The sequence below is a fragment of the Physella acuta genome, unplaced genomic scaffold (genome assembly GCF_028476545.2).
Source record: "Physella acuta isolate Inbredline_101_S28 unplaced genomic scaffold, ASM2847654v3 ptg000990l, whole genome shotgun sequence".
Lineage (NCBI taxonomy): Eukaryota > Metazoa > Mollusca > Gastropoda > Physidae > Physella > Physella acuta.
The window spans coordinates 128,099-200,187 of NW_026732507.1; the positions used below are offsets into that span (position 1 = coordinate 128,099).

Genomic DNA, 72,089 nt, shown 5'->3' on the forward strand with positions numbered 1-72,089 from the left:
CAAATGAACATTGTTTTACATTTGTGCGTACAAGAACTTTAAGTTCATTATGAGCACTTCTAATGAACTGTTAATTACATGACAAAATTTTGAACAAAAAATCTGGCAGTTGACATATAAAAAAAGTTAAAAAATAAATAAAAAAAAACAACCAAATGAAGTGGATACTAAACCTTTAAAACTATAACGCAGGACAAATCATGATCATTATGATGGTGATAAGGTAATGATGAGTGGGTTTGACTCTCCACTGACGGAAACCAGATTTGGCACTGAATGTCAAGCCAAACAGCCACAATGAGGAATGCTAATGACAAACAAAAATGGAGGTAGATGTCATGGATTGTGATTTATGCATGGAGGTAGCAACAAATGGATGACAATGTTGAATTAAAATTACACAATTATTAATAGCAATGCAGGAAAATGTAAAAAAAAAATATTTCAAAGTCCTCACTAAAGTTAAACCCCAGGAATCAGGTATAGTGTAATTGTATATAGTGAGTATTTCAATACAAGTTATGAAGAAAACAACTAACTTGTAAGAACTGTGCAATTAGAAAATGATCCAAGTCGGTAAGTTTGAAGACAATCATTGTTAAACAAATATACAAATATATTAATATCTGTACACCTTCAGATGCTGTTTTGAAAGATATGTACATACCATACAATATTTTCCTCACACAAAAAAAAATTCTCTTTATTTAAGTGGTTTTCGTGAGCCTACTCTTGAAACAATACAAGACTTAGGAGAGGTCTATAACTGATATCACACTGAAGGAGAGAAGGGACTGGATGTTTCTTGTGATGTGTGGATGGTGGATGGGGATTTTTAAAAATAAACAAGTTTTTGAAAGTGAATTTTTACAATTATTTCACAGTGTCAAAGGATGAAAACATAAACAAAAAGATCAATATTATACTAATCTTGATCCAACTCAGTGTTTAATTTAGAAAGGAATTCCTGTTTTAAAAAACACCTTTTTAAGTGGGGTTGGGTGTGGAAAAGAGGGGCTAAAATAGTTTGAAGAGGGACATTATTTTAGGAGTGGGTGAGGTTTGATTGTAAATGACTTGGGGTAGAAGTGGGCTGGGGATAATTTTAAAAAGTAGATAAACAAGCATGATGTCATTTACAGACCACCCTTGAAACAGGTTTCAAAATGTGTACATCAATTGAATTTTGAAAATGGATTTCATAAGACTAACCTGACATTTCAGTGTTAAAAAAAAACTGTTGGACTTACTGCCATTAAAGTACCTATCCTAGCCTGTTGTAGAGCACAACAGAGCTAATTTATATTACCCTGACTTACACCAGGTGCTCTTGAGAGCTGGGAGAAAAGGGGTGGGTGGGAATTGACCACCCCTCCTTAAATAATTACAGATATCAACTATCTTGATAGAATTGTTCTTTACAAATATCAACTATCTTGATAGAATTGTTTATTACAAATATCAACTATCTTGACAGAATTGTTCATTACAAATATCAACTATCGATAGAATTGTTTATTACAAATATCAACTATCTTGACAGAATTGTTCATTACAAATATCAACTATCTTGACAGAATTGTTTATTACAAATATCAACTATCTTGATAGAATTGTTGATTACAAATATCAACTACCTTGATGTTCATGCACTTGTGAACAAGAAATTTTAGCTTGGTTGGATTAACGCATGTACATCACTTTACATACTGCGTATACAATTTCTGTAAATTAGTTAATAAAACAAACAACCAATTGCCTATATATAACAATAAAGTTCTGATAAACAGAGACCAACAAGCTTTGCTCTAAATTCCACTCAGCATATATTCAATAAAACCATAATGATAGCCTTAAAAATAATAAACATGTAAAACAACTTACTTACGGTGGGACCAATAGTACTGAGCATTAGATATACATTCTCTAACAGGTTGAAAGTAACAATGACCAGATGATTTGAATTACATCCTTTCAAGTAAACAGAAGTCTCATTTTTTGCAAGCTAAATAGCAGGAGCACAAATAAACATCCAGTCCACATTTAAGCCAAATGTAAACATCCAGCCCATGTTTAAGATGAATAAGAACATCCAGTCCATGTTTATTAAATCTAAATGTAAAAATCCAGTCCTTATTAAAACAGGATGTAGCCTGATTGGGACTGAGCACACATAAAAAAAAAAAAGATAAAATTTAATAATTTTATTGCACCAATAAAAATTGAAATGTGCATCTGAAAGAGAAAAAAAAATTAAAAATAGTTTCCCTACAAAATGCTACACACTGTGTTAAATACATGGACAGGATGCAACATTTGGTAAGAAAGTCGTAAAAAATTGTACACAATTGAAAAGAGGGTTTTATAATTACTCAATGGAAATATTTAAGTAGGCATATTTAGCGCAAATCTTTGTTTATAAATATTCAAGTACAATATCATTTCACAGTATTCACAAAAAAAAAAAACCAGGAAATATCAATCAATTGTAAAGTAAATGTATGTTCATAGAGCTAAACTTTCACAAATGCATAAAAATATATTTTTAAAAAAACATGGTTTGAATGATCTGTATGAGCATACATCCTCATATTAAATATATTACATCTCAAGACATATATATATATATATAAATATCATGTTTCATTTATAATATAAAATGAAAAAAAAAACAAAGATCTCTTAAATAACTTTAATAAAATATCTTACTGAATGACTTTTAGCATGTGAAAATAGACATGCTATTTTAAAAATCTAATTGAATGTATTGTCTGCTTAGTTTTCATGTACAAGCAAATTGCATCTGTAGTTTCTGGTACAACACAACCAGCAATAAGCATAGAGTGATTCAAGGACTTTTTTAAGGAGGAGAAGAAAGAGGAAAAATTTTAAAATTTAGTTAAACATTTTATACAAGCAAACATTTTTCAGCCCCGTCAGATTTTACTTCATCAAATGGTTTCTCTGGTGTGCTTTTGTACAATTTATGTAATGATTAAATCGTGTGTGCTTGTATATATGTCTTTATGTATATACATATACATTTATGTATATGGGCTCCTTATGTATGATGTTTATGTGTATTTATACTAATTAATGGCTAAATTTAATAGTTATCTGCTAAACTACATGTTCAATCAAGTGTAAACTTAAGTGTATAATACATAAATATCTATATGAAAATCTTGCTATGATATAAAGTACATAGTGAGTTGTTTTTAAAATTTTACGCTTGCTTATTTTTAGCATATGAAGTTTTGTCCTTATTTTCACACACCACTACACGCTTAAGTGCCAATGTACATATTGATTATTTGTTGCTCAGACATGTTTGCTTGCATAAGCTGTTTAACATCTTCAGATATGAACCCATGTAGTGTACTTCAAGCAACAGTTGGACAACTGGAATCTTGGCTAGGCTGGGAAAACACAGGCTTGGACAGGGCAGACACACAGTGCACTAACACGACGACGCACTGGTTGCACTAACACGACGACGCACTGGTTGCACTAACACGACGACGCACTGGTTGCACTAACACGACGACGCACTGGTTGCACTAACACGACGACGCACTGGTTCTACGACGAATGTTTGCAGACTTCTGAGTCAGGACAGGGGGGGTAATCCTAGTGGTGAGAGCTGAGCCGAGACACAAATGGGAGGGTGCAGAAAGCCCACCTGGCAACTGGAAAAGTACAGTCCCCACGCTGGCCAGCCCGTCCTCTGTTGGCTCAATGGCTATGGGTATCACTCGCAGCTCTCTGGGAGGGGGCAGGCTGGCCAAGGTGTTGATGTCATTGTTGTTGTAATACTGATTCCGGTTGTGGTAGCGGTTGAGCCTCGACCGGCGCCTGATCAGTCCAGAAGAGAGAGGGAGATAGAGAGGTTCGTCGTGCTCCACCAGGACGAGAATCTTGGCAAACGGCCTCGAGGCCATGCACTCCATCTCCCTTTCCCTCATCTGTCTAGACCTGCGAGCGTCGAATGTCTGCTTCATTTTCCACAACATGACGCAGACTGCAAGGAAGAGGAAGAAGCAGGAGAAAAACACGGAAAAGAAGACGAACAGGTCGATATGTGGCTGGTCCTGCCTGAAGTACAGATTCCCGTACGTGGTGTTCTCTGATCCGCCCCCGCGAGACCTGACGATGATGTAAAACCGCGACGAGCGCAGGTCATGTTGGTCCCGGGGCAGGGTTATGACCAGGCGGAACCTAACGTCTCTCACCACCAACACACTGTTCTGCTGACCCACGGTTATGTACGTGTTTAACTCCCCCGCATCGATCTCCCCTATTTTGATGCTGTTCCCCATCCCTAGAAATTTACCCTCTTTTTTAGCATCAGTCACAATTGTGTTCCTACGCAGCCGTCTCAGAGCCGCCAGACTCTTCGACTGGCTCATGAAACTTGGTGTAGGAAGCCAAGTCTCATTGGCTGCGTTCTTCTTAAAATGGCTGTACTGCAACTTGTGAGCATGGTCCAGCATAAAACCTTGCCAATGGCCAAAGCTGTGCCTTCTGTTCTCATGGGCTGGGAAATTCTTCGGGAACTTGTGACCGGCCTTAACTTTCGGATTCTTCTTTTCTGGTTTCTTGGGACCTCTTTTGTCATCGTTCTCAAAATCATCATCATCCTTGTTGATAAGACCATCATCTCTACCCACCCCAGTTCTGTGACTTTTTAAAACACCGCCTTTATACTCCTTCTTCCATTCTTTAGTACCTGATGTCTCCAAGCTCTCAAACTGTGACATGTGGTAGAACCCAGAGTCTGTGTCCTGCAGCTTGATAAACTCTGGCACGCTGTAAGTTATGGGGACAGACTCTGTGTCCTCAAGCTGATGCAGCGTGGCCTCGTCGTCAGGGTAATCAACACCCAAGTCATCTTTGATGCTGCGACGACTCAGGCCCCCTCGACCAGCTGGGTAGTTTTTATCCAAGAAAATGTTATGCATCCTGTAGGTTTCATCATTGAAGACTTGAAAGGTATCTTTTTTGTTGGACAAAAACACATCCGCACCTGAAAGCAACAAAAAAAAATTTTTTTAAGTTTAACAGTAAAATCTATGTACAAATATTTATGAATTGGACAAATGACAGTTGTAAGGGTTTCAGCCTATATATTTTAAACCAATTTTTTCAAACGTATTACTTAAACCATTTTTTTTATGGCTTTGCATATCAGTGTATGTACAGTAACAATAAAAACAACATTGTAGAAACTCAACAGAAAATTAAATTTTTAAATAATAACTATTGTTTGTTAGCTATTTATGTAAAGACAAACAAAACAAAAATTAAAAATAAAATTATCTGTGTAATTTCTGATAGGTGCAGTACAGCAAGATATTAAACTTAATTTGTCAAGGTATTAAAATTTAATGCTGGACAGATATTGAAACAAATCTATTAAAATAAAGTTTCTGATACTAACTTCCCATTGTGACATCAATAGTGATGCGAATATCCACATTGAGGTATTTAGGCTGGACAGCAAAAAAGACAGTTTTCCCATTGAGAAGAGGCTTGGGGAACTGGTTGCAGTTGTTCTGTGTGTCGGGATCAAAGCAGTAGTCCCTGTCCACATTCATCTGTCTGTAACACTGATGGCCATTGGTTGGTGTGCCCAGGAAGTATTCTTTGCAATTTGCACACTGGGGATGGGATGAAAAGAGATCTAATTAATTGAAAATTTCTAGATTTTTTGCAACAGTTGTGCTAAGACAAATCCAGATTTACTTAGACATTTAATGTAACCTGTACAAATAGAATTTTATTGATTGAAGAGCTCCTGATTTCTAAAATCTTCAAAGACAATACCAGGTTTAATCAAAGCCAGTACAGCTAGACCTCAGCGGCATAATAAACCCAACTAATTTAATTGGCTTGTTGAGTCAGGTAAAGTAAGGGCAATCTGCACAGAAACAGATCTAGAGAGAAGAATTGACTTGATTACTCTATGAACTAAAGACAAAGTAAACTTGAATGTTACCTGAACTTGCCAACATTCTAGGTCATTGTTGTCTTTGGTCTCACAGGCTGTTTCTGTGTTATTTTTACACTGGCAGTTTTCTCCAGTGTCAGCATTACACACATTACTGTGGCCATTACACTCACACCTGGGTAGTATAATATTAGCACTTAAATGATGTGGAAAAGTTTGCTAGAGTAACAATATTTTCTTTTATTAACTACAGACTTTACAGATGAACATATTTTTAAAACATTTTAATATGCAAACAAGAATAAACATAGTTAAGAGTGGAAAGGATAAATTAATTTATTAAGATTAAGTTTAAAATTATATCACAGTCTTATATGCATTATAGAATATACAGTTATAGAATATTAGGAAATAAGGCTGTTATGTCCTATTGAAATGTTTACCACAATCAGCTATCAATTTTTTATTTTATCCCACAATTTGAGTGAGCTGAGCATTTTAAATAAAGAATTCTACCACCTTCAAGGTAAACTTGTAACATTTACCACACAATTTGAGTGAGCTGAGCATTTTAAATAAAGAATTCTACCACCTTCAAGGTAAACTTGTAACATTTATCACACAATTTAAGTGAGCTGAGCATTTTAAATAAAGAATTCTACCACCTTCAAGGTAAACTTGCAACATTTACCACACAATTTGAGTGAGCTGAGCATTTTAAATAAAGAATTCTACCACCTTCAAAGTAAGCTTGTAACATTTACCACACAATTTGAGTGAGCTGAGCATTTTAAATAAAGAATTCTACCACCTTCAAGGTAAACTTGCAACATTTACCACACAATTTGAGTGAGCTGAGCATTTTAAATAAAGAATTCTACCACCTTCAAGGTAAACTTGCAACATTTACCACACAATTTGAGTGAGCTGAGCATTTTAAATAAAGAATTCTACCACCTTCAAGGTAAACTTGTAACATTTATCACATCAAGGTGAGTACTCACTCAGTGCAGGGGCTGGTCTTGGGTTGAGTACTTTTACGGAAGTGTCCACTAATGCACATGTCACATCGAGTGCCAGTTGTGTTGTGTTGGCAGTTGTAGCACTGGGCTTGCTTCATGTTGGAGCCTTGTAAGGTCTGGTGGGGGAAGTGAAGTAAAGGAGAATACAATGATTTAGAATCTTTATATTGGTGTGAAAATATTTTTTATGACAAAAATAAAATAAAACCAACTTACTGCCCATGCAGTGACAGCCGATAAATTGTTTTGATCAGGTGTTTTACAGTCGTTGGTGTGATTGTTGCAGAACTCCCAGCAAGGTATGCACCGGCCACCATTTTCAGGGCTACCCACAAAGCCAGGCAGGCATCTGTCACACTTCTCTCCCTGTACAATGAAAACAACAAACTTAGGTCAAGGTGCAAGTTCATGACATGGTCTGGATGAAAAAACATGCACTTGCTGTAGTCACAAGTTAGGGTACCCAGCTCCCCCACATGCCAACCAGGTGGTGCGATGCAACATGGAAAATAAAAATCCTGGCAGAAATACATGGGTATAGTGGCTAGTAACATGGATGTAAGAAATGCTCTGTTATCCTGGTATGGTCTAACTAACTTAAAAAAAAATCAGGTCAAGATGTTTAAAACCAAGAAGGTTGTCTTTATCTACTTCATTCTAATTTCCGCATATAGTTTTTAAGTCATCTGTCATAGTATACCTATATCCTGAAATCTGAACCATAATAATGTGGAAAGGTTTTTTATTAACAATTTCTTTATTCTAGTTCTTTAATATATAAAATTAAAATGTAACCAGAAAATGGTCATATTTAGTTTTTGCTCATATTGTTTTGTGTGAGGCTACACACACAGACTTTTACACACATTTAAAGGTAGCCCCCAACATGCTGGTCTTGTAAACAAGGCAGTTCTTAATAACAATATTACAAAAGTAAAAAGATTAACAATCAAAGTAGTGACAGATGGTACTCATTTCTGTCTTTGCTTTCTACAAAGTGAAAAAAAAAATCAATAATCAATGTTTTTTGTGTGTGTGTCAAGAATTATGCATGCATAGAAATCAATACTTGAAACAAGCATGAATTATTTTGTTTTAGGAAAAAAGCTTGTAACTGTGAGACTTTTAGTTACCTTATTTAATTTGAGATGGGTGCAAAGCCCTATGAGCTTACCGTAGTGTTGTTTTCACACTTGAGGCACGTGCTGGTCTCCGTGACACTCTTACAGTTGCTGTGCTTGTTACACAAACACTCCACGGAACAGTTCTTGCCCACATAGCCAAAGTCACACTGGCAGTGTTCAGGCTTGACGCAGGACCCTTTCACACACCCCTGGTGACACACTGGTTCACATTTTCTGAGGAAATTGTTACTTACTTTTTATTTCTTGGTTTTTTTTATTATATCTAGTTGGAAAAATATTTCTAAATTATTATTTACTTTCATTTTTATCCTTCATTTTCCAAGTCAAATGAAAACAGATTACAAATGAAAAAATAAGCTTTATTATATAGGCCTACGTTAATATTGGCTGAATCTTTACACAATATTAAATCACTATATAGCAGGGGAGCTTGTTTACTTGAATGAGGTAGGCCTATTTTAAAAAGATGGATAGGACATATTCTAGGCTAATTTTTCTAATTAGTCTCACTACACCAAACTTATCACTGACACTATTGTTAATCCTAAACCTGTCCAATAACAAACAACACCTCTAAACAAACTTGAAGCGTGTGCCTATATAAGAACAAAAAAAATTAAAAAAAAAACAAAACAAAACAAAAGCCACTCACCTTGAAGACTTAATCAAGACATAACCCTTTTTACATTCACACTTGAAGTGCTCCAGCGTGTCGTGACAGTCCTCTGTGTTGTTGTTACACGTGTGGTGGTTGTTCATGCACTCGTTCTCAGGCTGGCACTTGTCATACGACCAGATCTTTATATGAGCAGATTTGTGCTGGTCTGGTTTGTCATTTCTTTCAACTGAAATTTTGTCATTTTATATTATATAACTTCAACATTATCTGAAACTTTACAAGGAAATTTTTTCCCCCTTGATATATGAGAACAATAGCTTTCAGTGAGGATGTGGACTGCGATGGTGTGGTCATGTGGGATAGCAAAAAAAAGTTTTGGCATAACCTAAAAGTGTTGTTAAGTTCATAGGTCAGTGTCTAGCAAGTTTACACAGTTCTGATGTGGCCTGACACATCCTAGGAAGTAAAGGCTGCCATTCATGATGCTGACCACAGTAGCTTTACACATACAGTTATTTTTTAATTTTTAACCCAACCAGACCCATGGCAATAAACCTAACTGTCCTTTTTACCAGAGCTTCTAATCAGCAAAAAAAAAAAAACAACCAGATTTGCCCATGACTGTTTTTGTTTTACAGTTTGTGATTCAGTTTTTAAATTTCCAGGCAAAGGACTGAAAATCTAGTACACCATTATAGAGACAGATAGGGAAATTACCCAGAGTTAAAAATATAAAATTAAACATGAAATTAGCATTTAAATCCATGAAAAGAATAACACAGAAGTGAATTAAGTCCATAGAGTTTGACACACTGTAAGAAAATTATCTGTACAACTTTAAGTTATAAAAAAAATATCCTACTCTTGAAGTGGTCATGTGAGAAGTCATCAGATGCCACCAAATTGGCCCCTCCATCTGAGCAAGCCATCCTGTGAGTTGGTCCAAGAATCCCACCTGGCAAACACTCCCCATGGCCATTGTGGCCTCCATAGGCGCACCAGCCACAATCAGGGGAAGCTATGCAGTCAGCACACTTGTGGTGGGTGGTGCATGGGATGGGACAGGTGTGCTCCTCCTTAGAGCGCACAAAGTGGCACTCACCAAGTGTACAGCGCAAGGGGAAGTAAGCTGGTGCCATGCACTGAAATAAATTTATTAAAAAGCCCATTCATATTCCAGTCCACTATTTCAATTGAATGTTTACCAATGTCAAGAGGTGATATCCACACAACTTAATTTTTTTTGTTTTGTGGCTAAGTTTACCAACATCACTAAGGGGGGTTAATAAAACACTTTATTAAATGGGTATGCTTATTTCCCTGTTTAATTCCCAGGTCTTTGCTGGGATTACCCAAGGAGGTCTAAAAAGAAAGCATGGAAAAGTACTTACCTCTTGAAGTGCCTCACTCCACAAACACTCCTTTGAGGCACCTTCACTACCAGTAGATTCCAGACATTCTTTACATGTTTTGTATTCAAAGCATCGGACTGGACAGCTCTTGGGTGGGGCTGAATCAAACAGCGTGGTCCCACTAGCTGGCTGCTTTATTAAATGTGACACACAGTTCCAGTTAAAGATACCTTGAGTGTTGAAGTAGCGGCCAATTTCAGCTATTTTTTTTTTTGTGGGAAGAAAAACAAACAAAAATCAAAATAAAGCATTTAGAATAAGCTGATTAAGATCTACATGCTTGTTTGGTTTCATCAAAGTTATGGAAAGATAACTGAAATATATTTTAAATTTATATTTCTGTTGCCAAATATGAAAGAAAAAGTTGATCTTTTAATATAATTAAGTGATATGTTGAACTGGTGTGTTGCAGTTTATAATGTTCAAATGGAAGCTACCTTGTGACTGAGTCACAGAAATACTTAAAGCAGGCTCATAAGTATTGTTATGATTTAGAATAAGTTAGCTAAACATAAAATGCATCATTATAAAAATATAAATACCAAATGTTCTAATGAAAAATTTAACACAATTCTTTTATGAACTGATACAATTTTTTTTAAAATAGGTAACAAAATGTATTGAAAAATTAGAAACTGAACACATATCTAGCCACCTAAAAATAAAAAGGAAAATCTTTTTCGGAGATTGAAACACTGTGCATAGCCAGATTTCCATTAACACTTCATGCATTTTCAAGGCTGAAAAATATCACTTTTTAATGTAAAAATTCCTCAAATAGAAATTAGAAAAGTTATATCTCTGTAGAACACAATTACCATCTTTAAACACATCTTTAAAAAACAATATTTTCCTTACTCCTACACACTTTAAAAAAGTAAAAATAATGCATTAAAAAACCAAGAAGCCAGCACTTACTTGATCTTTGGAAGTGCCTACTCCACAGACATTTAGAATCCTTGATACACTTCTCACAGTCAGATGCTGCGCACTGGTTCTCAAAACAGTTGTGGGCACTGTCAATAGTGCTGGAGTCAGATATGGGGCACAGCTTTTGGGATGGGCATGTCTCCTTGGGATAAATACAGCTGCCAGTAGGGCAGTTGCTACACCAAATACACTTCTGAAATACAGTGACATAGGAAAATCAATACTGTGTAACCAACTTTTTTTTATAAAGGGATGGTATTTAAAATCGATCAAAAACAAACTTACATCATCTTCAAATTTAGGGTTTTTGTCTTTACCATCCTGAGTTTCTCTACTTTTAGGGTAAGAAGACACACATTGGCTGCATGTACGGTAGCGATGACACCTTCGTTTTCTTGCACTTTTGCAGCGCTTTTCTTCAGCATGTTGAGCATTGCAACTAAAAAAAAAATAGACATTAATGACTAAAATCCTGCAACAAATAAAATAAACTGTGGACCCTCATAATACATTTTATTATAAGACTAAAAATTAAAACGTTTTAAGGTATGGCATGAATGATGTGCTTAAAATTAAATTGAGAAGATAAATGCGTCAGTTAATACCCCACCAGTATAGCCAATGCAAAGTTCTAACATGGGTAATTTGAGAGTCTTTTCTGCTGACCCAGGAAACTTTGTACTGTATTGATCCAGGAAACAATCAATAGAAAGTACTGAACCATGGAATTATGTACTGAACAGGAAACTATGTACTAACCCATGGAAACTGATTGTCATCCCATCAATATAAAGTACTGACCCCGGAAACTTGTAGTCCTTGTTCACATCAAAGCACACTGTCCTGTTCTCTCCAGTCTCTGAGCCCACTGTGCACACCTGGCATCCAGAGATGTTGCTGCACATGATGGGGTCCTTGATGTGGAAGCACAGGTCCGCAGGGAGATTCAGCTGGGAGAAAGTGCCAAAGGAGACCCCAGCAAAACCACCAAAGACATAGATGACATTGTTTCTACTGACGGCATCGAGACCCAAGCCAGTTATTGGGAACTGAGCAAGTTCTTCTTCATCTACTTCAAAGTCTGAGAAAGAAACCCAGATAACATGAAAAAATATAGAGAGATCCCTTTTAAAAAAAAAAAAAAAGAACAAATTATACATGCAATCATATGAGATCATTCATCTGCATTGTAACGTATTACCTGAAGCAATCCAACAATAGTATTGACATTTCATTATGATTTTGGTTTGACATTTTCTTTATTGATTTAAAAAATTTTGTGATATTGATTTCACATTATCTCATGATATTGATTTTACACTTTCATTTATTAATATTTTCTATATTTATTTTACATTCTCTTATATTGATTTTTATATTTTCTTATATTGCTAGTACATTTTCCAATGCTTCTACTATTAAAAATTTTCTACATTTAAATTTTACATTTTCTTATGATAATAATTTTAAATTCCTGATCAATGCTCTTGGCTCAAGACTGCACCGCAACACTGTGCAAGCTACTCACCAACAAACTGCAGCCTGTGCCAGGTGTTACAAAGGTAGCGGTAGACAATGACATCTGTAGCAAAGCTTTTACTGGCAGTGAGACCTCCAATGACAACCATGGAGTCACCCATGTGAACTGCTGTGTGGAAAACTCTGTGTTCCCACTAAAGAGAAAAACAAAAATTTTATAACATTATTATAGAGTGGCTTTTTGATAGTGGCCATTTGACAAGTGTAGTAATTTACAATGGAGCAAATGGCAGTTTCTTAACTTTGTTAATTTTATTTAATAGAATTACTGATGTTTTAGCAGAGTTAGATAAAAAATGTTAGATTAAAAGACCGAATTGGTTATACAAAATTAAAAACTGACTTATTTGAAAAAAAAAATTAATAAATTTACATCAAAACAAGTTGTAATTAAATTAAACCATTTTAGAACTCATTTTAGAACTGGGTGCAGATGGCTAATGGATATCCACTGTAATGTAATGCCAAGGTGAGGCATAATATTACTCAGATTTTATCCTAGTTTATCAGCCAATAAATGCAGATGATTCATGTACAAGTAACAAAATAAACATAAAGTATTTATTTTGATCATCCACTTGTATTTTCCCATGAAATTAACATCTTGAATACAGTTCATTCACCACAACAACTGAGTGAACTAGAAACGCCGTGACACAGATGCATTATATAACAGATTTAAAAAAGTGTTGTACCTTGCTGTTCTCCTCTGGCTGTAACATGTTCCACATTTTCCCTTTGATGTCCAGGGTAAAGAGCTCTTGTGAAACATACCAGTCCTCAGATCTGTACAGGTAGCCACCAAAAACATAGATTGTTTCTGTTTTATCATCAAACACTGCACTGTGGCCATACAAACCTAGTAGAAAGAATGAATATTTAGTGAATTTTTAAAATATATCTATTTCTGTATGAATATGTAAGCCACTTGTTGCCAACTATTTATTTTATATTGCCTATATAAATCCATTATTTAATATTTCTTAGAACTAAAAAAATAATAATTTGATGGGAATGTACCTATAGGGATGGAACCTTGCATTTGCTTGAACTCTTGCCATGCAAACTGGCCAATGGAAACATTGTACTCATAAACCTGGTCATTGAAGTAATTGTCAGGGGAGATGCCTCCAATGAGAATCAGATTTGTGGTGCCAACATAGGTGAGGCTATGGCCTGCCATGGCTGGGAGCCAATTAGGTGACTGGATAGAGAGGTAAATATAAAAATACATCAGTACAGAAAATTTTTATACACTATCAAAATATATTTAATACATTATTAAATAAAACATTTAAATACATCATCAAAATATATTTGAATAAATATATTTAAAAAATACATGATTACAAAACATTTGAAAAATTAAAATAAAAATACAGCTAAAATATCTAAACAAAAGTCTTTACAAAAAAATCCAGTAACATATCTATACCCAGCTAAAATTCCAAATCAACAGCACTTACAACAGACCCAGTAACATTTTGCTATACACAGCTAAAATACCTAACCAAAATTCCTAACAGCAGACCCAATACCACTTCTATACCCAGCTAAAATACCTTATCAACAGTCCAAGCATGAGACTCCGTATTGAATTTCCAAAGCAAATTGCTGGGTTGCACATCCTCCACCTTGCTGCCATCTTCTCTGTAATCTACTTTTAGGGTGAAACCTCCATAGACAAAGATCATTTTGAGTAGAGGAATGCAGGCAGCGGCATGATAATAGCTGATAAAAAAGTTTAAAAGTTAAGAAGAAATTGAAAAACTGAAAAATTTATAATTTTTGTAGTAAATAAAGTGTTTTATTTACTGGGTCAAATCAGAATTACTTTAAGCAAAAAAAAGTTGTAACATTTTTTGTGTTTGAATGTGTAGAATGTTACCATTTTTTTTAATGTGTAGGTAACATTAAAAATGAGATTGTTACATACTAGAAATAAGATTTTAGTGCGACTAACCTCCCACTAGGTTTCTTATCTAGTTATAAATTTTGTGTGCGTTCGATTGTGTAAAAAATAAAATTGTTAGATAGTATAAATAAGATTTTAGAGCGACTGACCTTCCACTTGGCTTCTTATCCAGCTCTGGAAGAATGAGCTCCCAGGATTTGGCCGTAACATTGTACACCCACATGTCATTGAGGACCCCCTCCTTAGAGCTGTAACCCCCATACAGGTAGATCAGGTCATCGCCACAGCTGGTCATGGTGTGGCCAGCACGTGGGGACGGGCCATAGGCATTGCTACCAAAGATGTGCTCTTTAACTGGAGACATGGGCAAGCGAGAGTCTGTTATAATTTGCTGGCGGAGTTCATTGATGCCCATCTTCTCTGTGCAGGACAGACCACTGTAGTTCCTGTTGCAAATGCAGATGCCGTTGAGCTGAGGAGTAGAATAGAAAATATTCCTAATGTATAAGTTTTAACATGGCTTGGGTTTCAGACTGAAATAATTTTTAATTTACAGCTTAGATAAAACTAAATTGTTTATTAATATTCTTGTTTATTTAAATTAATTATGAATTCTTCTTCTTCTTCTTCGTTCTTAATTTTTAGTGTTGGAAGGGATCGAGCCTTATCAGCCAGAGGGTTTGAACTCGAGACTTTTTCAAATTTATCAACCAAATTATGAATTGAAATGCCTAAAATGTTGAGGTTTTTAAGTTAAGAACAAAATATCTATATTCATATATGTTAAAATAGTACTTATGATACATGTTATTAAAATGATATAGTTACTTACACAGTATCCATTGCCAACATCTTCAGAACAGTTGTTGGGGCAGAGAGGTACTTTACAGTTTGGACCCCAAAAACCCTCCTTGCAAACACAGGAGCTATCCACACATTCCTGGTTGTCATGACAACTATCAGGGCAAGTATAAGCACGAAAGGTAGCATTGAACCTGGTATTGTAGCTTGGGCTCCTTGATCCTAGGATATTAAGATAATGAAGTTGATTAATAATGTTTCACGGGTAAATGAATGGTTTAAAACAACTGGATATCACACAAAAAAAACAGCTTACCTTCGAAGAGTACCGTCATTATTCCTTGTTTGCCATACACAGTGATATCTCTGCCTGGGGATAGGCCACAAAATTCTCCAAGTGGTTCATATTCCATAGTCTCATCACCATAGCCATAAATGAAGTCAGGAATTCCACTGTACACATACACAGCCCCCTGATGAATGGCAATTGAGACATAATTTTATCTACAGTTGGTCACCATACTTGTTAATAGCCCATTTTTACAAGCTTTGATATAAAATGAAAATTGGACTATCAAAGAGATATAAATGTAATGTATTACAGCGTTTTACATCCTAATACACACTCCCTCATACTTTTTTCTATATAACTATCATGCTAGAAGAAACAATTATTCTGAGTTCGCTAAAGCCATGGCTAGACAGAAAATTAAACAAGGGCACTGTTTAATAAACATGAAAGAAAACAAATTGCCTTCCACCCAGGCCAGGAAGGATCAGACTATATTCTTTTTCTTTGCCACAAGTTATTTTAAACACTCTTTACAGCCAGTGATAACAAAAGGTAATAATATAGTCAGGTTTATTTTTTTACCTTGCCACAGGTTATCACCATGTCGCCCTCTACCGTCAGTGACAACAAAGGTGCAGTTTTCAGGTCCGATGGCCTTTGCTTGATACTTGGGAAAACTGACAGAATCCACAGACAGTATGAATGGCCAACTTTCTCAATCCCATTCTCCTGATACAGACCAAGGCCACCCTGTGTTGCATTGGTAACAAACACGCGATAATCGCAGCGCAGGTAACATTGTCCACCATTTCTGGGAAAATAATTGTTTTTATTTCCAGTTAAAATCCAAACCATACAAAATTTTTAAAAATAATTTTTTTACATGTTTTTTTAAAAATAATTTTAAAAAATCTTTTTCAACTACAACCTTGAAGTTAAAAACTAGTGCAACTACAAAGCAATAAAATTGTACGTACTTAGGGTTTCCATAGTGGGTTGGCAGACAGGCCTCACAGTTAGGGCCATATGTGTTGCCAGTGCAGTAGCAGACCCCAGTAACATTGTTACAATCTCCTTTACTCATGTCACCATGGCCATTACACATACAGGGATGACAACCTAGAAATTTTAAAAAAGGGATGGTTAATCAACACAATTAATATAAGCCTATTTTTACTGCCTACTACACAAAACAGTCTTATCCAATTATCTTATACTTATGTCTAAAATGCTGCATTAAGATAAACAAATGTAGTGTTTTTATTGCTAGAGATTATGGATTAAAGCTCATTGTTTAAAATTAAAGCCAGCTTTGTTTCCTCTAGTTTTGTTGCAGAAGGTAACATTGATTAGCCTAAGCCAGGGGTCGGCAACCTTTTAAGGCGGAAGAGCCAAAAATTTAAATTTACATGATTTCCCAGTTTTCAAAGAGCCACCAACAATTGTTTTTTTTTTCAACATTATGGTTTTTGATTAAGATTAGGTAAATAGATTTAAAATAAATGGGTTTAAGTATGAAACAAAATTCATATAAAAACATACACATGTTTTCGCACAAAACATAAGTATTTTAGCCAGCTCTGCTAGGATAATAAAATCAAACTATAAAACTATAGCACTATCCCTACCCAATTTAGAAGCTAATAACTAAAAAACTAGGTCACTAAAGTCAACTTATTGCACACTGACACATAAAAATGCTTTCTGAATAAAATAACAATTACTATTGAAAAATATTTGAAAAGAACAACTGCACTTCGGTAGTGGAAAGCATGGAACCACTGCCACGAGGCTGGCCACATCACAGTTGTGGAGTTGGGCCTTGTGCCCAAGCGGCTGTCAGCTGTCCGTATACGCTCTACTCCACCAATTCTCAGTTTTTATTTAGTTTAAAGTTGTTTTTTAAAGTATAATATTTTTATTAGTTAAGGATATAAAATAATACAATTATGGAACTGGCGAGCCGCATCTTGACATCAAAAGAGCCGCATGCGGCTCGCGAGCCGCAGGTTGCCGACCCCTGGCCTAAGCCATATTATCATTTAAATTATATTCTTTGTCTTAGATGAGCTGAGCTGATACACATTTGTGATTGAAGTCATTTATTTATTTAAAAATCATTTTTCAAAGTTTATTTTAAAAAGGTTTGAAAAAATACATTTTTTTAAAAGTATTCCCCCACCCTCCCAAATTATGTTCTTTAATAGAAAGCATTATCTAATAAGCAATTACTATTACTGTTGAACAAAGATATTTAGTTTCCCAATAGACTAAAACAATAATTTAGTTAGAAAAATATCTGAATGAAATTTTTTTTACTATGTGAATTAAAATAGTTTCCATAGGAAGGACTAAAAGAAATTTTCTTGAAAAATCTGTTTGAACGCAAATTTGTGGATTAAAAGGGTTTCCATACATGTTATAAATATTATTTAAATATGTCTGAATGAAAATATATCATGTGGATCAAAAGAGTTTCCATAAGACTAAAATATGCTTAAAATATTTCTGAAAACAAATTTACCATGTGGATCAAAAGGGTTTCCATAAGACTAAAATATGCTTAAAATATTTCTGAATACAAATTTACCATGTGGATCAAAAGGGTTTCCATAAGACTAAAATATGCTTAAACTATTTCTGAATACAAATTTACCATGTGGATCAAAAGGGTTTCCATAAGACTAAAATATGCTTAAAATATTTCTGAATACAAATTTACCATGTGGATCATAAGGGTTTCCATAAGTTCCAGGCAAACACATGTCACAGGCGGGCCCAGTAGTTCTGTTCTGACATGCATCACACAAGCCTACTCCTGAATCACATGTGCTGTGGCCATTGCACCCACAATTCACCTCACAGCTGTGGTTAGTCCAGCCAAGGTTGCAATCGCACTTGTAGTCAGGGGGTCCAGAACAGTTGCCATTTTGGCAATTGTAATAGCAACTAGAAAAAACATCATTTCATTTGATAATTTAAGTTCAAAGGTGTTTATAAAATAAAAAAACAATACATTTTGAATGTACACATTTTTAATAATCTAAGTAAATATTATTTAAATAAATAATAATATTTTATTAATTTAAACATCTGTATCTTACGTCTCAATGCATTCCTCCCTGCCGTCACCTTCAAACCCACGGTTGCAAGCACAGCGATAAGATCCATAGACATTGATGCAAGTGGAATTAGGATGGCATTTATGCTTTCCCTGGGTACATTCATCTATATCAGGACAAATGGCATAGGACCATGTTGTGGGCTCCGACAAGGATGTGTTGTATGCCTCATGTAACAGGGAGGAGCAGCTTTTGCTGCCGTGCATGCCTGAGGATTAGGGAAACAAATTTTGTTTTACCAGCTCGTATTAATGCTTGATAAAAAAATAATTTACATTATTTATCTATTATTTAAAAACAATATAGTTTATAATTATGAATTGTCTATCCTGAATAATCATTGCTGAGTTGTTTTATCTCTAATGTGGTTTGTAAACAAAAGTACATTTATAACAATTTAAAAAAAAACAAGCTAATATCATTAAAGGTATGTACTTATGATATTATCTATTTGAGACAGTTAAAAACAACTGAAGAATCAGTTCCTTATCAGAGAGAAATGTCAAGACTTACTTCCAAAATCTCCTTTCACACACAGACCAATGAGATCATCGTTTTCGTTACTGCACCACCCGCAGCCAAACTCTTTGATGCAGTCCTTACATGTGTTGTACTTCTGGCAGGAGTAGCACCCAATGTCGTGCGTGTCGGTCCAGAACGTGCACTGCCCATAGATGTACCTGGTCACATAGTCAGAGAAAGGTAGACAGGTCTGGGTGTTTTCACACCAGGTGCATTCATTCTTCTGACTGATGCAATCACTGCAGTTCAAGCGTCTGTAAATAAAAACATTTTCTTACTACTATGATATTTTACATCAGTTAAGCTCCGTTGTTACAATTTCAATAACTATAGCTATTTTTAATCAAAATAATTTAATTCCTGATGTTAAAGACATAACCTACTTGTGGCATGGCAGAGGGCATTTGCTGCTGTCCTTCACTGCTGCCTTTTTAGGATATCTGTTTCTTCTTGTACAGTGACCATCCGCTATAGCCCATTCACATAATGGATCCTGAGCAAAAATTCGTAATATATTTGTTTTTAGGCCACTAGTGTAATACTTGTTCATCATCTATATCTTAAACTCTTTAACCTGGTTAGCTAATGTCTGAATGATGGACAGAGTGATAGCCATAATTCTTACAAATGCTGTGCTAGTTGAACTCACGCTATGCACTGTCAGGTTACAAAAGTTTATGCAACTTATTATGACCAGGCATTTTAAATGTGAGACACTTCATCAGCCTTATTTCAGAATAGGGTTTAAGTAGGATTTCATGGTCTAATTGTTTTTTAAATTATATTTTTGTTCTTAATGTTAAAAACTGTTTATCAATTTCATTCTCACCAGTAAGATGAGTAAAATTTAAAATGTGTTACATCTATAGTAACTGTAAAGAAAAAGGGTAGGATACGTCAAATTCAAAATGCGCTACATGTACAGTAACTAAAAATAAAACAGTCTGAATTACTGCAGCGCAAGATGAGCATTGGAGATAGTTTTCACAGTCTGGACATTCAGAGGGGGATGTGATGAGGTACTGGTGCCTCAGGTCCTCCTGGCACAGGTCGCTGCTCATGTTGCGAGGCACACACATCCGCTTGACCTCACACCAGCTGCACAGTATATCTGTTAGACAGCTCAGGCAGTTGTATGCATTACAGGTCCCATTGCTGGTTTAAGGATAGAATAAATAGGGAAAATATTATACCACTTGCCTTTAAAAACTTAGCAAAACAGATATTGGAGTGCAAATACATAGCACATATTTTAAGTACCATCCTACATATATCAAAGTTAACAAAGCAAATTTCAAAGATTACAATACGTTAACAGCTATAAATTGTTGTGAGAAGAATTACAGTTGTATTTCTACTGTGGTTTATCAATACTCCAGTTGTCAACATATTTTTCTGTCACCAAATTATTTTTTGTTTTGTTTTTAAAAAGTCTTCACCTGTAGGGTTCTAAAAACTCATAGGAAACTGGGTGTTGCTTGACATCTGATTTCTTGAGATAACCATTCCATTGGACTGAAACTGTAGTACCATTGGCCAAAAAGTGAATGGCTCTCGGCACATACTGGATTGTCAACTGTAAAAAAAAATTATTTGAGTGATATTCAGCCCTGCAACCTGTTCTTAATATTTATTTTTCAGCATTAATCTAGAAAAAAATTCTTTTTTTTTAAATTCATGGGTAAATTCAACAGAAGACATAAATCAAGAAATAGCAGCTATGTACTGGTGCTAGCCACACAACCTTTTCAAATGTCCTACGCACAGAGCATCTACCTGGCATAAGTAGACCATCAAAGCTTAACAATGAAATTACTATACAGTTAATTCCTCATATATGATAGTCAACAAACTTAGTCGACAAAACTTCTTTGTCCCTTCAATACACAAATGGCTGGTTGAATTTTTTTACCTGCTCCATGAAATACTTGTATCCTCGAGTGACATTTGGGAACAGCAATCTGTTGTTTCTTCGATGTGCTTCAGTGGCGTTATATAAAGAATCTTCACCATGGACTGCTACCAATTCCTATTAGGACCCAGATAAAGTATTTTTTTTTTTAAAATGGATTCATCAAGCTAATGTGTATCATTTAATCTCAGGTGATGTGGCCAGGCAACTTAACAGAAAAAACTACTGCCAGGTGCAACTACAATTAGCTACATGCACGTTTTCATTTCCACCTGTCCAAACACGTTAAGTGATACTAACATGCTTTGAATTTTTTTATTGGTGACAATCACTCATTGAAAGTTGTGTATATTTAAGCAATTTCCTTTCATATTTTTTTTAACTAGTGGTTCCTCAATTAAATATTAATAACAGTTGATTTAACTATAACCAAAAAAAATTATAGAAACATTTTTAAAAAAAAATTTAGGAATTTTGACAACGTAACAATATATGTAATATAAAACATACTACAAAATAAAATTACAAAATGTACCTTTCGCTCAGCAGATTCATCAGTGGATAAATATAGTGTTGCATTATCTAATTTAAGCGACAGCGACAGTTTCAAGTTCTCATGATTAGGTGGCTGAGCATTCAAGGGGTGAATAAAGCCTTGAATCTTAGATGTGTAGTTAAATTCTTTCTCAATTCGTTTGGTTGTGGTGTATCCTAGTTTGAATGTAGTTTCACGTATGATGCTTAGCTGAAAAACACAATGAAAGAATTAAAATTCTGTACATGATGACAAAGCCGCAAAAGAAAAAAACCCGCTGAAAACTAATATACCACTGAGAAAAAGTCTCTTTACAAAATTACTTTTCTAACACTATATGTAGTCCTAAAAATCAAGTAGTTTTTCCAGAGCAATTAATAATTTAAAAATTGAAAGAAAGGGGATTGATAATCAAATTAACACAAAGTATTTTAACTGTAAGTGTATACATTTTACATTAATTGATTAATTAATATAAAGTAATCCAGTGTAAGTAACTTTTGCAAAAAGAAACTTTTGAAAAAAAAATTGAATTAAAAAAGTAAGAAATTAGAGTATAAATTCCAATAACAAATCAATTTTGGGAAACAGAGAACTTAAGTAGGCACAGGCACATTACATTCGATTGATATATTGAGCTAATTAAGAAAATACTGCACATGTTAAAAAATTAGTCTAGTAAATTATAATCCTGGCAAGAACTGAAATGAGATCCATTAAAGATTTCACACCTGTAACAGGAGTGTTGGGAGTTTAATGGTGTCAATTTAGGTTGGGAGGGGGCTATCGGCTTTATGTGACTAGGGGTGCAATCCTTAAGATGTAAATGGCCGTTGGTAATGTTAGCAGAACTCCTACTCTACCTCATCAGGATAAGAAATGTTGAGCGGCTCCCTGTATTTTATCCAGTGAAGTCCTGCAGGAAAATCTTCCACTTGGCACTGAGAAAATGTTGTCAGATTTGAACTCAGCCCACCCCACCAGCCTTGCACACCAGATATGGTCTCTCTTGGTCCTTTACATGTTCCAGATGGTGCTATAGTTATTTTTTACAAGAAAATAAATTAAATTTAAAAAAAAATTCAATTTAAAACGTTAAAAAAAAAACTACACAATTTGTAATGATTCATTAATTCAGTGTTACACTGAATTAGAGAGGATAATAAAATATGGGGCATGTAATTTCACCCATACCCCAACATTTCTAATGAAAATCAAGGCTTGTAATTTTACCATATTTATATTCTATATGGTTCAACATGAGCTCTTATAGTTCTAATAAATGTGTGTATTGTGTGGGCATTACAATGCCCAGATGTCCTCACCAGACGTTAGAGGTAAGTAGATTCAAATCAGTCTTATACTGAAGCCAAGTACTGAATTTAAGACATGTGCCTGCTTTCATATTTTGACTTAAGAAGAGAGAGCCACCTCAACCTCCTCTGAGTGATAACATCTTCTCACCTGTCCTAGTTTGACACTGCGCTTCCTTAACACACCAGCTGCACTCATCAATGTAGATGCTTCTCCTCGGCAACTCATCAGAGAGGTTGGCCCCTTTCCCCTGACTGATGCAAGAACCACAGGTGTGAAGAGCTGGACATATGCCCGGACACCGTTCAGGGGGATCATACACTAGTCCATTGCAACTCTACAACAAAAAATACAAACATATAAAATTTAGCTATATTTTCATATCATTCAGGTATATATGTTTTCTTAAATGCAATAAATTTTCAGTCAGTAAATTTGACTTAGAACAAGTGAAATTTCACTCATTTTTGGAGCTTGAGAATAAGATCCACATAATCATTAATGGCAATTTCGTCAAACTTTCTAGATCTGATGTCTGTTGTTATTGCAGTACACTCAGACACAACTATTCATAACTTTAATACTAAGAAGCAATAATAATTTCAAACAAGTGAGTTGCTTTTTTCACTCACATTAACTAGAAAACTGTGTATTTAACGTTTCACTTAAAAAAATAATCACTGAGTTTCTGTAAGTAAAAACCACAACAAAATAAACTTTAAGAAACACACCTCAGCGCGTGTCCTATGAATACATCCAGGGCTTTCTACAATTGTAGCATGGGTATGGTTACAGAAGACACACTCTGGGTCATCTTGGCATTTTCGTTGATCATTTTTTGGATGCTGTTCACAGTGGTCGTGATTGATGGGGCAGTCCCTGTTCTCTGGGTGTGTGCACTGAAGCAACACAGAACATCAATGTTTAATGTAACAAAAGAGTTAAGTATCCTATTAGATCTGACTGTCCACACAGCACATAATGTTTTTTTTTAAAGTGTCATATACAGTAATACTGTACAACAGGAATTTAAGTAGGAATATTCTAAATAAAGGCCTATAGAGTAATAAATTAAATTAAACATAAAAACTGCATAAATTCTAACCACATAATCAGCAATAGCAGATGAAACTTTATAGGCCAGAAGATCTCCATGTACTTGACCAGAATAGCCCCCCATTACAAACATGATGTTACCATTGGCTACCACTGCAGTATGGCCAAACCTTCCTTTTCTTGGTCCTTTACTAGATTCTGTACTACCTAATAATAGATGAAAAAAGTATATGTCTAATGAACAAAAAGCCATTATCATACAAATTGTGTTTAAATTTATTGATTGCAGAAGTAAATTACTGAAATATTTTAATGTTTTAAATTGATATAATCATTAATGAGGTGTAGGCCTAATTTAGTAAGCCTGCATTTTGCAAAGTAAAGCTCACAATAATTTTGTTTTTCTAACCAAATTTAATTTCAAATTAAAATAATTTGGTTTTCTTTTGTTAACTTCAATCTACTTCTAATCTTATAAGCTTTATAAAGTAATAGTAAAACTATATGTAAAGACAAACTGGTTGGTCTACAACCCAGGTCTGTAGTCTTACTTAACAAAGTCATTTTACAACTTATAAAAAATAAGAAAATACCAGGTAAGCCAATAATGTAGCTACCAGACCACAGTTTGCAAACAGCTGGTCAAAGAGTTTAAATATTTATATCTTACTATTATATCCAGTGATTTTGTTAAGGCAAAATGTGGTAAGTGTGATACCATGCCTTTTATAAGATGAGTTTAATCTGTTTATAAGTTGCCCAATAAAAACTTAAACTTTTAAACTTATTAACTTTTCAAGATAATGTCAGTGGGTTTTATACTCCATTTTGGGCTAATATTGTTTAACCTGTTAAGAGCATGAGTTGCTCTTTATATTATATGTTTAAAGTTAATATCTATAAACATATATAAATAACAAAATTAAAAATAACAAAATAAAATTTAAATTATAAATGATTAAAAGTTCATAGCTTGACTTAAAATGTGATTTTAAGACAACTTACCTATGAAATAGGTGTTGTTGATCCAGACGTGGCAACCCAAGTGGTAGAAGAAAATCTCCTGACTGTAGCAGGTCTCATAGGCATTGTGATAGTGGGTGTTCCCCCCATAGACGACCATGTAGTTCCCCATAATAACAGCCGTGTGAAAAGCTCTGTGCTTGGGCATTGAATAATTACTCCAGTTTTCATTGTGAAGGTGTGACCAGAAGAAATCATCTGTATGGAACGCATAGATCTCCCGAGAGCGATCGCTGAAGAGAGCGCTGCTTTGGATGTAACCACCGAACACTATCAGTGATCGAGAATGTTTGTGGTATACTGTGGAATGACCAGCAAGCTGTTTTCTAGGGTAGTTTCCACCTTTTACATAAACTTTCTCCCACTGCTCGGGGGCCTTAGCATCTATCCTGTAAATGGAATCAATGAGGATGCGCTCTTCATTTTTCCCACCAAAAACATACAGATAACCTTCTGCGGTTGTCAGTGTGTGATCTGTTACTTTCTCTGGGACGACCTCACTTTTATTGGCACACAGAGTCCATGTAAATGATGTGGTGTTGAAAAACCACAAGTCGTTACTGTGCAGGCCATCATTCAGGAGACCTCCAAAAATAAAGAACCCATCCTCATAAACATCAGCTGCATGGCCGCTCCTAGGTAGCGGCCATTCATTAATGCTCCTTCTGTCAGGTTTAACTACACCTTCCCACAAATTTTCTAGCATGCAGTACCGCCACAAGTCATCCAAAAGGTTGTTAAGATTATACCCGCCAAACATCCATATACAGTTGTTGATGTACACAGATATGTGGCCTGTGCGGGGCGGGAAGCCGCCCCCGAGCTCATCTTGAACAGCATACCACTGGTCATGAATTTCAGTGCTGTGTATGGGAAGATTACAATGTTCCCCCACATAGCCATTGTTACAATGGCAGTACTTCAATCTGTGCGAGTGGAATCTACATTCTCCGTGTGGGTGGCAGTTCAATGGACAATCTGTTATCTAAAATAGAAAAAGTAAAAAAAATATATTAATTTGTTTACTAAATTTATAAAATCCTAACATTCAACATCTATAAGCAATATATTTAATTTTTTTGTCCATCACACATACTGATACAGAAATTCTTAAATAAAACATCTGTTTAGCTTACTTAAAAACATTTGAATTTATCAGATGCAAAACTACTTTCTGGACTTTCCTATTTCTGTACCTGATTACCCACTAAAACCCACACACTCAGCTATAATTATTGCAGTCATTTGACTAAGGAGGTAAAAATTTAATAACACTGGTAACTCACATTATTCCAGTAGTTCTAAAGTGTTCCTATGATATTCAACAAAATGTTAGCAATCAAAAATCAAATTTTAAAATACTATTGATCCGTAAAAGAAATGACTACATAAATCCAACTCATTTATAATACAATAAAACTATTCTCACCTCACATCCTTTGCCACTATGGCCTGCGTTACAAAAACAGATGTGATTTTTACATATTCCATGCCCACTACAATTCCATGGACAGTCATATATTTTGTAACGTGCTTCAAATCCTGACGTAACATAGTTGCGGTCACTGAAGAGAAATAGAAGCATCTGGAAGAAAATATGAAACAATCAGATCATTCTATAAGAACAACTAGTAATGAAATCCAATGATAAAGTTGAGAAACCACAGCAATAAAATTAATGGGATTAAAAATGTAAATAATTTATAAAGTAAATTAAATATTTAAGTAATCCATCACTTCACAATAAAAAATGTCAACAGATGAGTAGTAAGGTAACTTACAAAGCCAGAGTGTGCAGTAATGCTGTTACTAGGTAAACTATCTCCACTGAGTGAGGCTATTAGTTTACTGTTGTAAGAATTCCCATCATAGATAAAAATGAAGTCAAACGAGCATTCTGTAGCAATACTGACAAAAGTCAGGTGTATGCTTTTATTAGGCCCTCCAGCTATAGGTTTATAAAATAATAAAAAATAGTTAAGAAAGGTGTATAAGTATAGTTTTAAAATTGTGAATGACACACATTTTTTAAAAAAATGTAATAATCTTTTTTGTGAACTCAATAAATGTCTTTTAACACTAAACTAATAAATATATCAACAGGATAATGTCTATATAATTCTGATTTATGTTATTTTAATCAAGCAAAAAAATAATTAAGATTTACAAGAAAAAGAAAAGATTATCCAGAAAATAAAACGTGCTAAGAAAAATGTCATTTTAATATTTATCATGGTGTGTATCAGTTAACAACTGTAATCATAATAATAATAAACTTATGAACTTGAAAATATCTCTTAAAAAAGAATTACATGCATAAAAATGATTTTCATATCTCAAACTAAAAATTGTTAGTTTCATATGTAGATTCCACTGTTGATTCATTTTTTTTTTTTTTAAAAGTGCCTAATTTAAAATGCTCAGATATGTCCCTAAAAAACAAAACATTTGAAAGATAAAATACACTATTTGAACTTACCATCAATAAGCCATTCACACTGGATGTGTTCCTGATAGTGCTCATGGCCATCTGAGAAATGGCCTTCATGGCCATTTAGAACTTTTTTGCCATCACAGCTTCTAGAGGAGCAGTGAACATTGAAAAAAAGCAAGCCCAGAAGGTTCAGCCCAACTAACAGGCCTACCACAGTCATCATGTGGTCATTATTATCTTGGGAACTTCAACCCTCCTCCTGCGAGCTTTTAGTTTTTCAAGGTTCCATTATATACTTTGCATTCCCAGCCACTGATTTAAAAAAAAAACTTCTCATTAACAAAATATTGAGAAAAAAAAATGAGATGGTATTAACAATTAAAAAAAAAAGTAAAGGTATACTATACTTCCTTACTAGACAATGGTTTTAGTATAGCCTAATTTCTATTTAATATTTTCTAAAAAATTTGTCTTGGTGGGGGAGGGCCAGCGGAAGTGCTTCAGGGGGGTAACTGCCAGTCCCCTCCCCCCCTCAGTCTTAAAGAGATGCCTGAAAGAAACACTGGTGTTGACTAGATAGAGACTATGTATCAGCATGTCTATTCCCATGTCTTAGTTATTTCTTATTAGTCATATTTAGGATATATTGATTGGGCCTTATTAATTTTAATTAACAGATGTGGTAACTGTCAATGTGATTAGATTAGATATTTAGAATCTTGAAGTAGATCTAGATTCTAGACTAGCTAGGAGAAGAGAATCAGACTTGCTCTGGCTCTATTAGTATTAGAATAAGAGTAGTCTACTGTCTAGGTAGTAGAGGAGGGTCGGATGATTATAGATACCGGTGTCCGATAATAGAATCTTCTTTAAAAAAGGGGTGTTAGGTTGTTAGTAGTAGTATTGCAATCTCGTCTAATTTATGGTTAGAAATTAGGGTTAGGCGTATAGGTGGACCAGGGTTGGGGTTAGGGTTAGGGACAGGGTTAGCATTGACATTAGCCAGCCATGAGTGTATTTAGTAGTATTTCTCGCTAACCCGGAGGCGTGGCCGGTTGCTAACAACAATATGGCGCCCGGACCGGACGCTTGACTTCCGACGATTTTTCGGCCAAATTCCAGAGACCTACTACAAATTAGTTTTTAAAATGTTTACCACACGCAAAATGGCGGGACTTTCACGTTATAACAACAAGCTATAGGTGGCAGGGCTATATATGAAAGAAAAGCATTTTAAAATTTGCGTTGGAGAATGAAGGCTAAATTTAAAGTCGGTGTCATTCAAAATAATATAACTTTTTAAATATAGATCTCCCTATCACAAAATTGATTTCCCTACTAAAGCATTATTAGTTTTATCAGTCTATGAAAAAATAAATCAAATATAGTCAACCCTTTTTTTTATAAGAGTGGCCAAAAAATGACAACCAAATTTTTTTTTTTTTTTGACCACGTGACCGCTATTTGATGATCACTAGTGGGGAACTCTGGGTACATGGCCACTTAAAAAGTCTAACCGCATTTGTGGTTCTCTTTAGCTTCAAGTGCCTTCAGGGGTAAGAAGAGTTGTCATGGAGAGATGTGTTGTCCATGGCAGTGAGTGTCAATAAATATTAAATTAAGTAATTTAGTTTAAAACGAACTAAAAACTTCAAAATTAGTCCCTAATAGATTAAATATGGATGTCTATCATTCAGTAGTCATGTTTAATTTGAAATTTGGGTAAATTCTAGATTTAGCAAGAAAAGCTAGTATTTAGTTAACTACCAGTAACCTAACACCCCTTTTTTAAAGAATATTCCATTATCGGACACCAGTGTAAACATTCTCCCAGAAGGTCTCTAGACTAGACAATAGCTAGACTCAAAACTGCTCACTTCTTACTCAATCTAGACTAGCTAGAGTCATGTCATTAGCTAAATCTAGTAGCTAAAGTAGAGTCAAGCTGAAAGATAGAGCTAGGACCAAACCTAGGACCTAGCTACAGTAGCTACTTTATCTACATCTAGATCTAGTAGAGAGAGATGAAGAATAGTTTAGAACAGACTTTTGATAAAGATTAAAAAAAGTGTAGGGCCCTATATTATTTAAATGATTTAAATTAGATTTAGATATCTTGATTCTAGATCTATATTCTTGACTATAGGATACAGAGGTCCGTAGGGCGTGTAGGGGTATGTTTGGGGGGAAGTTAGTCTAGATCTGGAGATCAAGACTAGACTAGATTACACAAATTACAATCACAAGAATTTTTTTACTTTTTACAACACAAAAACAAGACAAAAATAATTTTTTTTAAATTCAATAAAAATAAAAACATTTTATGAATTTCAGCGATTAAAGACGCTGTACTATAAATATGGAAACATGACTACAGTGGCATACCACTTCTAACTATTTCATTTTCAATAAAGCATCGATATCTCACATTTTCAGTAAATCCATCGAGTTTTATTGTTTACTTTTTCTTCTGCTTAGAATTTGTCATTTTCCTTAATGATAAGCTCACTTCCGCCGCACCGGAGTCAAAACTGTCTTTGATGCCATTGGAGAATCACATAGAGATCTGGACCTACATCTAGGCCTTAGACCTAATCAATATAAATAGGCTAGTTATAGTTGAATTCGTTGCATCCATTCAAAAATATATGTAATCAACTTGAAACCAACCAACATTTAGATTTAAAGAAAGAAGAAGGGAGAAATAATGAAAATTCATTAAAATTAAAATACGTGCCGTATTTTTTCTCTGCTAATTTTAAGCTTAGTATACAGTATACAGCCGCAGTATTTCTTCCATACTCTTTTCTCCGGGGGGGGGGGGAGGGATTTTCGTACACTGGTAAAAGTATATATTTTCTATATAAATTATATAATTCTATTTCGTTTGGGGGTGGTAGACGTTCCACGCCCCCCCCCCCCCGCCCCCCAAGAGATGCATGGAAGAAACTCTACGGGCCGAACGAAGTCCCTGCCCCCCCCCCTCCAATTTCGGCTAGAAAGCATTTGTTTAGAGACAGTAGATGAAAAGAACAGTGAACTCGTGTTATATTTTACTTATGAGAGATACTGCGTAGAGCATTATTACTTCAAGTAATATATTAATTATTATGTCAAAAAATACCCTTTCAAACCTTACGGGGCAGGTGACGTAGTGTTCACCAGTTTCAAGAAATTAGCCTATGTAAAGACGCCGTCCTTATCACATGCTGTAAGACATTAGTAATTAGAGTGGTAGCACTTTATAAACTTTCGGGAGAGGGTGGATTTAAATTTCCGGGAGGGGGCAGTGGACTTGCTTTGTTGAGGGGTGGGGGATTTATTCCTATCACACTTTGGATGGTTGCATCTCCCCATCCCCTTCCGCATTGTGAAGCTACTACATGACTACACCCCAGGATCGCCTTATTCTAATATCTATATGCTACGCCAGTATGATTTATTTGGCCAGCTTATGGACCATGGGTTTCGTACCTAAGGTGTATCTGTAATTTATTTCGTGCGGCACTACACCAAAACCTTAAATATTTTAACTGTATGAACGGACGAGCTGCTTTAATTTTATTGATGTTTAATGACCAGGCATCTCTTCGGGGGGGGGGCGCTCTACCGCGCCCCCCCCCTGCGAACGAGATGGAATTTATATAGTAAACATATACTTTACTAGTGTCCCCCCCCGGAGACTGCTGACCGCCCCCGAAAATATTAAGTGCCCCCCCCCCCCCGAGAAAAAAGTCTGGAAGAAACACTGGGGGGTACATATGTCCCCGGGCGCTGACCCTAGGGGCGCCAAAATGGGTTGAAAAATATCTTTCTTTTTAATTTTCAGTGCCTTTAAAAGTTGATTAACTTTTTCTAACCGTGTGCATTTTTTTTTCTTTCAACTAGACCAGTCCTTAACGTAGGCTACTAGATCTATCTTTATCTCCATCCCCGGAGCACTTCACTCCCCCCCCCTCCTCCCCCCCCCCCCTCGCGAAAGAGAAAGATATGTAATTTTAGAAAATATATACTTTGACCATTGTCTGCCACACCCTTGGAAATTTTAAGTGCCCACCCCCTTCCGAACAAAAATGTCTGAAAGATACCCGTTTGCTCGCCGCAGGTTGAGAAACGTTAGGCCCTAAGCCTAGTTTGTTTTTACTAAAATTGAAAAGTCAACGTAAACCAAACCGTAGCAGTTTAAAATTATCTATTTTGCCTAGGGTTCAAAGGACAGCACAGCTTTTCTTCCTTACTAACTAGACTCGGAGACCTAAACAAATCTTTCAAGAGTAGTTTATAGTTTATATTTTACTAGATCTCTTCTATACTCTATTAACTATACTTCTAAGGATCCAGGGTTGGATTTATTATTGTAATCTTGACCATTATTTAGCTGATTCTAGCTGAATTGTAGTGTTTTATTGGTAATCAGTGTAATGTAAAGTCAGTAGTAAAGTCCCGGAAGTGTAAGCAAAAAGCAGCATAGTAAAGAAAGAGTAGATAAGAGACTCAGAGAGTTAAGACTAATAACTTAAGACAAGACTAAGGGGTCATCCATAAATGACGTCATGCTTTTTTTGACGATTTTTACCTCCCCTCCGTCACACATCGTCACAAAAAGCCAGACCCCCCCTTAAAATGACGTCACACTTCAGCCTACAAGTTGAATTTTTCTAAAACATCGACATTTTTACCAAAATCGTGTCTGAACTCTGTCGAAATAGAGTATTTCAATCAATTCCTATTGCAATTTATTAAAACAGTTTTCTAAAACGCGAAATAACATCTAAAATTCCGTTTTCTAATATTGCTTTTTTATAATGCAATGTGTGACGTCGCACCATCTGAACCCCCCCCACCTCCCCCTCATCACACGCCATCAAAAAATTAGGGACCCCCCTCCCACCTACGAGTGTGATGACATTTATGGACGACCCCTAAGAGAGTAGTGGCATAGACAGCTGGCATAGCTTGGCTAATGTACTTATTCATTATTTATTTATATTAAAGGCAGGCTGATGCAACCAGATCTAGATCTAGATTATGATGACTATGATTTATAGAATATACCAGAAGTTAGTAGTAGACGTGCTGGCATAGGCAGCAATTCACAGTAAATTTTCTTTGAACACATGGGCCTATATAATATAATAATATTGATGTAATTAGGCTTATGCTATTAATATTAAAAATCAAACATTTAATGACTAAAATATAGAGAGAACTTCAATGTATATTACATAACTGTAGTAATAGTTTACAGTATACACACTATAGATGTACATCTGTTTGTACAATTTCTCTAACTTTCAAGTAACAAGACCTATTTAATATATTTCTAATCTTAGTGCTGTAATGAAAATAAAGTTTTTCTAATTGAATTGTGTTTCAGTTAAAAATGTCAGGCACCACTTTCACCCTTGAGAATCCAGTATTCCGCACATTTCTAGGATATGCAGCTTTGGTGCTCCTTAAAACAATGGCCATGAGTGTCATGACTTCCTATCATCGTATCACCAAAAAGGTAACTGCATACTTTCATTTTATTAGTTTGATATTTACAGTAATGTGAATATATATGTGAACACTTGTGGTAATTGAAAATAATATCCTGCTACCAACTATAGAAGTACAAAAAATAGCAATAGTGGGGTTTCTTATTTAACCATAATTCTTAAAATGTTCATTGCGATTGGTTATCCTTTTCTCTGTTGTTAGGTAGCTATCCCACCCTTTTAAACCTGTGTACATAAATGAAGTAGAGTTTGCCTTTTTCTGTGACATCTGCATAATAAGCTTGTTGAACTCAGGGATATCATATTAACTCAAGCCCAGAAATCAAACTTGAGAACTTTAGGTGTTGTATTTTATGCTGTACCACTTGAACATGCTGTTCCACAGATATGAACAGTTAGTCCAGTACTGCCTTAATGGGATTAGGTGTCCATAAGTTATGATGTATTAAACTAAAAAAGTATTTACTTTTCAACAGGTGTATATTAATGAAGAAGACACACTTTTAGCGGGGAAAAAGATCCATATTGTCACCAATAACCCAACAGTAGAGAGGATAAGAAGGTAGGCTCAGCAATTTACAAAATATTTTTTTCCAAGAGAACCTTAGTTAGTTACATATTATAATAAAATATAACAAAAAGTAATTTTCCAAATATTCTTCTGTTTTTCTATTAAAAAAACTGATAGACTTGCATCCAACCTTGTTAAACATTCTTATAACAAATAAGACCAGGCTCATTCTCAGCTTATTTTTTATTTAAGAAACTGAATAAATGAGAATATGATCAATACTCATTTATAAGTAGTTTTAATACTAAAGATATTTTATTAAAATAAAGTATGTTTATTTTTAAACATATTTGAAATACTTATTCAGTCCATACTTGAATTTAAATGTTTTTTTTTGTTTGTTTTTTGCAGGTGTCACCTGAATGACCTTGAAAATGTGATTCCATTTGTTCTTCTCGGCCTCCTCTATGTCACAACCGGACCTGCACTGTCATCTGCTGCACTTCTCTTCAGGGTTTTCACAGCGAGCCGTTTCTTGCACACTGTGGTTTACATATTTGCCATCCCTCAGCCTGCCAGAGCCTTGTGTTTCCTCGTTGGTTTCCTGGTGAATGTGTGTATGGGCTACATGATTCTTTGCAAAGCAGCTTTTTAATCACTATATTTGTGATTGGTTTTATGATACAAGTTGTTACTAGCTTTTAGAATATACAACTATTTATGCATAATTATTAAATAATTTGTTATTCAGTATAATCAAATTTGTTTTAGTATTTTTACTAATTATTGATTTGTATTATACAGTGTGATTTGTTCTAACATTCCAATACTATTACATGTAAAGTGGTTGTGTTTAGTAGTTGGATGAGGCTCAATCTTTGCCTATTTAAATTTTTAAAAAAGGTAATCCACTTTACCATGATAAAAAGAAAGATAAATAATCAAGTACCATGGTGTTCTGTTATAAACCTTGTTGTATCTAACAAAAAGATACTTTTGAGAAGTATACATTTTAAGAAGGGAGTTAAATATGTTTATTTTTCTTTCTTCTGCTTAAGGAGCTTAGGGCAAAGATGACACCTCACCAACAAACTATTTATAGTGGCTATTTATTTTTTTAAAAACCTCCATCCATCTCAAAACATCCTGCATCTCTCTCACAAGAACTCCTCAATGACATTGTTGGCCTTCCTTTTTGCCACTTTCCCTAATCTATGCTTTCCATCCATCATTTTCTTGTGGTTATCTCCCATACTGAAAGTGTGTCCTATCAACTCCACTTACTTTCTAGTATTACTTTGTTCCTTATAGTATTATCTCCTTAACTTAATACCTCCCATAGGCATAGATTTTTTTTTATTTTGCCTGGCCAATGTACTTTCAAGATATATCGTGATATGTTTATTGAACACTTGAGCATATTTGTTGTAACTGCATCTTTGTGTCAAGGGATCTATGCTTTGTTGTTTTGATGTCATGGTATAACAACAGAATGCTCAATTTCTGTTTTTTAATTATTAATGTTTTTATTTTATTTTTATATAAAGATAACAGTTAATTAGCTTTTTTTTGGAATTGCCTGAGTTCAATGTAACTTCTAAATGAGAAAAAAACAAAATATTTATAATTCAAATTGATTTCTCAGGATAAATGTAAGGAAGTATAGATTTCTTAAATTGTTTAGTTTCAAGTTGTATTGCTGCAGTTAAGTTTGTTGATGTCCAGTGCAAGGAAATACAGATATTTTTAAATTTTTTTTTAGTGTGTTGATGTCCACTTGTCAAAACAATATTTATGTTTGCTGTTTATTGCTTATATAGGAATATACATTATTTTGCATAACCTGTTGTGCCTTTTTAAAACTTACATCTATTTGGCAATTCAAGATTTATGCCTCCAGTGAAAAGATTTTTTTTTTAATGTTTACAGCTTTAACACTTTTTATCTTATAACATATTACTAATTCATTAATCAGATTATATAATTTAAAAAAAAATTGTTTAGACTTGGATTCATTTTTGCTATATATTTATCTTTTGAACCTGTCCACCCAGCTTTAATGCTACTGACTCCCATTGGAGAAAGTAAAAACAGCCTGGCATAACGCTGACCCCACTATCCAGTTATATACTGAGGTTAGAGAAACAGATGAACTCTGCTGTTACTTGTACTTGTGTAGGTTATTTATTTAAAACTGAAGTGGCTGAATGGTGACCAGACCTTCAACAAGTATTGAGTCAACTTGGGCAAACGAAGTGAAGACACATGTCTTAAGTACAAGCTCAGGGTTCAAATCCAGCTGATCTGTTGGTCTTAATCTTGAGTATGGATGTCCATACATGCATCAGGGGTGTGGGGGTACCCCAGGGGTGCCATGAGTCAGTCTCAGGGAATGGAAAGGCTGTTAGGCACCCACAAAGCTAGGAAGTCTACTTAAACAATTGCTTTTTAAAAACAGTAATGCTTAAGTTCCACATTTGCCAAATGGTATGTCCTCGTAAATGGCAATGTTTAAAAAAAGAAATTTTATTCACATTTGTCAACTATCCTGTGCACATAAACAAAAACATTTACTTAATTAGGTTTTTTTTAGTATTTGCAAAAATGCTGGACTAAAAAGTTTTTTTTTTTAGGTAGTATCACTACCCTCATCTTAACCCTTTATCTTTATCTAGTAGAAATAATGGCAGAAAAACCCAAGACCCTGCTTTGCCCTACACATACATGTCAGCAGAAACAACATTTGTATGAAAGAATTAAGTAAAATATTAACTGAGCTCTGACCCTGGGCAGATGAGGCTGGTTAGCTGGGGATAGCAACCTATCAAGGAGAGACAACTCCAAAATAAAAATAAAAAACTGCTGCCTTGTAGTTGGTTTTGGTTGGACAATGTCTATGGAAGCAAATCCAGAACAAAGTGCAGGCTGAAGGCTGAGTCTATGTACCTTAACATGTTGGCATGTGAATCCTATTCAATATTACAATTTAGAACAAAGAAGAAGAAGTAATTATTTAAAAGACCAAATTCAATCTTTAAAAAAAATTAAGTCAGTAACATTTCTTTTTTTTTTACATTTTGTAGCAGATTGTTTTATTTATGTTTCTATAGTAACACGCACTTTTACCATCCTCTGTAAAGTGTAAACTTATCTTCTCATCTTTTTGGGGTTGGATCCTTTCATTAAAAAAAATACAAAAGCAGCTCTCAGTTTCATAATGCCCAGTTTCTCCATTGGTCCGTCCTAAGTCGTACAGTCATTTAGCCAGATCGACAGCATCTGACAACAACAAAATTATGATCCAGTTATTTACAAAATATTTGGCATATAGTTTTTGTAAACTGGGGGGGGGGACTTTTTTTTTGTAATGTGATAAATAAGAATAATAAGATTAAATAATAATATATTCAACGGTGTGCATCAGGCTGATAAGTAGGCTGTTATGTTTAACACTCCCCCCCCCTCGAACTTTTCAGTTGCACCCCCCTTTCAATTTGGCGCCCCCCCCCCAAGGTCGGCGCCCGGGGACATATGTCCCCCGCCCCGCCCCGCCCCCTCCCCTCGCTACGCCTCTGCACAAACACACACACAATTGATGTTCTTAATAAAGGTATCGGCCTATATTTTTAAAGAAGCACAACGTCTTACCGATGTCGGGAATTTTTTTTTTCTTAATCCCAGGCCTTGATGCTACCTCCCCCCCCCTCCCCCACCACACACAAACGACATTTCTATTTCTATTGTATTTAGCGTCAGAGTTTCTTCCAGGCTTCTCTTCGGTCTGGAAGAAACACCGTTGAGCGTACACATTAGTCAAACCACAAGCCCAACTGACCTTATGTCAGAGAGGGTTTCATGCAGGACCTTACATATGCAGTGCGACCTTCACAGACATTTTAAATACAACATATTTTTTTAAAAAAATCATTTGGTATTCTAGTTAATTCTAGATGCCCATTCACCACCCTCACATCCATTTCTAGGCATCCCCACAACAAATTAAGACAATTGTGAGCGTGGTATGCGTTTGTTGTAATGTCAGTCACGTCTATGTAGAGAATATCACTGGGTTAGACTGCGTTGACCTATGAGTGGTGACTAAGGTTAGGAAGAGAGTAAATAGTGCCGATATAATAGGAAGAGGGTAAATACGAAAAGTGCCGTTATATGCTCAACGAAATTAGATCATTAGTTTTTAACATGGGTTTGATCGAGCCCCAGGGATTCGGTAAGTCAGTCTCAAGGGTTTGGTGGAGGTGACGACACACTCACGACTCAAGTGATTTGCGGTCGGATTTTATCAGTGCGGACGATTGAAATAGCGGCCGATGCCAGTTCAAAGACGAAAGCACGACATGGTAATAAAGCAGAGGCGTAGCGAGGGGGGGGGACGGGGACATATGTCCCCGGGCGCCGACCTTAGGGGGGCGCCAAATTGAAAGTTTGAGGGGGGGGGGGTGCAAATGAAAAGTTCGAGGGGGGGTGCAAATCGAAAATTTGAGGGGGGGGGGGGTGCAAATGAAAAGTTCGAGGGGGGGTGCAAATCGAAAATTTGCTCCCGAGGGGGGCGCCAAATTGAAAGTATGTCCCCGGGCGCCGGGAAGGATCGCTACGCCTCTGTAATAAAGCGAGACCAGTGCGAGATAACACACATCGGTACCGTGATATATCGTGGAACCTTTGACGTCACGACACACATACGTCACGAAGCGTGTCAGCGCGACCTGTACAGCGTGTGTTGATTGTGTGTGTACTGTAGTGCTGTGACGAACAATTATATCCTGGCCAGTGTTTCTTCCAGACTTTTTTCTCCGGGAGGGGGAGGGGGGGGGGGGGGCTTGAAATTTTCGGGGTGGGGGCGGACTAAAATTTCCGAGAGGGGGCGGACACTGGTAAAAGTATATATTTTCTATATTATAAATTATATTTCTTTCGAGGGGGGGGGGGACTCCGCCCCTTCAAAGAGATGCCAGGAAGAAACTCCTGGCCCAGTGATACTATGTCGTGTGATTTCTTTCTTAATACTTCAATCCCTACTTACCAAGTAAATCGAGCAAAAACAGAAAATGGCCAGACAAATATGTATAAAAATAGATTCACATGTGTAATGGAGCTTGACCTGAGTCCGCATCATATAAACTGCATGATTTGCAGTGTTAAGTTGAGCAATTCCAGCCACCCGCCCCCCACCCCCCTCTCCGGAAGTTTCAAGCCCCCCTTTCGTCATCCCCGCCTCTTTCCCCAAAAATGTCTACTGAAGAAACCCTGACCTTCCCCTCCCCCACCCGCCCCCTCCGAATGCAGTGTAAAAACAATTTTATCGTCTATCTATAATTACGACAGTACCAAGCTATTAAATAATATGTAACCTTACCTTTTTGAGCTTGTGGTTTTATATTAATACAATCCTCTTCTCCGGGGGAAGATCATTTCTATCTACAGGATGGTATGTTCGGTGATGGGCAAGAAAACACTGACATCGCTGGTTCCCGTTCGGGCTTGACATGTTCGATCCCGGGGCCTTAAGGTTTAAATAAACATTCGTCTCCAGTGGTAGAACCGTCGTTTCTGCAGGGCGGTACATTTGGTTCCGGGCAAGGACACATTGGCATCGTAGGTTCATCTTCGGTCGGACGGAACTTAGAACTTATCGGTGTAGTTGACACGCTGGGCGGCGACATTTCTACACACGGAGGCCTGACGTACTCTTCAACCGTCATGGTCATAGGCGCGGGTTCGCTTGGCAGGATCGGCTTCACGCAGAGAGAGTTGTCGGTCATTTTTATTTTGCTACGTTAGATCTGCAACTTCGAATGTACGGTGCAGTGGATATCTTGACCAAAACGAAACAATATTTTTTTCCCTACCTAAAAAAAGAAACGCTGCTCTTTATGTTTCAGTTTTCTTGTTGTTAGAAATAAGTTAGATCTAACTGTAAACAGCTTTACGTGTTATTTATCCCGCCGGGAATCTTTCCGACATGTATACGGGAGATGGTTTTGAGGTGTGGCGTTGTTAATGCGGCTTTACGTCATAGAAACATGCTGTGTTCTAAATTTAGCGTTTATCGGTGCGCAAAAATTGGTACTAGAAAGAACGATGAATGCCGTGAATTATGTATGGGCCCATATTTCTTGATCTAGATATAGGTCATAGGTCACTACGCTAAAAATCAAAACAGCCTATCTCTCATCGCGAGACATTGTTTTATTTTAACCTTAAGTTTAAGTCTTCTTCTAACTTAAAAATGAAACGAACTAAAATAAATAGTAGCCTATGCGTAGCCAAATTTAAAATATTTTATTTTTATTTTGCTGCTTGTTAAATCTAGTGAAAGATGTGTAGGCCCTATTTATCATTAGGCAGAGTTTCTTCCAAGCATCTCTTCGGGGGGGGGGGGGGCAAAGAATGAGAGCAGACTTATTGGTTAAAACTGCTCTCATATGGACACCACAGGGCAAGAGAAAACGAGATCATTCAAAAGAAACATGGAGAAGATTAAAGCAGAAAGAGTTGAAGGAAAGTGGCCAAGTATTCTAAGATATATTGGCTATAGAGACGGGCGGAAATGGCGCTCACTTGTTGATTTCTTGTGTAGAAAATAAGCACTGAACGATGATGTTGATGATGCTAATGGTGATGATGATGACGATGATGATGGTGATGATGATGGTGATGATGATGATTTATCTAGAATCGCCTGTGTATATATTAATAAGAAGGAATTGGTATGGGTTGATTAAATTAATTATCACGAGCCGACCCGCTGCGTATCATACGCCGCTATTTAGTTGTTTTTTTTCTACTTTTCAGTAATTTATAATTTGTGAATTCGACAGTACCAATGCTGCCATTGAAAATATTTGCTTAAAAACACCCCCCCCCCCCCCCCCACGTGAAAGCAGCCTCCTCTTAGTTACCTCCTCTAAGTTTAAAATCGTTTCAAACTAAATTATCTGCCCCTAATAGCCGTCACCAAACCCGTCTCTGTGCTTGTAAAATGTAAACAGAGTGAACACAACTCACCAGACAATGTGGGGGCGGGGTGGGGGTGGTTGTGATATTGATATAGAGGAAGAGAGGGATTGTAAGGCGAGGTTGCAGCTTGTTTTCTAACGGCTCGAAGAAGAGAATTATATATATAGATACCTAACAAACGTATCAGGGGTCATCCATAAATGACGTCACGCTTTTTTGGACGATTTTTACCTCCCCCCCCCCCTCCCCTCCGTCACACGTCGTCACAAAAAGCCAGACCCCCCCCCCCTAAAATGACGTCACACCTCAACCTACAACCCCCCTCAAAATTGCAGTTGAGTTTTTTTAAAACATCGATATTTTTCCAAAATCTTGTCTAAACTATTACAATTTATTAAAACAGTTATCTAAAACGCGAAATAAAGTCTAAAATTCGTTTTCTAACATTGCTTTTTTATAATGCAAAAATGTGACGTCGCAACATCTGACCCCCCCCCCCCCCCCCCTCCCCCTCATCACACATCGTCACAAAATTACGGACCCCCCTCCCCCCTACGAGTGTGACGTCATTTATGGATGACCCCTCAGGATTACAGTTGAAAGTTGAACTAAAATGTATTATGTTATTCTGGGTTGTGGAATGCACTGTAACAGACTTTTTGTTGTGTTCTTAAATTACATTCCTGTCCTTTGTGTCGCCTATTTTTATTGCTTTATCAAGGACATTATTATTTATGTTTCCGAAATGCCACATACAACTAGCACATTAACATAGTACATACACATGTAAGACGCCAACACAGAGATAATTAAAACTGCAAGAGCTTTATAAAACGGAACATATTTGTCTTCTTCTTCATTCTTTTTATTTTCGTTTTCATCGTAAATTATTAGATTTTGGTGTCACAGCGGAAGGCTGTTGCTGATATGGTTTCGTAGGATTCAATAAAGATAAAGTATCGAAGTGTTAAAGTGTCATAGTTTTCATTCGGCTGTTTTGTAGTTGAAGGTCTAGTCTAGTGGAATCTGATTGGTAATAGAGAGATGAGAATGCAGGTGATAAGATATCGTAGTTCTGGAAAGGGAGAATGAATTCTTGTGGTATAATGGTATTGAATTATATTGACTGTTAAAGTGTAGTAGTGGGTCTAGTGAAATCGTTGTTGATTGGGAGTACCGTTTGTAGAGCTTGGTGAAGATAAGACAGTTGGTGTCGTAATTCTGGAGCATCTAGTCTACTTATATTTAGGTATTGAAGTTTGATATGTGTTGTGAATGTAGTAGAGTATATCGAGTAGTCGAGTTTCTCGTAAGTTAGATGATTTCAATTCAGTACGGAACACACTACAAAGAAAGGTGGGCGTTCTCTAGTCGAAAAAATGTTTAGTTTTTAGGAATCTATATTACCACTCTTAAGGTAATAATATATAATATTAAATAGGATGGAATTTATAACTAACCGTAAACTTTGTTTTTTTTTTCAAATTATAATTTAAAAAAAAATTTAATCAATTATTCCAGCGATGTTTTAAATAGTTACTCGTGTTTGAATTTTTGAAAGACGTCCCTTTATTAAAGGGATCCAAAATTTTATCAAATTCATATGTATTTACTGCTACACTAAAGCAATTAAATGTCATCAATATTGAATAGAAGTTGTTATAATAAAGCTACCGTTTTTAGACTTTCAAACAAAATCTACATTTAAGTATTCAATTGGTAAAATATATTGTTTTCACAAGGTTACATAGCAAATATAAAAGATTTGATACAATATTACGTAATGAACTTTAGAGCGTTTTATTGTGTTTTTCAAACATGTCTTAGCTACACTTGGTTTGTTTAGCTATTCAAGTTAAAGTTATTTCCCTTGAATAAAATTTTGTTATTTGAGATAATTCGTTGCTTAACTTTACATTCATTTCAAACTCCTGCACCTTAGCAGTGTTTCTTCCAGACTTTTTTCTCCGGGGGGGGGGGGGGGGGGGGAAGGGACACTTGAAATTTTCGGGGGGAACGGGACTAAAATTTCCGTGGGGGGGGGGGCGGACACAGTTAAAAGTATATATTTTCTATATAAATTCCATTTCGTTCGGGGGGGGGGGGGCGAAGAGATGATTGGAATTGGAAGATACTGCACTTTGAGTTGACCGCTTACATATAAATACACCTTTAAGTTATTATTTGCTATTGTAAACATTATAGAGATCTTAACCCTTTATCTACTGACGGTACTTATAAGTACCACTTTAATTAAGTGCCTGTATTATTTTTAATTTAATACGAATTTTAAAAATTATTGAGGTAATTAATAGTATTATCTCTTCTGAGTCGCCGGTAGTAGCAGGTATCAATGTTTTTTTTAAATTAATGGTGTGGCGCCATTTCCAATGTCTTGCTATATCGGTAGTTCACAATTGTTCTGTACAGTTCTGAAACAAGTTCCTGAATTCCCTTTGTTTTAGCTTGTTTTTCAAGTTTTCAACCCCAAATATTTTTTATTGGCACCTTCAATAGTCAGGCAAACGCGTTTAACTTCTAGTTATACAATTTTAATCAAATTGTCTTTGTATTAGATCGATGTTTACAAGTGGACTTATAAGTACCGTCAGGGCACACGGTCATTTTTTAGGATTTTTAGAAAATTGCAGATATGTTAGGTGGAGTTACATAAATATTGTCTTGATATTAAATTATCGAAATGTACTCAAAAAATGATATTTACACATTTATAAGAAGGTTTGCATAAGGTTTACCTAAGAAATATTGTAATTACATGTTAATTTCTATTAGTAAAAAATAACAAGAATAAAGGTATCAGTTGCAGGCTCGTTTACAAGGTTTAGTTTACTGCATTTTTATACCAAAGCCTAGTTCTAGTAGTTAGATTTAATTTTTTAGTTATATTTACTGCAATAAACTGTCTTGCCAATAATAACTAGCATTTACGTAATGTATACCTGTAGACTAGTAATAGTCCATACTTCTGCATATAGTATAGATCTATAAGGTAAATTTTAATCAGTAAACAGAAAAGAGTAATCCACTACGGCTATCCTTAACACATTGAACTTACTTCTATTTATGAACTTTGCACTGTAGTGTAGACTTGTCATATCATTCTAGTAGGCTACAATTATACTAGTATTACTAGTAGATGTGTGCTGAATGACTAGGCTTTTGTTTGTTTATGCGGCTCATTGTACTAGTTATTGGAAGCTTCCAGCAAAAGCATATTCATTCCGGCAACCGTTGCTACACCAGAATGACCACAGACAAGATTGAGGGAGCATGACATGTCGACTACTTTTGCTGTGTATGAGGTCTAAGATGTGTTCCCATAGAAAATCCAGTAAAAATCGTACTCAAAATATACTTTTGTGCCGTATTTATGTGTGAAAATTACAAAATGTGATTGTTTTGATGATTGCCATGTTATTAGTTAATAAATTGTATCGTTTGTTCCTGTTTTGTAAAAAAAAAAATTTTGAAAAAAAATGTCCTAGATTACTGACGGTACTTATAAGTACCAATATCTGTTTGGGCCATTAAAAATTTATGAAACGAAATTTCCTTCGACATATGCTTTGAATGTGCCAAAAGCAATATAGTAACACATTGTTTAAGTAAAAATCTCATTCAGAACATAATTCCGTAAATAAAGGGTTAAGTTCTAAACAAAATAGTTTGGTAGGTTTTTTCAGCATTATTAAGTTAAAAAACAAATACATCAGTAGCCGTTGTAGACAGGGGCGTAACTAGGGGAGGGCGGGTGGGGCGGTCGCCCTGGCGCCGACCCTATGGGGGCGCCAAAAGGGGTAGAAAAATTAATTGAAAAACTCATTTTAAGCTGTAGTACTAAATTATATATAGTAAAGGTAAGAAAATAAACGACTTCAAGGAGTTTCACATTCGTGTAACTGTGTTTCTATATCAATTTTGTGGCACCGAAATAGAAAATCTAATGGGATAGTAACTGGTAAGAAGTTCCACAAACCTTTCTTCTTCTTCTTCTTCTTCTTCGTTCTTAATTTTTAGTGTTGGCGGGGATCGAGCCATATCTGCAAGAGGGTTTGAACTCGAGACTTTGTTCGAATTTATCAACCATTAGCTTTAGCCGACTCGACCACGCCTCCATCACAATTAAGGATACGTGTCAACTGGTTATGCGCCATTGAGGCCATTGACTCCGATTTCAGCCTGCTTTTCTTTTTGGATTTGCTTCCATAGCCTTTGTCCAACCAATAACAAACTACAAGGCAGCAGTTGTTTTAATTTTGGAGTTGTCTCTCCTAGAAGAGTGGCTGTCCCCAGCTAACGAGCCTCATTTGCCCGACACAAACCTTTCCAATTTATTTACTTTGGGGGGGGGGGGGCGCTTTTTCAAAGACAGGAATAACTATAAATAGAATGGGAGGGAGGGGCGCAAAAATGTATATTCCGCCCCGGGCGCCGGAATTGGTCGCTACGCCTCTGGTTGTAGACTGCAATACTTAATGTTAGTAGACATACAGTCTTAGTCGTAAATTAAACATCTAATTAATTAAATTTTCACATTTTCACTCTCTCCTAAAGGTTGGAATCTATAACCTTTATAACCTTTTATTTTTTTTTAAATCGTTATATAATCACACAATATAGACATTTTACAATTATAACTAAAAACAGTCAAGCTTAAAACAGGCAAGTTCCATTTCGGAACTGACCTTGGGAGGACTGCAGTCTTCAACACTAAAGTACAGACATTTTTGTCTAGACTGCCCAACACTACAAGAACTTTTTGTCAGTGTTTTTTTCCAGGGGGGGGGGGGGGGGGTAGGAGGGAAGCACTTAAAATTTTCTAGGGGTGGGGGGCTATGTCGTAAAGTCCAAAGTAGATTCGTGGATAATTTCAATATAATGTGATTACGCTTGCAAACTGGAATACAAGTAAAAATTGATTTTGATGCCTATTTATATCATGTATGCGATTGATAATAAATAAATATGTCACGTTTAATTAATTGTTTTCTTATAAATCTGTTTTAGTAATTAATTTGTGTGAAGGGGGCGTTTTAATAAGTTTTGCCTAGGGCGATAAATAACCTGGTGCCGGTACTGCCACCATATCATATCCTAACAGTCTAAGCAGAGGCGTAGCTAGGGGGGGGGGCAGGGAACCATAAACTCATTAACACAAGTTTATAATACAAACATAAAGTCTAATACTGCAATTTTCAAATAGTTAACTAAGGTAAACTGGTACAATACGACGATTGCTGCTGCTTTGTTACTTTTTTCAACCAGTGTTTCTTCCAGACTTTTTTCTCCGGGGGGGGGGGGGGCACTTGAAATTTTCGGGGGGGGGGGGCGGTAAACTTTCCTCGGGGGGGGGGCGGACACTGTTAAAAGTATATATTTTCTATATAAATTATATAAATTTCATTTCGTTCGGGGGGGGGGGGGGGCGGTAAAAAAATTTCGGGGGGGGGGGGGGGGGGCTTCGCCCCCCCGAAGAGATGTCTGGAAGAAACTCTGCTGAAGAGATGCCTGGAAGAAACTCTGCTGAAGAGATGCCTGGAAGAAACTCTGTTTTCAACCTAACTGATAATTTAAAACTGATATACTAGTACACAAATTGTTCTAAAGACACGACCAAAGGTGGACCAAACTTACACCTTTTACAAACTATACTATACTAAAGCAGTGGTTCTTAACCTTTTAGGAGGTAACGAACCCCATCAGTTTCATATAGGTATAATTAATATTTTAGTAAAAGGCCAAATAGACGTTTGACCAGAGTAAAAAAGACAAGCATCAGGGGGGGGACTAATGAATTACTCGTTATTTAGAGACTATTTTTTAAACTGCTAGGTCTACAACCACATTAAAGCTTATTGATGTCCATGTAATTGTAATCTGCTAATTTTTTTAGCATCAATGTTTGTTGATGTAGATCTAGTTATGCTAGGCCTATGCCTATTATTGTCTAGTTTATAGAATTAGATTTACTACACAATTTATTAGGAATATTAACCCATTAAACTAGATTATAGAGTCTAGATTTGATCAAACTGAAGTTATAAATTTACAAATTCCCATCTCAAATTTAATTGTCTCCTCAAATTGAAAATTGACCAAAGCCCACAGCAAAGAGAGGCGAATAAATAAAATTGAAATTGTTTTTCAATTTTCATTTTGTTACTGTGACAAAGTGAGTGTAACTTAATTTTATTTTTTACTATATTACTAAACTTTGTATCCCTGGCAGAACAAACCCTGGTCTGGCCTCAACCACCCGGCGGTCCACATACCATGCACACAAAGTGTTGTGTCGACCAGTCCTTAACCAAAATAAACTATCTCGCCATTATTGTGTTTCGCTATTACGTAAACTGTTATTCCGCAGGTAATGTTATTATAATTAAGGTAAAACTCCATTTTAGCGTATTTTATTGTCCGCTTCTTGTTTACCTCCAGTTGAGCTTATTTTATTATAACAACCGAACGGCAAACACCAAAACATTAGGAAAACATGATTTATTTATTTGTATTGGATTTTTGTTTTAACAAATGAATAAAAATGAATAAAAAAACAAAGAGACTGACTTTGTTTTAGATTTTGATAATTTACTTTTGTCAAAACTTGAGAAAAATCCAAATTTAGAATATTGAATGTGCAATGTTTGTCTGTCAGTTAGAATTTTCATGGTAATGGGTGAAGTACGTAAACAAAACTCACAATTGCAAGGCGGTTAAGTTTGTATTGTTACAAGTATCTCCCAGGCATGATACTATAAATAAACATTAATGAACTTACAATGACCCCAAAACTGAGGCCAACACAATTTCAAACAGCTATTGCCCGAGCTATGACAATAATAATTAAAGTCAATGTGAACTCATAGTGAACCCGTGACCGTGTAAGGATTTTTCTCCCGCTGATGATCACACAATATTTAATTGGAACAGTTCTAATGCTTTTTTATGTTTTTTTTTTACCTTTTCTAATTTAAAAATCACATTCATAAAAAAATAAGTAGATTTAGTGTTTTCCTAACGTTTTTGTGTTTCGGTTGTGGTTATAATAAAATACGCTCAACTGGAGGTGAACGTGAAGCGGGGAATAAAATACGCTAAAATGGAGTTTTACCTGTTATAAAATCATCATTTCGCATTTTACATCATTTTACCCACATATGGTAATCTAGTAAATATTGTTAAATGTCGGTTAATTACTTGTACTTTGACAACTTACAGCTTACATTTACAAAGGGTTGACTCAAAATATCACCCGACACTTGAGTGGGTTTAAGTCCTATATAGGGATCATTTATATCTAATACTTTTTGTGTTTCGTTAACATATTTTGTGATATATTTTTTCATTCCTTAAGCTTAAATGTAGGCGTATTGGCTAATTATTATTAAAATGTGAGTGTAATCATTTGATAAAAAATCAGGCTAGAAACATTAGTACTAAATTTAATTAAATAAATAGCAGTCCAGTCAACAATATGACTCTTAAAAAATTTACCATAATTTGTTTATTTATTATTAGCATATTGAATCTACAAAGTTTCTTAATTCCATAGTTGTATTACTGAATGGAATAATATCAAACAATGAAATTGAAACATGAACCAAATGGTTACGTCGTGAGGGAATATGTAACTAGCATTTATCCTGTTTATTTTTATGGTTTTATTGATGAATTAGAAATTTCAGGTTCCCTTTGGCTCACATTGCTAATGAATACTCATTAGCTCACATGCACATCTTTTGAATTCTTTTTTTATGCACTTTCATTAATAATTGCAATAATAAAATTCAATCCATCGATGGCTGATTAACACAGACATTTTTCCACAGCTTTGTATTTGCTAAGTGCTCCAGGGTAGCTGAAAATTAAAAAATGTTGTAACTATTGCTCACTGAAAAGTATGGTATATTCACTAGTACATATTGAGGACTCTACTGTCTCTGTTTTTTCATTCGCCTTTTGAAAACACTGAGGCTCAGTTAATGTTTATAGGAGTTCTAAATAAAATATTCTAAATATTATATCAATTTAATAAATAATGCTATAAATAATATATCACTGTTTTGCCCTAATAATCAGATATTCTATTACATCTTACAGGTGCAATAAATCAATATCATGCATTTTCCAATTGCATTGACTGAGGAAGAAGAAATCCTTAAACAAACACTTGCAAGGCTTAAGAAAAAGGTTATTTCATGTATACGTAAGCTTAATTAATAATTAGCTTTGTTCAGTTTGTTCCATCTATATTTCTAGTAATTAGTTTTTTTACTGAACTATATATTTAAAAAAAAAAAGATTTTCTCATTAACTGTAATTTATTTAATCATATTTGGTAAAACATCTCTTAAACTTTATAAACTTTATTTACCTCATCATTTGAAATCAACATAGATACATATTTGTAATTATTTTTAATTGAAGTTACTGAGAATTAAATATGTACAAAATAAAATAGTAAAAGTTCCTGTTTTGTTAGAAATGTAACTTAGTGATGGCAGTTTATATTAAAGACAAACTGTTTGGTCATGTCAGTACTTGTGATCTAAAATTTTGAACTCAAGTAGGCCCTACCTAACTTAACATTAATAAAAACAAATTATTTTGTTTAATCATACATAAGACTAATTTCTCCAAATACAGAAATTAAATACCAAGTAGGGGAGATATGTTTTAATTTTAAATGAAATAAAAGACAATATGCGAAAAAAGAATAAACAAAAATAAAATTTGCTGAAAGCTCAGCAACAATTTACTTCACCATCTTCTTAATTAGTTAATATTACCTCATACATTTAACAAAACAATTTATTGAATAGATTATTCTTATATTGTTATGCCTCTTATGTTGTACAAGTTACTACTGCTTTGTTAAACAAATTACTAGCATTACTTGTGAGTTAAGTCTTTAACATTCATATTCTAGCTTAGTTCTTTTTAATAATTTGACTGCTCTTAATCTGTTCCAAATTATTTGATCTGAATCAACAAACATTTATAAGTTAGTTAAGATAATGGACTAGACAATTTAAATATTGCATTTTTTAATCCACAACACGACTTTCAACTGAATTCAACAAACCCATTTTAAAAAATTAAGTCAAAAACAGAAAACACTATTTTTATATTTATATTTTCACTATTGACTTTTAGGTTAAAGAATGTATCTTTTACTTTGTTTTACTTTTCCCCCTATTGTGTGGAAAAGCTGTAGACTAAACTTATTCAAAGTTTTTGCATATTACCAAGGTAGACTTCTGCTAAAAGCTTTACTAATACTCGTAATACTTTTGCCAGATAAAAAATATATTTCTTTTTCTGTTTGTATTTTCTCTGCTGTAATAATTAATAAAAATTGATGATATTATCTTAATTACTGGTTTACTTTTAACTTAACTAATGACTGTTAGTTTTACACATTTTGCCACAACTTTTAACAGAAAAAACAACTGCAATCCTTGAAATCTGCTGCAAATTCTCAAGAGAAAGAAACTACCCTGAACAAATCTGCTAGCAAACCTGGTAATGCTTACACTTTCAACTGAAATGTTTCATGTTAGATAGGGTGTCACAAGAATTTTAAACTAATTTGATGTTTAAAAATATTAAAATCTGTTTGTTTACCTTTATTTTGATAAGTTCATTTATTTTTGAAAAATTGTAGCTTTAAAAAAGTGTTATTAAATGGCAACCATGCTGAACCTCTATTCATTTATAGTGCTATACTCAATTTTTTCTGTGATCTGAGTTGAATATAAATACTTTTTTATCCCAATAAATACATGGTTTAAGACCAGTACTTGAGCTATTTCTGCCCATATAAGAAATTTTTGTTCTGTTATATTTAAACATTAAATATGTGTGTTATTACCATACAGATAGTTGCTATAATAATTATAACTATGTCTGTACTATTTATTTTACATTTTTAGTACCCGCACCATCCATTGATGCAGCTGATAAAGCAACAGAGCAAGCCAAAAAATTGGTCCAATCAGGGGTTAGTGCTATTCTCTTGTTTATATTTTTATGTATTAACTGGTTTAGTTCTTGCAATGGGATTGGTTTATTATCCATCAATGTCCAACATGTTTTCTTAGCAACAGCTACCTTTCTAGGAGAAAAAACTTTGATGTTAGCTGGGGAACAGCAATGTCAACTAAAGGAGAGCTACCCATCTGGGAGAGAAAACTGATTTTAGCTGCCTTGCAGATTGTTTTAGGCAGGACAAACACTTTGGAAGTACATCCAGAAACGCAGGCTGCAGTCACAGTTAACTGGGAATATCTGAATATGGCTGATAATATGTTGACGCCTAATGACTATGTTGGATATTCACTCCAATGTTACAGTTAAAAAAGATGAAAAAACTTTTATCTTGTACATCTATTTTGAGGAACTAGATATGCACATAGTTATCTAAACACATAAATCTATATTATCTCACAAATGAACAATCCTTATTTATAATTACAATGTAAATAACTGTTTATCATTACATTTTATTTTGCTATGGTAAGAATAAAGAAATTTTGTGTTTCTTCTAAGCAAGCTAAAATTTGACCTTGCTAACTTTTTCTTAGAAACTGCTGTTAAAATTTTACTATTCACATTTTTACATCATTAATTACAAAACAAAGTCTAGTCTATCCTGATCTTCCATAAAATGTTAGGTACCTATCCTGGGATACACACAGGCCTGTTGTTAACATAGAATGTTTATTTTTTGTTCTGTTATTTAAAGCATTGTGGACTACCACCAATATTTAGACAAGTCCCTGTTGCTGATCATAACAAATATCTCATTCTCTACATAAAAGTTGTATTTAAAAAATTTAATTCTCATATCCAATGTACCATCATAACTAAATCTTTTTTTCTTTACTTTCTTTTTTCAGGCTATCAAAGTCCAAAGTCAAAAAGAAAAGTTTGGATTTAAACGTTCAAAGAATTTTGAGAAAAAAAAAGTGAGTAGGGGCCTGAAAATACATTGATAGCTCTTGTTGTGATTGTAAAAATACACTTCTCAAATTTGGATTCATTGTAAATCACATTAACCCCCACTGAGGTGACATGCTGATGACTGCTGCTTTACTATGATTTGTCTGCTCTTATTTAACAATATTTAACCATTTTCAGTTGTTGTTTTTTAATTTCTATTTTGAATTTTTTGTGGAATAAAATCCTTGTTTTTTCCTCACCTCTACAGGATAATGATAAGCCCACAGGTCTTGTCACTTTCCAGCCTTTCAATTCATTTAGCGCAGATGAAGAAGTTGACAAGCCACAGGTATATCTTATATTTTTGGACATTTGATATCATAGCTTATTGAATTATACACAAATGAGCCATTTATACAATATATTTAATTACCTACTTTCTCTCATATACAAGATACATGATAATTCATATTATTGTTTTAAACTTAAATTCACAACACAAACTTATTGTAAAAAAAAGTTTATTTTATTTAAATACACTATTGAGCCTTGTAATAAAAAAAATTTTCTACGACTATGCAGCCACCCAAAAGGTTCAAGAGCCTCAATGACAGTTTTGTGTCTGGAGGATACTCTGGTAGTGAGTTATCTCCCTTATTACTCTTACCCTTTATGTGTGTAAAATGATAAGTTTCATCTGTGGAGATTCCACAACATGGACTCAAACCCTCTTTCCTCGTTACAAAAATGACTGGTGTTAGACCTCACAACACTCCCACTATGTATAGATGACATAAATGGATTGCATGTAATCCAATATTATCGTCCATTCTCAAAGTCAAATGCCTGTAAATTTGCCTACCGATGTAATACTGGTATGCTTATAAATCAATTTTTTTGAAAAATAAATATCTTGTGTTCATAATAAAATAATTACTCATTATGAAAAAAACTCCCTCTATTCTACCCAGATATTAATAATGAACCACCACCCCCTCCCCTAAATTCCACCACTCAATATAAAAGCAAAAACTCAGCCGCAAAATGCTGAGTTGTGTAGCTTTATTTTTAAACTGTTGTCTGTGTTGCCTAGGAAACCACGATAACCCAAAACGAGATCCGCCAGAGGCACCAAAGAAGGGAAACACTGTCTACGTTAATGGCATCGGCATCACAGAGGATATGATCAGAAAATCTTTTTCACACTATGGAAATATAATCAACATCAACATGGAGCTAGAGAAACAGTAAATATTTTTCTTTTTATCAAACTGAAATTGTTGTAAATATAGAACTAAATTAATATCCCCCCCCCCTCCCCCCACAAATGTTTTTTTACGTCGTTAATATTTTAATATTATTATTTCAGTTATCTTGTAAAAGTTTTAATAACACTTTTAGAGGATAATTTATGTTGTATTTTATTTTCTCCTCTCAAGCAATGCTTTTGTGACTTTTGATAAAATGGAGGCAGCAGAACAAGCGATTGCCAATGTAAGTAAAGTATGATCATATTCAGGTCATTTATCTGTTAAAATAAAATTTTAATTTTGCTATATTGTAATTAAGTAAATCTTTGATTTTTGTTTATTTTTCACTAAATTTTGAAAATCTTTGTCTTGAAAATAACTAATGAAATTTTTTCACGTATTTTTGTATGGTCATGTTTCAGACTAGTAGCATGATTATTAACACAATATGTTTTTAGACTACAATAAGTATGGTTATATATGAAAATACCATGTTTTAGACTTCTGGTAGTAAGATATATATGAATCCACCAGGTTTTAGACTGCTATTTGAATCCACAATTTTTTAGACTGCTATATAAATCCACCATGTTTTAGACTGCTATATGAGTCCACCATGTTTTAGACTGCTATATGAATCCACCATGTTTTAGACTGCTGGCAGTATGATAAACAACATACAACTGAGAGTCCAAATGGCTAGAAGACAGCCTTCAATAGAGGCTCTGGTTGAAGGTTCCTCGCAGTCATCCTGGGGTAGCATTGGTATGTGTAGTAGATTTTCATTTTAGACTTTAATTATATTTTTATATAAATTGTATTTGTTTATCTCAGCTTTTTTGTATTAGAAAAAATTATAAATAATCTTACTTGATCTTTGTTTCAAAATTTTGTTTCTAGAATTTCATTCCTTTTTGTTTTCTGTTTTTTTTTCTTGTAAAGCTGCCAGTAGTTCACAAAAAGGTACCAACCACAAAGACACAAGGCAAATGATTAACTATGAGAATGATATGTTCTGAATAATTCCAATCATGCCCTGCTCAGTATTCATCAGCCTACAGACCTTTGAATGATGACAACTTTTTACTGAAAAATTGAACCTGAAAGACCGTTTTCTCCTTTGATGAAAATGAATTGTAGTTATTGTAAATAAACATTTTAAAATATTGCGAGTCAGTTGGCTAAATTGTCCCTGAGAACACTGGGTTGTGTCTTTTTGTATATTTTGGTGTTTCATCATATGCATGTCACATTAAATACCATTTTTCAAGTTTAATTTTCAGTTGTCTAGGTCAGTTCCCAAGCATAAGATAATGTGGAATGACAAAATTAATTAAAATTTCATAATTTAAAAAACCCTTGGTTAAAAGGTACCATTGAAGACCCTTTGATCTAACTCAATTGCTTAATTATATCAAATTTTATACGAACATAGCGAATTATTATATTAGCTACATTACATATTTAGTGGGACGGAGTGGTCTAGCCGTAGAGAGCTGGACTGCTAACCTGTAAGTCTCAAGTTCCAATCTGGGTTCAAGTCAGTAGACCGTCCCTGAGTCCACCCAGCTCTAATGGGTACCTAACTCACGTTAGGGAAAGTAAAGGCGGTTGGGCATAGTACTGACTACGCTATCTCTTCATATGCTGAGGTCACAGAAACAAATGAACTCTACTTCACTTGCCCTATAGACCGTTAAGTTTGAAAGGGGAACTTTACTTACTTTACATTACATATTTAATTTTATTGTCACCATATTCACCTCTAAACCTATCGTGTCTCTCTTCACACACATGAACTCCCAACTACCCCCTTCTTAACATACCACTGACCTTCTATGTCAAATAACACAGTGAATTTGAATCCTAGTTAATATTAGCGGTTATCTTTTGTCTGTCTGATGGGTGTTTACTCCTGGTCATGTCAAGCTTTTTCTTTTGGCTGATTTCTAAATCAATGGCAGCAAATGATGATTTTATATCATTCTTTGTTTGTTTACAAAGCAAACCATAATTCATTAGTGGTGTGATTATCTTCCCTTCTAGCCTTTTCACTTCTGCTTCTCGATAGTCTTGCACAGCTGATAGACTTTCTGCAAATTTGGACATGCCAATGCTCAGGGTGGGATTCCATTTTTCAAACTCAGAGAACTGCATTAACTCTTTAGCCATTAAATCACCTTTGTCTCGAAGTCTTGCAGTTTTACGTGTGTATGATGAAGCAATATCGCATAGTTGACCAAGGTGTTCCTCAATGTGTGTAATACGATCATTTACTACTTTTGACTGGTTTTCACTTCGATGAATTTCTGCTCCAGATCGACTCATTTTCGTTTTGTTTACAATGCACTTTTTTTGAAAATAGTAACAAATTAATTCAGGAGTATGTTTGAGCAAATAAAATATTTATTTCTTCCTTTCTAATTACAATATATATGTCTGATGAGTCAAGTGTGTGTAGACTGAATAACCTTATTAAGATTTTAGTTAGGTGTTCAACAAGTCTCATCTGGTTTTTTTAAATTATTTCATAATTTATTTTACAACTACAGTACTATGGTGTTCAGTTTTTACAGATGATAGCTTTATTTCAGCGCAGCTAATAAATCAGATTAAAAATTACTAGGCTTACTTCCCTTTAGCTATGGCAGTTACCTAAAGTACAGTAGCTGATCTGGTAGACCCAAGGGTGTCTAGTGTTTCTTTCAGACATTTATCTCCTGGGGGGGGGGGGGCTTGAATCTTTTGAGGGTGATGGGGGCACATTGGTTAGAGTGTGTAAATATAAATTATATAATTTTTCTATTTCGTTCGCGGGGAAAAGGGGGGGGGGGGGTATTGCTAAATACATATATCCTTGAATAAGACCTTTAGAACACTGCGCACACAATATACAAGTAACACACTACCTTTTTCTCCTTAGAGGGAACAGTGGAGGGGGGGGGGTGTCAAATAGAAGAGACGCCTGAAAGAAACTGCTAAAGACTTGTAGTCGTTAAAGTTGGTAGACCTATAGACGTCCAACTAACTGGAGTCACTTCAAACATCTTGAAGTGCTGGCACTGCACACGCCACGACATGTAGAGAACTCTGTCGTCTGCGAGAACCATTGAAACAGAGATATAGACCTCAGGGGTATGCCATGTCATTCAGTCACAGCTGAGTTTCTTTCAAGCATCTCTCGATTGAGGAAGGGGGGAGGGGGGTGGTACGACCTTTCAGGGAGAAAAAAAATTAAATTTAAAAAAAATAGAAAAATGATACTTTAACCGGTGTTTTTCTTATCTTTACTGTATGGGTTAGGCTAAGGGTTAAGGTTCGAGCCGTGGCCAGGAATCAGAGGCGTAGCGACCCTTCCCGGGGACAACCTTTCAATTTGCACCCCCCTCCATACATTTTTTATATTTATAATGCAAAACTGCAGCTAAAATGAGACCCCTAAGGTCGGCGCCCGGGGACGTATGTACCACCCTCGTTACGCCTTTGCCAGGAAAATTCAGGATATATTCAGAATATAGGTTTAGGATGCGTTGACGAGGGTTTGAGTCGCGATACCAGCTTGAAATACAGCCTTGTCTGAGTTCTAGAAGTAACCTACCTACCAGTTGATGGCCAGCTTTCGATTAGCCGTACCAACACATTTAAGGTAGGCCTGCCTATTAGCCATATCCTTACATTTATGATCGATATAACTATAAGCCATAGCCTTATATTTAAGGTAAATCTACCAATAATCGATATCCTTACATTTAAGGTAAATCTCTCTATTAGCCATATTCTAACATTTGAAGTAAAACTACCGATTTGCCATGTCCTTGCATGTATGGTAGATCTACCCTTTAGCTATATCCTCACATTTAAGGTGGATATAGCTATCTCTAAATTTATTTATTTTTAATTTGGGAACTTTAATTTTTAAAGTCGTACATTATCGTCCTTTGCAATGTGGAACTTAACACTCAACTTGAAACATATAGTCTTTACTTTTAGCTATATCAGCCCTGATTGGATGATTGGGGTGCTAATTAAGTGCTAATTAACCCTATTCTTGTATGTTTAGTCAGGCATTACAGTATTGTTTCGATGGGGTTTTTGTTTGCCAGTGATTGTGATGCATGTCAGAATTCTTCTCATATTGATGATTAAAGTGTTAGGCTTTATGTGGTCCTAATAAACCTAAAACTATAATCCTAGACATCAACAAAGTGCCAGCATAGAATAGATTTGCTGGCCTATTGTGAAACAAAAGCCTTCTCATCTGTACTAAACGTAATATTATTATTTTTAGAGAACACACGTGCAGTCTTTAACTTTAACTTTTAAGTATATTTTATTTTCATTTCAAAACTAATTATTGCAATAGCATGTCACTGTGATTTTTAAAAAAAAGAAGTTCTGATCTCTTTATTAGCAGCCTGTTGCACACAAAAAGATAACAAAAAACAAGCCCACTCGTAGGCCTACACCGACTACATTTAAATGTCATGAACCTTTACTTAACTTTACTAGTAGGTTAAATTGTAAACAAAAAGATCAGCTTGTAGACAGAAAAACATCCAAGAGAGTGGATTTTTTTTTTGCCTCGTTTGGACATTCACGAGTCTGTTTCATTTTTAAAAATTGGTTGTTTACGTAATTCAGTAGGCGGGGCGACATTCTACGTCACTGATTCATCACAACAGTGACTGGGTTTGGGAGAATGTAGCGTACGGCACACGCGTTTTTCGTACGTCACTCGCTAAATATAGATGCATACGCACAGAACCAACAGAAATACCGTTGTGTGACCTACATACTGCTATCGGCTTATCATTTCACCACCGGCTTGCTTAAAACTTTAGAGGTGGGGAAAGGGGGGGAAGGGGTGCCTGTACAAGTATGATAACCGTATAGTTAAGGCTTTGCAAGATTTAAATCAGGATTAATTAATGAATTTTATCTTATCTAGATCTATCTGCTTCTTTGCATGCAGATTTTTAAAAAGTTTATCCCCGTTTGTCTTTGTTCAGCTTGTATGACTAGTATTGAGGCCGCGTACCGTCTGAAGCACTGGATCAAGTCTAGTAGGGTAGGTTAAGGAATGTCTGTCGGAAATACCTAGGCGGTTAGCCACTTTAAGGGGGTCGTCTAAACATGACGCAGCACTACTGGTGCGAGTAGAGGGATAGGGGGTGGCGTAACATTTGTAAAATATGTTCGAATTTGTTCGAATTATAATTGTTGTGGGGGGGGGGGGGGGTGAGTAGAAATTTCTGACGTAATCATAGAGTAACTGACTTATTTGAGACACCATATGATAATGGGGGTTGGGGCAGTGTTTGTTTCTTGCAGACTATTTTCTACGAGGGGGGGGGGGGGGGGTAAGGCACTTGATATTTTCTGGGAAGGGGGGAGCGGACGCTGGTAAAAGTATATTTTCTATATAAATTTTATTTCGTTCGGTGGGGGGGGGGGGGGGGTAGACTTTCTTCGAGATGCCTGGAAGAAACTCTGGTTGGGGGAAAATCGGTTTAAAAGAACAAAGTTTCTTATGAATAACATAATAAAGACCCCCCCCCCCCCCACACACCATTATGATGATAATTCTTTTACTTCTACAATAGTCTACATCACAGTTCTCAGCCACCCTCCCTGTAGTACTTCCTTTAACAAGTCATAATTTTTATTGTCTCAGTTCTGTTCAGCAATCTATTTTTAATCTGGTTTATCAGCCTCGGCGTCTGCCTCGGGATATGACTAATGCCGTCTGCCCTGAGTGCGCGTGTCTTTGTGACAACAGGCTTTTTTTCTAGCAGACGCCCAGAAACGGCTCAGGAAGTCACAGTGACATGTGGGCTCTCATCGTCTGCTTGAGTCGACTGGTGGGGTGAGGCATCAGCAGGTTCAAGGGCGGTAAAAATTCAAATGGGTTGATAAAAAGGGGAAAGGGGAGTGTATTATGATATTCAATATATTGGTCCGTGCTTTGCGGCTATGCGACTACTCAATGGGAAAAAGCGAGCAGGATCAGTATCACAGTTAAGTTGTATCGAGTCGAGTTTTTGCCGCCAGGGTAGGATTATGATAAGGGTTAAGTCACAGCTCGGTTTAAAAAAAATTGAGTTCTGGTTAACAAGGCTTGGTTGAGTGCAATGGTCAGTACTGGTCAGTGCTAGAGGGCTAGTGCCAGAGGTCGTGAAGCGTAGTGGCACTTATATTGAGATTTGTTACTAAATTTTAGAATTATTAAAATAAAAATTTAATAAAGAATCGTATATCTAGTTAGATTTTAAAAAAATATTATATACATGCATTGTCCTCGAAGAAGAAGGTACCTGGAAAGTTTGCATTAGATGCGGTTTAAAATTAAATTACATGATTTTTCACAAACCCACAAACAAACAAACGGACATTGTGATCTAAATAAAAGCTTGTAAAAATAACCTAGAGATCCACCATAGTTTTAATTCAGATGTCTTTAAGCCTCGAGTAGGTCTATTCATTAAACTTCCACTCTTGTTATTTGATGGGGCACCTCGTTCAACAGTCGCCTCCGTTTCCAAGACAAACAAGCGAAAAGGTTACACCAAACCAAACCATCGCACCAACGCTACACCATGCACGTCGCCTACACCAAACACAACACAAACACGTGCAACTGACCTAGATTCATCATAGCCAGCAAATGGGCCACGGTGCGGAATTCTTGACCCAGTTTTTTTGTCCCCAAAGTATTCGGTGGCCAAACTAAACAGTTAACTGGCTACTTGAAAAAAAAATTAATCATGGACTCGGGTTTAGTTTCACAGGATAGTTTGACCGTTGATCGGCCTGTCTCTATACAGAGATACCAGATATTCGCATTTTTCGGCACCAAACTTTAACGGTTAAAGTTCAACCCAATCTTAAACCCAAAAGGTTTAAGTATTGTCACTGTCATTTCCAATGAATACAATGCAAGTGGGTATCCATTAGAATTGTTTTGTTTGATAAAATGAAAGTAATAGTTTTTAAGTCACCCGGGAGAGTAGGTTTAAATAAACTTCAACTGGGTGACACTGCGCACCAAACTTGTCGTCGAGATTATAATAGTCCTTGCTTCAATAGTGGTTGTGCATTAGAAAGTAGGGCTTCTTTCAGACATGTTGCTCCGGGTAGTTGAAATCACATGCATACCTATTCGCGGAAAGGGACAGGGGTGTGACCATTATATTAAAAGTACAAGTAATGATTGTATTTTTTTTACATTTATAATAATTTCCGGTGTGTTGGGGGGGGGGGGGGGAGTATAAATTTTGTAGTAAACTTATTATTTATATCTATTTCGTCTGGAGGGAGGGGGGGGGGGTGCTGAGGGAAACACTGTCTGTATGAAACTAAATATGGAAATTGCAGTAGGGCCTATATTACGACAGGCTGTTCCATGATTTCCGGCAGGGCAATACAGCATCATCTCATTTTTTTCCCGTTCGTGCTCAAGACAAATGGGGCAGATGAAGTAGAGTTCATCTGTTTCTGTGACCTCGGCATAGGGATGGATAGTTTGGTCAGCACTATGGCCAGCCGCCTTTAGGTTAGTAATGACGTTCGGGTTATGATTGGTGCTTAGACTAGGGTTTGCGTTAGAGCACTGATAGTTAACGATACTAGCTGAAACAGGTTCAAAAAACCGGACAACAAACAAAGCAATAATTAAATTGGCAAGAAAAGTCATCCGGTTGGCAAGAAATGGGTTGATGGGAAATGGGAATTAAGTCCGAAAACGTATAGTGGAGTCTATGTTTGAAATTTATACCTAATCGAGGGGGAAAAAGGGGAAGAACGGGGGTGGGATTGATTTTGGGGGTGGGGGGTGCCCTAAAATTTGAGACTTTTTCTTTGACACAGGAAAAAGCAGTGGCGTCACAAGGTAACACTCGACCTAGTAACGTCATTAATATATATATATATATATATATATATATATATATATATATATATATATATATATATATATATATATATATATATATATATATATATATATATATATATATATATATATATATATATATATATATATATATATATATATATATGTGTGTGTGTGTGTGTGTGTTTAGGTTAGTGGTAACGCCTGCATTGGACATTAGCCACTCCTCTAAATAAAATATGCATAAAATAGGTCACTGTGTAACGTCTTGAATGAATACGGTCATAATTTAAAACTGTACTCTTTCTTTATAAACAGCTGAGTTACGTCAAGGTTTCTTATTTTAGTAGCTTGTTGCTGATTGGCTGGAATGGGCTGGGGAGAAAATGTACTCAGACCTAAATTTAATTTTTTTTTTTTGAAAGAGTGGGGTTTGAATGCTTTGCGAAGGTAAAATTGTGTGTGGATGGGTCTTTGGTATGTTGACCGAACGTGCAAGGGTCTGTTTGGGAGAGATTTAAGTCCTTCGAAAACAAATAGGTTGTTTGAAACAAAGAGAACTTTTATTTTCTAAAGCAAAGTTTCTGTGTGTTCGGTCGTAGGGTTGTGTCAAATGATGACAATTTGATTGAGTAACATGTTGAAGTCGAGCGGGTGAATTGAATTTAATTAATGACAGGGCAAGAATTTTTTAAAAAATTCTTCATTCATAAAATTTTGATTGCGTAAGCCACTACATTTTTACATGAGTCATTTTTTCTTTCTCGTATACGAAATCGAGATTTTCACAAATCTGGACATTTTATACCTCCCTGAGTTAGAAAAACTTAGCTTTGCAATTTTGTCCGTATGCCTGTGTGTGTATATGTCTGTGTATGTCTGTGAACACGATAACTTGAGTATATACAAGTATTATATCAAATTTGTAGTTCTGTATCAACTTTCTTGCGATTTCCGGTAACCGGAAGTGGAACGTATTCTACTTTTGGTTTTTCAAAAACCTATAAAAAGCCTCTAACTTAAGTACTGTTTCAGATAAATAAACAAAATTTTACACATCATTAAACGATCCAATTCTCTGCCTTCTCTCTAATTTTGAGTGATTTCCGTTGGCCGGAAGTAGTATTTTACGCTATTTCCGAATTCTCAAAAAACGCATATGAATGTATTAAGTACTAATGTTCTACACTATTATACACACATCGTTTGCAGTTCAGTTGGTGCGCAATTCTTTTTCTACGAGATTCTATTCTATATTATAAAGTTTAAGTCTTAAAAAATTGATTAAAATCATGTCTATAACCCGAGTTGCCATCTCCCGTTGTGTTACACAAGAATATTTGAGAAAGTTTTGTGAAGATCACTTCCGCTTTATTTGTAAGTTACTTTTAAGTTTTATATTTCATTTTTTTTTGTGTGTAAAGATTTGTTTATATCATGTAGCCTAATTCACAACTCAACATGTTTTTACAGGAAAATAGTAAATCGTTTTATGAAACGGGACTTTCCGATCCCCGAAACAAACACACCGTGTTTCTTTTAGACGTTTTTCCCTGGTGGGGGGTGGGCACTTGTTATTTTGGGGGGGGGGGGGGGGCAGACTAAATTTTCCTGTGGACACTGGTAAAAGTCTATTTCTTCTATACAAATTCTATTTCGTTCGGGGGAGTGGGGCTGGGGACGGTAGACACTGCTAACACTAAAGTTCACCAAGAGGTCTGTGGGCCAGGATTCTAACGATACCCTCAATAACCGGGCGGTTTGCCACCTACGTCGTATCGATTTAGTCACCAATTTTTACAGATAATGGTCCATTGGAGCTATGATGATAAAGTTTCTAAATAAAGAGCTGCTTAGCCGGACGCTAAATATAAAAGGACAGTTCAGTGATAAGAATGACAAATGACAAATTACGCTGCGCTTTTAATTAACTGACGTCGCCAATAGAGGTACCAATGCCAAGGCTAACATTGGCTATAGCAAACAGTAAGCACGACCATAGCAAAAGGCTTTAATCTTCGATGATCAGTATGACATTAAACATATACATATGTATATATATATATATATATATATATATATATATATATATATATATATATATATATATATATATATATATATATATATATATATATAAATTAATGCAGGTATTACAATAATTTAATAAGACTAGTCTAATGTCAAGTGTTCTAATTTTAAGCCATGAGTAATTAACACGACTCAGTAATTAATCATTTCCTGTGGAATTGTATGTGGACACGAGCAGATGACACGAGCCGGCATTGTGTTTAATTGTCCCTCTAAAAATAGAAACATTTGAATTCCCGATGAAACTCACTGTTTCATTGTATTTGAAGACTTTCCCTCTATTGTTTAATTACACGAATAGACGCGCTGTTGTTGAGTGAGTAATCGGATATTCTACACGACCGTTACTCACGGGATGGGTATCCCGTCATTTCGGCGGAGCTCACATATTTTGACGGCAGTTGAGTATATATACAATTACGGGGGAATTTGTGGACTTTATTTCCCCGCCCAAATTACAAGAAGCCCGACATGATTCACAAAGAGGGAGTGAGTGGTAGTTGATCACAAGAAAGATGTGGTGGGAGTTGATCGACTTCGATCTATCACAAGAAGGAAGTGTGTGTGTGTGGGTGGGGGAGGGGGGTTGATCGACTTCGATCTATCACAAGAATTGAGTGGTGGTTGATCAGGGACTTCGATCTATCACAAGGAAGAAGTGGGTAGATGTTGATCAGGGACTTCGATCTATCACAAGGAAGAAGTGGGTAGATGTTGATCAGGGACTTCGATCTATCACAAGGAAGAAGTTGGTAGATGTTGATCAGCGACTTCGATCTATCACAAGGAAGAAGTGGGTAGATGTTGATCAGGGACTTCGATCTATCACAAGGAAGATGTGGTGGGCGTTGATCAGGGACTTCGATCTATAACAAGAAGGAAGTGGGTGGAAGTTGATCGACTTCGATCTAACACAAGGAAGAAAGTGAGTGGGGGTAGATTAACTTCGATCTAACACAAGGAAGAAAGTGAGTGGGGGTAGATTAACTTCGATCTAACACAAGGAAGAAAGTGAGTGGGGGTAGATTAACTTCGATCTAACACAAGGAAGAAAGTGAGTGGGGGTAGATTAACTTCGATCTAACACAAGGAAGAAAGTGAGTGGGGGTAGATTAACTTCGATCTAACACAAGGAAGAAAGTGAGTGGGGGTAGATTAACTTCGATCTAACACAAGGAAGAAAGTGAGTGGGGGTAGATTAACTTCGATCTAACACAAGGAAGAAAGTGAGTGGGGGTAGATTAACTTCGATCTAACACAAGGAAGAATTTAGTGAGGGTAGATCGACTTCGGTCTACCACAAGGAAGAAAGTGGGTGGGGGTAGATTAACTTCGATCTAACACAAGGAAGAAAGTGAGTGGGGGTAGATTAACTTCGATCTAACACAAGGAAGAAAGTGAGTGGGGGTAGATTAACTTCGATCTAACACAAGGAAGAAAGTGAGTGGGGGTAGATTAACTTCGATCTAACACAAGGAAGAATTTAGTGAGGGTAGATCGACTTCGGTCTAACACAAGGAAGAAAGTGGGTGGGGGTTGTTCAGTGACTCATGTCTAAACTGTGGCCAGATCTAATTACCTACGTGCAAAATATATTTTGATCAGATTTTATAAATAAAGTCTAAATAAAACCGCAGCATAACATATTTTTATTCTTTTATCACTTCCGCATAACCCACAACGTTACCATGACGATACCCCCCTTTCCTCTTAATTAATAGCATATTTACTAATTGTATCTGAGTGGAATTAGAAGCAAACATCCAGTCACCCCCCCCCCCAAAACCACCACCAACCATTTCATTTAGCACATTCGATTTCTATCAAGTATCGTATATTGATTTAAATGTATGCGACGATACCAATTACACGCAGGTTACGATTACATAATTGAAGCAGTACAGCGGATTAGGAAAGCTGCTTTGATTTTTCGTTCATCTAAAAAAATGATTTCTTTAACACTCCGTAATGGTGAAAAGCGGTATTAGAAATGTTTTTATTAATGAGTAAGTACAGTGTATTTCTTCCAAAACAAAACGAAGCCAAAACCAAGTTTAGTTTATTTAGCGTTAATATTTAAAAACCAATACGAATAAGTGCATAATGAATATTATTAAAATAAACTATCTACCCTCCCCACTACCCCCCTCATCTCCAACTCCCAAACAGTTCCCAAACAGGGTTTCTTTCAGACATTTTTCTCATTGTGGGGGGGGGGGGGGGTGCACTTGAAACACCTGGGGAGACGGGTGATGGTTAAAGTATATATACTTACATATATTTTAACCCTTTCCCCCCCCCCCCCCCGCACCCACTCGCATCTTTTGTTCGTGACGTCCACTTCGGCTTGATCTCACACAATAGCCAGACATGCAAAACGTGATGGTGGCGGTGGACGGTGTAACAGTTGCTAGATTCATTTGATACGCCCACTTATGTAACGTATGAATGAAATTCAAGGGCTGCTAAGTAATCTCATTATCTAAATTTACCATTGTTCGAGGCTGGGTTATATTTAGACATTATTTTGTCCTTACTTACGTCGAATAACATCGGAATTTCCCGATTTTAAAAATAGCTCTTCAAAATTTCCAGCTACAAGCTGGGTTTATTTGAAAAGAAGACCTATAGTAAATTCTAAAACGTAACTTCGTTTTTTTTAAGCAAGATTCAGGATTAGGAAGTCAATTATACAATAGCGTATTTTCATGCTAAACCTGAAACCGAGAACCGACCTAAACAGTTCGAAATTTGGTATCGTTTTTAAGGGCCTGTAAGGTTTTTCTACGGGAAACCTACACACACCATCTAAAGTATATTACCCTTTTTACTGTCCATAAGGCAGGTGAAGAAGAGTTAATCTGTTTCAGCGAACTCGGAACCTAGAGGGATAGTGTGGCCAGCACTATCCCCAGCTACTTTTACTTACATAAGTCAGGTACCCCTGAGTGGTCTCAGGGACGTCCCGTGGGCTCGTGACCGGGATCCGAACTCGGGTTAGCAGCCGAACGCTCTGCTAACTATTCGACCGTCCCTAAACCTAGCATTAACTTCTCCAGGTCACAGTTCAAAGAACCTCAAAGATTAGACATAATCAAAGATTAGACATAATCAAAGATTAGACGTATGTAAATAGTTAATCCAAATGCAGTCTGTTCAGGTTTAAACACAGTGATGATTTTTTATTCGTTTATGAGGTGATTCATGAGAAGTTTAGGCGTCTACAGTACAGCGTATGGAAGTGTTCATCTAAAAATAATGTCACAAGCCCAGATGTCAGATGGGGAACCTGACATTTGTGGTCTTTGTTGGAGGCGGGGGGGGGGATTTGAGGTAGCGCTTATTTAGGTTTTTAAAGAGTAAAGCAAATATGTTGAAAACTTAAAATTATGTGTACTTTTTTCTTGTTTTTTTTTTTTTTTAAATGGGGGAGGGGGGGGGGGGGTGAAGAGGGTCGAATCAAACTTTTTGTGATGGAAATAGATGGGAAGGTGGTAAAAAGTTGACAGACATTTGTGGACGACCTCTTAGCAAGTCATTTCTTCTTCTTTTTTTTTTGACTTAGTAGACATTTTTATGTGTGACATGTGTGTGAGGGAGGAGGGAAGGGTATGGTGACTATACAGTGGGGGACAAGTAGTCTTTTTCCAGATAAATATATTTAATATCAATACATTTAAAGAGTCACTCTTTGAGTGTATTTATAGAGTGGCAAAGTTTCAAACTTACGTCTCGGGATTCTGCGTGATATTAAAATTAAAAAGTGGGAGAAACCCCCATTGCTTGTCTCAAGAACAAGTGGACAAGTTCTATAATTTCTTTTTTTTTTAAACACATACTAAAACTCCGATTTCTCAATAAATATAACAAGGTCATGTGTTTCGGTTTCATTGACAAAACTGTCCCTCTCGTCAAGTGCGTAGTGTAAACAATCGATAAATCCAGTTCTAGCTAGCTGCCGCCTGCCCTGTGTCGCGCGGTGGACACTACGCAGCCTGATTTTCACTGATAGGCTAATATCAATGCGCATAAGGTATTGCTCAGCAGTCAGTTTATTTTTAGGACAGGGGAGATAGTCACTGTTTCATGTTTCTATTTTAAAATCCGATTCACTGATGATCAATACTAATTAGCTTAAAACGACACGCGCCCTGGGGGCTGCGCACATATTATATAATTATTATATAACACAAAAACAGGAAATTGTGACCATCTGTATAAAAAAATACACGTTATGCAACAGTTCAAAAACATTACAACTACAACTCTTATTTATATTTATACATTCATTTCCCCTTCTTAAACTTATTAGGCAGTTTGCATCATAAGTAAATTGCATAATTCTTTTGTTTTTAAATGCCATATTACTCAATTCACTAAAATACTAAAACCTTTATGATCATGTCATTGAAACTGCATAAATACACAACATTAATAATTATTATTTGTCTTTATTGATGTTTAAAATAAAATAAAAAAGAAACGTAGCAGGACTGCTGCGGATGCAGCTGCTTGACGTTGTGTCTCATTTTACTCTACTTATCATCCATGCTGCTTATAATATTTACAATATTATTCTCCTTTTATCTCCCTTTCAGCTCTAGTTATAAGTTAATACTTCCTCAACCCACCCCCAGAAAAAGAAAATTGCTCATATAAGCTAATACTTCCTCAACCCACCCCCAGAAAAAGAAAATTGCTCATATAAGCTAATACTTCCTCAACCCACCCCCAGAAAAAGAAAATTGCTCATATAAGCTAATACTTCCTCAACCCACCCCCAGAAAAAGAAAATTGCTCATATAAGCTAATACTTCCTCAACCCACCCCCAGAAAAAGAAAATGGCTCATATAAGTTAATACTCCCTTAATCCACCCTCAGAAAAAGAAAATTGCTCTTATAAGCTAATACTTCCTCAACCCACCCCCAGAAAAAGAAAATGGCTCATATAAGTTAATACTCCCTTAATCCGCCCTCAGAAAAAGAAAATTGCTCTTATAAGCTAATATTTCCTCAACCCACCCCCAGAAAAAGAAAATGGCTCATATAAGTTAATACTCCCTTAATCCACCCTCAGAAAAAGAAAATTGCTCTTATAAGCTAATACTTCCTCAACCCACCCCCAGAAAAAGAAAATTGCTCATATAAGTTAATACTCCCTTAATCCACCCTCAGAAAAAGAAAATTGCTCTTATAAGCTAATACTTCCTCAACCCACCCCCAGAAAAAGAAAATGGCTCATATAAGTTAATACTCCCTTAATCCACCCTCAGAAAAAGAAAATTGCTCTTATAAGCTAATATTTCCTCAACCCACCCCCAGAAAAAGAAAATGGCTCATATAAGTTAATACTCCCTTAATCCACCCTCAGAAAAAGAAAATTGCTCTTATAAGCTAATACTTCCTCAACCCACCCCCAGAAAAAGAAAATTGCTCATATAAGTTAATACTCCCTTAACCCACCTCCAGGAAAAGAACATTGCTCTTATAAGCTAATACTTCCTCAACCCACCCCCAGAAAAAGAAAATTGCTCATATAAGTTAATACTCCCTTAACCCACCTCCAGGAAAAGAACATTGCTCTTATAAGCTAATACTTCCTCAACCCACCCCCAGAAAAAGAAAATTGCTCATATAAGTTAATACTCCCTTAACCCACCTCCAGGAAAAGAACATTGCTCTTATAAGCTAATACTTCCTCAACCCACCCCCAGAAAAAGAAAATTGCTCATATAAGTTAATACTCCCTTAACCCACCTCCAGGAAAAGAACATTGCTCTTATAAGCTAATACTTCCTCAACCCACCCCCAGAAAAAGAAAATTGCTCATATAAGTTAATACTCCCTTAACCCACCCCCAGGAAAAGAACATTGCTCTTATAAGCTAATACTTCCTCAACCCACCCACAGAAAAAGAAAATTGCTCTATTACTTTTTTAAAAACATTTTTTTCCTTCTCTCCACAGCATATTGAATCACCATTTTAATTACACATTTACATTTTTCAGGTTTAAAAACAAAATTAAAATTAGACGTTTTGTATTCTGTATAAGTATTAAAGTAAATCATCTAGAACATGTAAGAAAAAAAAGTATTACTATTGTAAATCCGTATCAGTCCTCACAAGCCGATGATGAAAACTGTAATACTAAAGTGAACATGGCAAGGCTAACTGACGCTGTAAATTACATGTCTGAGACAATTACATTTAAAAACAAAATGACGTTTCCTACCTATACAACGGCATTAAAATCATTATTATATTTAACAAAAAAAAAAAGACTTGTTAGCCCCTAATGCCATCAGCGGTTATTGTAAAGCCTTGCTTACTGGGCATAAGCTAGGATAAAGCTCTTAGCATCAGATTGATATAATGATCAATGAAACTGACACTTAGATCACAAAGCGTTGAGGAGCGGATTAAAAATACAAGAAAAGATCAAACTTTCCTGCATCATAATTGCATATAACATAGAAACAGTAATTTTATATGCAACAGTTATTGCACATCATTCACTACACATTTTGATACGTTTGTAGATTTCGGGATGGTGGTAAGGGGGTGGGGGGTTAAGGGGTGAGAGTGGGTGAACTGTACTGAGCAATAGTAAATCAAAAGGGCGTGCAATAAGGTATGGAGGCGAAAGGTTGGTTTTCACGTACCTGCTGACCAGAGGCGTAGCGACCCTTTCCGGCGCCCGGGGAGAAACTTTCGATTTGCACTCCTCTCAAACTTTTGATTTACACCCCCCTCAAACTTTCATTTTGTTTTTTCATCCCATTTTGGCGCCCCCTAAGGTCGGCGCCCGGAGATATATGTCCCCCCCGCCCCCCCCCCCACCCCTTCTCGCTACGCCTCTGCTGGTGACCGAACAGGTAGATAGGTATGTACCTATTCATACGGTGTTTGAAATATTCGTGGGTATTTAATGCTAGTATTGCTACCCTTTCCCGTAACCTATCCCTGATGATAGCTATGAATGTAGGTTTTTATTTTTAAAAATCCTTGTTGTAGTGATTAATATCTTCTCATGCGGGCGTTTTCATAATAAGTGAATTTGATTAACAGTGTAGCGAATGCGATGACTGAATAATGCAGTGATGACTGTGAACAATACATTGATGACTATGAGCAATAGACTGATGACTAGATAATGCAGGTATGGTTGAAAAATGCAGAAATGACTGAAATACAGGAACGGATGTGAAAAATGCAGAAATGACTGAAATACAGGAATGAATGTGAAAAATGCAGGTTTGACTGAACGATTACATGGATGACTGAAAATGCACGGATGACTGTGAACGATACTGAGTTGACTTTGAACAATGACTTCGCATGTGTGCAAAAGGGGCGTGTGCGTATACTGTTTGTCTCGTAATCTGTAGTTGCCCTGATATTGCACAACCATCGAGACACCGAACATTTTCCTTTATCCCGCCGTAGACTAAATATAGCGGCGGGCGATTTCTCGACTCAGCTATTTTTAGTGTCCTGTATCCGCGAAGCTGGGATGGGTTTACATCATCTTTTTAAATGGAATTAAAATTTCGGTTTTTAATCCTGAAATTCGGACACACACATACACAACTCAAAATAGACGATTTACAAGCGTTTAATTCCTAACTACTTATGATTTCACAGAAACAGAGAAATTTGTATTTTAAATTAGCTGAGCCTACGTAGCCTACATCGGAAATCGATACTTTAACACAGTGTTTCATTTGGGGTTTTAAGCATCGGCACCTGTCATACCATGTCGATTAACCATATGCAGAAGGGTGGTTTTGCTATTTACTGCACTTATCCCGATCTTAAAATAGCTATCAGGAAGTTTACTAGTCAATAAGCCACGCCCACATTATCCTCTAGCCAGTAAAGTCTAAAATGACGCCTACTTCTATCCCTAACCAAACCATATCTACAAACCCTAACTATCCCAAAAGCCAAAGAACATTATGCTTTTTAATTGCTGTTTTTATTTAGTTTAGATTTTACTAACAAGGAATTTCCCATCTGGATGAGTGAATAATTCAAATTAGTCATAAGTAGGAGAGAAAAATAAGTAGATGAGCAAAAGTCATGAATGCCTTATCAGATGCAGTGGCGTAGCGAGGTCGGGTGTCACCCGGTGCGGCACTCAATGGTGTCACCCCCCCCCCCCCCAGAGGCGTTGCGACCCTTACCGGGGACAAACTTTCAAGTTTTCGATTTGCACCCCCCCCCCCTCAAGTTTTCGATTTGCACCCCCCCCCCCTCAAACTTTCGATTTGCACCCCCCCCCCTCAAGTTTTTCTCTCTATATTTTGCCATTTTTTGCCTTGGTGTCACCCCCCCTAAATGGTGTCACCCGGTGCGGTCCGCACCCCCCGCCCCCCCCCTCGCTACGCCCCTGATCAGATGTAATTAAACATGACTCAGAGTCATATAATTAATATAATATTTAAAACAAACAGCACGGAGGTGAAAGTAATTCGAATTATAAACCCATCATGAACTTAAACGGTATAGCTTTTAAACTAGATAATATAATTTGAGAGAATATTTTTTTTTTTATACTAAAGATGCCAAACAAGAACTTAAAAACTTCACGATTAGATCGTAGAACCAACTAGTTGTGTAGGCTGACGCTGCGAGTCAATGGCCTAGTGTAGTTTTCCCCCCACACCCCATCCCTCTCTTTCTTAGCTCCTACTTGCCAACGCTGTTTGACTTTATTTGGAAGGTCAGTTCTTTATTTAGCACGAACAGGTCATGATGGTAATTTTCTTTCTTCTTTTATACACCCAGATTTTCATTGGTTGGATCTCATGACGTCGTGGGCTAGCTCGACTCTGATTGGATAGCAACTGGAGCGATTGACGTCACGCCTTTCAAAACAGGATATCACTAAACGCACCACGCATATATTCACGAGGCTGTGCGACAGAGAGGGTCGGTCGAGCCATTCCGTGGATTTTACTTTTAAAAAACTTATATTTAAACTGTGCTTGACTGTTGCCAACCTGTGTGAGATAATTTCTTTGTGACTGGAATAATAGTGATTTAACATTTCATTCTGGACTAAAATTTGCCTTTCATTTACGAAATGGCGGCTAGTATTGAAACACAGCGACTTATCTCAGTGAGCCTTGGTAAAATCGCACAATCTCGCGGGCAACGTGGCGGGATTAATTTACATAAAAACCTGCTAGTTGCTACGGTGTTGCATAAGGCAAGGACGGCCTACATGATGGAGTCTTACAATTACCAACAGAATCTACATCGACAGAAACTACAACAGGGGCAACAACAAGCCCAGTTTTCTTCGCCAGTGGTGCAAAATAACTCTTCCACACTGTGTAGCAACGCGTCCAA

At 35.9% G+C, this 72,089-nt stretch overlaps 5 protein-coding genes across 6 annotated transcripts in view; 3 read left to right on the plus strand and 2 right to left on the minus strand.

Annotated features, from left to right (window-relative positions):
- Positions 1-3,560: 3,560 nt before the first annotated feature.
- Positions 3,561-30,043, minus strand: LOC131954333 (multiple epidermal growth factor-like domains protein 8). The gene is made up of 38 exons (XM_059317934.1): positions 29,972-30,043; positions 27,589-27,855; positions 26,891-27,057; positions 26,539-26,694; positions 25,092-26,094; positions 24,136-24,293; positions 23,762-23,929; positions 23,181-23,367; positions 22,580-22,752; positions 21,717-21,926; positions 21,182-21,298; positions 20,709-20,845; positions 20,223-20,424; positions 19,653-19,762; positions 19,261-19,523; positions 18,730-18,955; positions 18,348-18,574; positions 16,603-16,744; positions 16,208-16,436; positions 15,650-15,806; positions 15,365-15,555; positions 14,682-15,004; positions 14,180-14,348; positions 13,638-13,821; positions 13,313-13,476; positions 12,607-12,751; positions 11,838-12,159; positions 11,364-11,517; positions 11,067-11,271; positions 10,128-10,348; positions 9,599-9,878; positions 8,770-8,962; positions 8,147-8,330; positions 7,189-7,338; positions 6,955-7,088; positions 5,999-6,125; positions 5,441-5,660; positions 3,561-5,026 (listed from the first exon to the last, which is right to left on the minus strand). Exons 2-38 carry the CDS (start codon positions 27,764-27,766, stop codon positions 3,561-3,563), a joined length of 9,042 nt encoding a protein of 3,013 aa, XP_059173917.1. The 5' UTR covers positions 27,767-27,855; positions 29,972-30,043.
- Positions 30,044-31,739: 1,696 nt separating this feature from the next.
- On the plus strand, positions 31,740-35,542 carry LOC131954336 (microsomal glutathione S-transferase 1). Its single transcript, XM_059317938.1, has 4 exons — positions 31,740-31,817; positions 32,921-33,052; positions 33,521-33,606; positions 33,967-35,542. Exons 2-4 carry the CDS (start codon positions 32,927-32,929, stop codon positions 34,208-34,210), a joined length of 456 nt encoding a protein of 151 aa, XP_059173921.1. The 5' UTR covers positions 31,740-31,817; positions 32,921-32,926; the 3' UTR covers positions 34,211-35,542.
- A 10,837-nt stretch (positions 35,543-46,379) lies between these two features.
- Positions 46,380-53,893, plus strand: LOC131954338 (negative elongation factor E). 2 transcript variants are annotated; one of them, XM_059317945.1, is made up of 11 exons: positions 46,380-46,420; positions 48,655-48,744; positions 49,998-50,079; positions 50,490-50,557; positions 51,456-51,524; positions 51,767-51,847; positions 52,081-52,138; positions 52,592-52,745; positions 52,938-52,992; positions 53,402-53,513; positions 53,691-53,893. In XM_059317945.1, the coding sequence occupies exons 2-11, from the start codon at positions 48,673-48,675 to the stop codon at positions 53,765-53,767; spliced, it is 828 nt and encodes a 275-aa protein (XP_059173928.1). In that variant the 5' UTR covers positions 46,380-46,420; positions 48,655-48,672; the 3' UTR covers positions 53,768-53,893. The 2 variants fall into 2 exon arrangements, with proteins under 2 accessions (XP_059173928.1, XP_059173927.1); XM_059317944.1 differs by lacking the exon at positions 46,380-46,420 and adding an exon at positions 46,596-46,726 and having other exon boundaries at positions 53,691-53,892.
- Positions 53,894-54,614: 721 nt separating this feature from the next.
- Positions 54,615-55,089, minus strand: LOC131954334 (CBY1-interacting BAR domain-containing protein 1-A). The gene has a single exon (XM_059317935.1). The coding sequence runs from the start codon at positions 55,074-55,076 to the stop codon at positions 54,615-54,617; it is 462 nt and encodes a 153-aa protein (XP_059173918.1). The 5' UTR covers positions 55,077-55,089.
- A 16,731-nt stretch (positions 55,090-71,820) lies between these two features.
- LOC131954335 (immediate early response gene 5-like protein) overlaps positions 71,821-72,089 on the plus strand; it is a 1,053-nt gene continuing 784 nt past the window's right edge. The window contains exon 1 of the mRNA XM_059317936.1: positions 71,821-72,089. This exon is cut by the window's right edge and continues 784 nt beyond it. Coding sequence (XP_059173919.1) covers positions 71,821-72,089 — 269 coding nt within the window.

Excerpts from the sequence above, each read along its gene's own strand:
- LOC131954336 (XM_059317938.1), top strand. The coding sequence starts at position 32,927 with ATGTCAGGCACCACTTTCACCCTTGAGAATCCAGTATTCCGCACATTT. Across the intron at positions 33,053-33,520 it reads ATCATCGTATCACCAAAAAG|GTGTATATTAATGAAGAAGA; the intron begins GTAACTGCATAC and ends ACTTTTCAACAG. Across the intron at positions 33,607-33,966 it reads ACAGTAGAGAGGATAAGAAG|GTGTCACCTGAATGACCTTG; the intron begins GTAGGCTCAGCA and ends TGTTTTTTGCAG.
- LOC131954334 (XM_059317935.1), bottom strand. The coding sequence starts at position 55,076 with ATGAGTCGATCTGGAGCAGAAATTCATCGAAGTGAAAACCAGTCAAAA.
- LOC131954338 (XM_059317945.1), top strand. The coding sequence starts at position 48,673 with ATGCATTTTCCAATTGCATTGACTGAGGAAGAAGAAATCCTTAAACAA. Across the intron at positions 52,139-52,591 it reads GTCTGGAGGATACTCTGGTA|GAAACCACGATAACCCAAAA; the intron begins GTGAGTTATCTC and ends TGTGTTGCCTAG. Across the intron at positions 53,514-53,690 it reads GTCATCCTGGGGTAGCATTG|CTGCCAGTAGTTCACAAAAA; the intron begins GTATGTGTAGTA and ends TTTCTTGTAAAG.
- LOC131954333 (XM_059317934.1), bottom strand. The coding sequence starts at position 27,766 with ATGATGACTGTGGTAGGCCTGTTAGTTGGGCTGAACCTTCTGGGCTTG. Across the intron at positions 12,752-13,312 it reads AGCCAGAGGAGAACAGCAAG|TGGGAACACAGAGTTTTCCA; the intron begins GTACAACACTTT and ends TTTTCTCTTTAG. Across the intron at positions 8,963-9,598 it reads CTCACATGACCACTTCAAGA|TTGAAAGAAATGACAAACCA; the intron begins GTAGGATATTTT and ends ACAAAATTTCAG.